Genomic DNA, 72,089 nt, shown 5'->3' with positions numbered 1-72,089 from the left:
TCTTTCTTCCTGATGGACATGGTTTCAGTAGTGATAGCAATATGTGCTGAATATGTGTTTGTTTTTAATTCAAAAGTAGCTTAGTTCAAAGTTTTTAGTTCTGAGTCAGCTTCCGAGTAGAAGAGCTGATGGCAGCATTTCATACTCAATATTGTTTGTTTCCTTGTCATTTCTGGAAAATTATACATCACCAGTTCTGGGAAGAGGAATATCTGGTTTTACCTTTCCCCTTCTTTACCAGCTGAGTGAAGAGGTTGTGTTCACCATTCATGGTGGTTAGTCAAGATCTGAGTTGGGTAATAGTACATTTGTACTATGTGAAACAGTTGTACACTTTGCTTTTTGCAGACAAATTACCTTCTTGAATACCACGGAAATTTAGAAGAACATTGTTGATATGATATGTCTCAAGCAGAAGTAAAAGTTGCCATGATTCAGTTCTCTGCAGGCGGCTCAACTATATCAAATTGTCGTTACTCTGTTTGGGGGTGTGGTGGTTGGCTAGATGGGAGAGTGATTGTTTTCATCATGGGTAAGTTTCTAATTCAAGCTCTGCCACGTTTTAGCACTGTGACTTTGGACAAGTTACTAAACTCATGAACCTTGGCCCTTCTTATTTGTAAAGAAAGAAATACTATACCTATCCTGAACGAAGACATGTGCAACACATTGGCTGGCTCACAATTTGTGGCACTTTGAATTAGAATGGCCCCATAGGTTCACATATTTGAATGCTTGACCGCCAGTTGGTAGAACTGTTTGGGAAGGATTAGTAGGTATAGTCTTGTTGGAGGCGGTATGTCACTCAGGGTGGGATTTGAAGTTCCAAAAGCCCATGCCATTCGCAGTTAGCCCTCTCAGCTACTGTACCAGCACTATGCTTGCCTGTCTGCTGCCATTCTTCTTACTAGGACTTTGATAGGCACTAACTGTCTGAAACCATAAAACCCCAAATGAAATACTTTCTTTTGATGGTTGCTTGGTCATGGTAGTTTATTACAGCATTAGAAAAGTAACTAAGACACAAACAGAGTGAAGTGGATGAAGAGCTTTAGGAATTCTTCCAGGTGCCCCTGCTACACAAACTCTAGGAAAAAGCAATTATTCGGTAGGTATTCACTGTTGATATTATAAAGTGATAACTGATCAGAGCTGTTGAAATCTAGAAAAAAATGTATGGCTAATCTCGTCTGTGTTTTTTCATAGGTATGGATATAACCTCTAGGAGCATCAGGCAGAAAACTGATATATTATAAATGTATTATAAACCTCACATATTATATATTATAATATTTAATAACATTATATTATCTCAAATAATTATATATTTCTCACATAATTATAGGGAAACAGCTGGGATTCAGTACTTCTGATCCCAAGTCTTTATCCTAAATGGAACACTCCCAACTCAGTGGCTTTTCCTCCTGGTCAACAGCACGTAAGTAACTTCCCTTTGTGTTACAGCTGCCTCTGGGACCATATTTGTTATAATCAGTGAGGATATAGTACAGTCAGACATTACCTACTGGCCCACAGTGCTCTTCCTGCAATGTCCCAGCCTGGAATCAGTTCAAAAAGCCTCAAGGTTTTTGTGGTCAGTAAACCACTGTCATCTGGAGGAAATACTTCCTTAGTATTCCTTCTGTAGGAAACCACAGCTCTTGACTTCTCATAGAGGGAAGAGAAGAGAATTTGTTTAAAATTGGCTTCCTATTTCTATTAAAACAGTAAAATGAAACATGAAGTGTGAGACGCTTTTCAAGTTTGTGGAGTCTATAGAACCAGAGATGTTGCATTTTTGGACTCACAACTAGAAATAAATCCTTAAATTTTGCAAAGAACCAAGAAATGTGACTGCCTAGACCATTGGTTCTCAACCTGTGGGTCGGGGCCCCTTTAGCAACCCTCTATCTCCAAAAATTTTTATATTATGATCCATAACAGTAGCAAAATTACAGTTATGAAGTAGCAATGAAGGTAATGGTTGGGGGTCACTACAACATAAAGAACTGAATTAAAGGATCACAGCATTAGGAAGGCTGAGAACCACTGACCTAGACCAGTGGATTTCCCGCTCTAGAGATGGGGAAATATGCCCAAGCTAACAAAAAACAGGAAGGAGGGTAACTAGTCTCTGAGTCCACCTGTGTGCTCTCTGAGAAGTTCTGCTTTTCCTATTTCTTATTATTGTTCCATTTAAAACTTTATTTGAATATATACTCTGCTCCCAGCAAGGCATGCACATATATGTTTATTTTTGCTAGAACTTTTCTTTCTTTATAACCTCCCTTATTTCCTTGCTATGAAAATATACAAAGACCCAGGGGACATATTTGGTTTCATTTAAACCCAATAAGCTTGAGGACAAATGGTTTGAACTGGATAAGAGGAGAACAAGAGAGTGCTTAGAGGGAGTTACTGTTCAAATTACAAGCGTTTGTAGATCAAGTGTATTACAACCACCCATTGTGTCATTTAAAAGCAATTGATTTCAATTAATATATAATAATTATTGGTATTTATGGGAACAATGTCATAATTGACTTATACAAAATGGATAATGATCAAACCAGAGCAATTACTTTGCCTATCTCTCATCTACTTAACTATCCATCATGTGTCTGTATTAGAAGCCCTCAAACGCCTGTATTCTGTTTATTAATTATATTTGTTGTCATAACAGAATCCTATAACTTTTTCCTTGTTTAAAACTATATTTTGGTACTCACTCTACGATCTTATATTTCCTATGTGGGGCTTCGAATGAGAATCTTGGGCATTTAAACACTTGGTCCCAGGTTGGTAGCAGTGTTTGGGGAGGTTTAGGTAGTGCAGCCTGGGAAGAATGTCACTTGGAGTAGGATTTGCTGTTAAAACCCTCCCATTACTTCCAGTTTGCTCTTTCTGCTTTGTGGTTGTGTTTGCAAATACAAGGTCTCAGCTTCCTGTTTCTGCTGTCATGCCTGCCACGTGCTGCTATGCTTCACAGCCATGATGGACATTATCCTTCTGGAACCATAAGTCAAAAGAAGTTACAGGAACAGAAAAGGCTCTTACATATCCTCCCATTCTTCCTAAACTGTAATTATCACTACCCCGCAGTCCTCAATGACATCAGCATTTTAGCTTCTCCATATGAGTAACAATAAGGAATACTTATCTTTCTGTGCCAGATTTATTCCATTTAACATACTAGCCTCCAGTTCCATCCATGTTACTACAAATAACTGAGTTTCATTACTTTTATGATTCAATGTTATTTTAGTTGAAGTATACCATTTTCAAAAATAAGTTCATCTTCTGATAGGCATTTAAATTGTTCGAAGAAAGACAACCTCTTCAATAAGTGATGCTGGGAAAATTGGCCATTCGAATGCAAAAAAAAAATCAAAACTAGACATTTCTCACCCTGTTAAGAATCAGCTCAAGGCCGGGCGGTGGTGGCGCACGCCTTTAATCCCAGCACTCGGGAGGCAGAGGCAGGCGGATCTCTGTGAGTTCGAGACCAGCCTGGTCTACAAGAGCTAGTTCCAGGACAGGCTCCAAAACCACAGAGAAACCCTGTCTCGAAAAACCAAAAAAAAAAAAAAAAAAAAAAAAAAGAATCAGCTCAATTAGATCACAGACTCAGATGCAAGAAAACTATGAAACCACTAGAAAAAAGAAAATACTGGAGAAACACTTCAAACATTAGTACAGCCACTAATTATTTTAGATATGACCCTAAAAGCAAAGACCACACACACACACACACACACACACACACACACACACACACACCAGAAAGCAAGAATTGTATCAAAATAAGAAGCTTCTATCTCAAATTAGACCCGTCATTACCCTTCCCTAAGTTCTGTGTCTCCATTGTCCCAGCACATTGCAATCTGGATAGATTGTAGGTCAAAGGTTTTGTGGCTAGGCTGGTGTACCAGTTCCACCAATGGAAGTTTTCTGGTTACAGAAGACAACCAGTTCAGGCTTCATATTCTTCATTACTAGGAGTCCTCAATATAGTCACCCTCGTAGTAGAATCCTGGGAGTTCTGAAGCACTAGTTTTCCACATTGTCCCCCAAATGACCTTCAATTCCAGTCATTTCTCCCTATTCTCTCTCTCTCTCTCTCTCTCTCTCTCTCTCTCTCTCTCTCTCCCCCCCCCCCCTCGATCCCTCTGCCCCTGCCCCCACCTAATCCCTCTTACACCCACAAAATCTGTTGTGTTTTCCCTTCCAGGGAGATCCATTCATTCCCCCAGAGCCCTTCTTATCACTTAGCCTTTCTGGGTCTGTGGATTGTAGCATGATTATTATTTACTTAACAGATAATAATATCTACTTGTTAATAAGCATCTATCAGGTTTGTCGTTCTGGGTCTGGGTTGCCAACCCACCACAAAAGGGAGCCCATGCTGATGCTGCCTGGATGTCTGGGAACTAAAAACTAGACAGCCCAGAGGTTTAGGATAGAAAAATTCAATAAAATAATTCCTAATGATATTTTCCTGTACACATAGATCAGTGCCCAGCTCAATCATCATCAGAGAAGCTTCCCTGAGCAGCTGAAGGGATCAGATGCAGAGCCAAACATCAGGTGGAAAAAGAGCCCCAATTGGAGATCTTCATTGTTGGAGCTCGGGAAGCCCAAGAGAAGAGGGGGAATAAGGATAGTAGGAACCAAGGGATCGAGTATACTGAAATACAGCCTACAGAATCAACTAAGCAGGGATCATAGCAGCTCACAGAGACTGAAACAACAATTATGGAGCCCACATGAGCTTGCACTAGGTTCTCTGTATATATGTTATGGTTGTTAGCTTGGTGTTTTCGTATGACTCCTAATAGTGGGAGTGGGAGTGGGAGTCTCTGACTTTTTCACCTGTTCTTGGGACTCTTTTTCTCCTACTGGGTTGCCTCACAGAATCCTGATATGAGGGTTGGTGCCTAGACTTATTGTAACTTGTTATGCTGTGCTCAGTTGATATTCATGGGAGGCCTGATCTTTTCTGAAGGGAAATGGAGGAGGGGTAGTTCTGGGGAAGTGAGGAGGTGGAAGGGGGAAATGGGAGGAGTGGAGAGAGAGGAAACTCTGGTTAGAATGCATTGTAAAAGAGAAGAATAAAATAAATAAGAAGCTGCAGAGCAAATTATCCAAAATATAGAACAGAAGTAAAGGAAAACACCAAAAACAGAACTAGGCATGGTGGCACATGCTTATAACTCCACAATTCTGGAGGCACAGGTACTAGGATTGTCAAAAGTTTGAGGTCAATAAGGGTTGTATAGAAAGCTCAATATGATCCAGGGTACATAGCAAGAGCTATGTCTCAAAAGGCAAGTAAAAAATCCAAAGCAAAGCAAAACAAAAACTTAAAGTATCTGAAAGGTGGGCAAACAAGCTAAAAAGTTATTTGTTAACAGAAGACATACAAATGGAAAAGTATATGAAACAATGTTCAACATAACAGATAAAGGAAATGGATATTACAACCATGGTTTGGTATCATTTTTAATGTAGCCAGAATGATTAAATTTAGAAAACAAAAACAAAAATAAACTCTTAAGAGACACAGACAAGGAGAAGCTCATCAACTGTTGGTGAAAATGTAAATGAACACAGCCACTATGTAAAATATTTAATGTGGAAGTTTTTTAAAGAACTAAAAACAGAACTACCTTATATTTGATATAATCATCTCATTTCTGGGTATACATCTAAAGACAATGAAGTCTTGACACCAAAAAGACATTTGCACACATGTATTTATTTTTATTGTAACACTCTTTGTAATAGGCATCTGCCATCAAGACTGTTAGCTTCTAAGCTTCTAGCATGTCTATATCAAGTTTATTCTCAAAGTGAGAGTAATAATTGGCAAAAAACTTTATGACCTGTCGTGAAGTGATCTATGAGGGAAGCCCATTGCCATTCATAGACAGATTCTTTCTCATGACATGATAGAGGACACTACCTGATAGGTTCTTGACTCTAGCTCCAGTGCTGTGTGGTCCTTTGGTGATGGATAAGAAGCGGCTTATATGTATAGTCAAGATTGCACTGGGGTGGGGCAGGAAGGACATACTATAGCCATAGCTGCTACATAGGGATTATTTGTCTGTCTGAGATTCCTATCACTCTTCTTTTTCTGATGTCAGCATGGAAGACTGAGCTATATTGTTTCCAGAGTTTATGACTCTTTCCTGTTCTTATGTATTTGAGCTCAAAGAAGATGGAAGCTTAATAAGAGAGAGTCACATTATCCTGTTGAAATAAAAGGAGTCTATGGGACAAAGGGACCATTTCTTGTACATTCTTGGCTCTGCTTGTCCTCCTAAAAATATGAGTACAAGATTATGATACATGTTTGTTTTCAACATAGCTGACATCTAGGGCCAGTCTCTCACTTGTTTTGGATCTTAGGCTCTCAATTTGAAACAACTAGGTGTTGTTTAAGAACTCGATTGAGAATAATTACAACATCATATCATATTTAGAATTTTTGGGATCACAGAGACAGGGTTTCTTGGTGTAACATTCCTGACTGTCCTGGAACTCACTGCAGACCAGGTTGTCCTCAAAGTAACAGAGATCTGGGTGCTTCTACCTCTTCAGTCCTGAGATTAAAACCATGTGCCTCCATGCCCAGCCATACCTATAATTTTATAAAACTTTTCTACACTCCTCATTTGGTTCAGAAGCAGAAATAATTCCCATGGTACACAAAAAGTCACCAAGGCTCAAAGATACTAAGTAACTGTGCTGAATAGTTTTATGTCAACTTAGCATAAGTTAAAATCATAGGAAATGCCTCTATAAGACTGGGCTGTACACTTGATGCACAAAACTCAAGTCCTAGTGGATCAAAGACCGCAGCATAAATCTAGTTTCTCTAAACCTGATAGACAAAAAAGTTGGTAATAGCCTTGAATTCATTGGCACAGGAGAAAATTTCCTGAATAAAATATTAGTAGCACAGACACTAAGACTGACAATTAATAAATGGGTCCTCATGAAACTAAAAAGCTTCTGAAAGAGCAAAGGATGCTGTCAATAGGACAAAACAGCAGCCTATAGAAAGGGATAATATCTTAACCAACCCTATATCTGACAGAGGGCTGATCTCTAAAATTTATAAAGAACTCAAGAAACTAGACATAAAATATAAATAATTCAATTAAAAAATGGAATACTCTAGAATCATGAATTATAGGCTCAATGTCCTTTATTTATGGCTAGAAACCAATCATGAGTGAGTACATCCCATGTTCCTCTTCTTGGGTCTGGCTTACCTCACTCAGGATAGTGTTTTCTATTTCTGTCCATTTGCATGCAAAATTCAAGAAGTCATTGTTTTTTACTGCTGAGTAGTACTCTAATACGTATATATTACATACTTTCTTCATCCATTCTTCCGTGGAAGGGCATCTAGGTTGTTTCCAGGTTCTGGCTATTACAAACAATGCTGCTATGAACATAGTTGAGCACATACTTTTGTTGTGTAATTCGTGAAGCTAAATAAGAAGGTGAACCCAAAGAAAAACTTATAGTCATCCTCCTGAATATTAACCTTTATCAGGCGATGAAAGGAGACAGAGACAGAGTTCCACATTGGAGCACCGGACTGAAACACCAAGGTCCAAATCAGGAGCAGAAGGAGAGAAAGCATGAGCAAGGAACTCAGGACCGTGAGGGGTGCATCCACACACTGAGACAATGGGGATGTTCTATCGGGAACTCACCAAGGCCAGCTGGACTGGGTCTGAAAAAGCATGGGATAAACCGGACTCGCTGAACATAGCGGACAATGAGGACTGCTGAAAAGTCAAGAACAATGGCACTGGGTTTTGATCCTACTGCACGTACTGGCTTTGTGGGAGCCTAGGCTGTTTGGATGTTCACCTTACTAGACCTGGAAGGAGGTGGGAGATCCTTGAACTCCCCACAGGGCAGGGAACCCTGACTGCTCTTTGGGCCGATGAGAGAGGGGGAGTTGATTGGGGAAGGGGGAGGGAAATGGGAGGCGGTGGCGGGGAGGAGACAGAAATCTTAAATAAATAAATAAATAAATAAATAAATGGGATACTGACATAAACAGAAATTTCTCATCAGAAAAATCTCAATTAACAGAGAAATACTTAAAGAAATCTATATCATCCTTGACCATCATGGAAATATAAATCAAAATTAATTTGAAATTTCATTTTACACCTGTTAAAATAGCTAAGATCAAAAGCACAAATCACAGCCTATGCTGGAATGGATGTGGAGCAAGGGGAACACTCCTCCATTGCGGGCAGGAGTGCAAGCTTCTGCACTCATTTTGGAAATCAATGTGGCTATTTCTCAGAAAATTGGGAATAAATCTACCTCAAGACCCAGTGATGCCAAGCTTGGTCATATACACAAAGGATGCTCAATCATTCCAGAATAACACTTGTTCAACTACATTCACAGAAGCTTTTTTTGTAATGGTCAGAACCTGGAAACACCCTAGATGCCTCCCCCAACTGAAGAATAGATAAAGAAAATATGGTACACTTGCACAACAGTGTATTACTCAGCTGTTAAAAAGAGTAACAGAGGCCAGAGTGGGCCTGAGGCAGTGGACTCCAAAGGAGTAGGACTGAGCGAGTGACCTGGGTCAGAGTGGACCTGAGATGATGAACTCCATGGGAGTGGATGCAGAGCAGGGATTTTTGTGGAAGCAGGACTAGGCCAGCAACCTAGGCTGGAGCAGGCCTGAGTCTGAGACCTCTGACAGAGTAGGCCTGAACCAGGATCTCTGCTGGTTCAGGTACACCTGACTCTGGGACATCTGAGGGACCTTTGCAGTACCAACCCCAAGCCAAGGACCTCTGAAGGAGCAGATGCTGACCAGGGACATTTACAGAAACGTGCCTGAGCTGGAAACCTATGCCAGAGCAGGTCTGAGAGAGTGAACTCCATGGGAGTGGAACAAACCCCAGGAACACTGGGTGACCTCCTGGAACACAGAGTGACCAACAAGGTGATTGGAACCATGACACTGACTGCACCACAAGGAACAACCATCTGAGCCTTGGATCCACTGGCCCCTGAAAGACTGATCACCAGAGTCACAGACAGCCCCAACTACACCTTTGCCATGCCTCTCCTTCCTGCATGGTCACCGCACATATACTTCCTGCCTGGATACTGGCCAATCAGCATTCATTTAAAATATAATTGACAGGGTACAGATCATTGTCCCACAGCAGCCAAGTAACATATAAAGGTAGACCTATTAGAATTATACCTGACTTTTCAATGGAGACAATGAAAACCAGAAGGTCATGGTCAAGCATTATACAGACATTAAGAGATTACAGATGCCAGACCAGACTACTATACCCACCAAAACTTTCAATCACCATAGAAGGACAAAACAAGATATTCTATGACAAAACCAGATTTAACCTAGCCACAAACCCAGCCCTACACAAAGTACTAGAAGGAAAACTCCAACCCAAGGATGTTGCTACATCAACTAAACCACAGATGATTGATGATCTCATATCAGCAAATCCCAAAGAAGGTAAAAAACACACAAATTAACATCACCAACAATGAAAACTAAATTAAAAGGAGATAGCAATCATTGGTCGTTATTATCCTTTAATATAAATGAACTCAACTCATCTATGAAAAGACACAGGCTAACAGATTGAATACAAAAACAGAATCCATCCTTCTGCTGCATACAAGAAACACACCTCAACCTCAAAGACCAACATTGCCTCAGAATGGGTTGCAAAAAATATTTCCAATCAAATTGTCCTAAAATTCAAACTGGTATAGCTATCCTAATATCTAACAAAATAGACTTAAAACTAAAATCAGTTAAAAGAGACAAAGAAGGACATTTGATATTAGTCACAGGAAAAATCCATCAAGAGGAAATCTCAATACTGAATATTTATGCACCCTTATATGAAAAAGAAATACTTCAAAAGCTTAAATCATACATTAAACCCCACACACTAATAGTGGGAGACTTCAACACTCCACTCTCACCACTGGACAGGTCAATCACACAAAAAATGAACAGAGAAATAAGGGAATTAACAGATGTTATAGCTCAAATGGACTTAACAGACATCTATAGAATATTCCATCCAAACATAAAAGAATATACCTTCTTCTCAGCACCTCATGGAACCTTCTCAAAAATTGACCACATACTCAGTAACAAAACAAACCTAAACAGATACAAAAATTGGAATAATCCCATGTATCTTATCAGATCAACACGGTTTAAAACTAGAATTCAATAGCAACACTAATTACAGAAAGCCCACAAACACATGGAAATTAAACAATGATCACCTGAATCATCAGTGGGTCAAGGAAGAAATAAATGGAAAAATAAAGACTTCTTAAAATTCAATGAAAATGACCTCACAACATACCCAAATTTATGGGACACAATGAGAGCGGTGTTAACAGGAAACTTCATAGCACTAAATGCCTACGTAAAGAAGCTGGAAAAATTGTACACTAGTAAATTAACAGAACATTTGTAAACTTTAGAAAAAGAAGAAGCAAACTCGCGGCAGCAGAAAATAATCAAATTGAGGCTGAAATCAACAAAATAGAAACAAAGCAAACAATTCAAAGAATCAATGAGACAAAGAGTTGCTTCTTCAAGAAAATCAGCAAAATAGACAAACCTTTATCCAAACTAAGCAAAAGGCAGAGAGAGAATATCTAAATTAACAAAATCAGAAATGAAAAGGGGGACATAACAACAGACATGGAAGAAATCCAGAGAATTATCAGGTCATATTTCGAAAATCTGTACTCCACAAAATTGGAAAACTTAAAGGAAACGGACAACTTTCTGGATAAATATCACTTACCAAAATTAAGTCAAGACCAGGTAAGCAAATTAACCAAATCTATAACTGCTATAGAAATAGAAACAGTCATCAAAAGTCTCCAAACCAAAAACAGCCCAGGACCAGATAGTGTCAGCTCAAAATTCCACAAGATTCTCAAAGAAAACTAATATCAATACTCCTCAAATTATTCCACACAATACAAACAGAGGGAACATTGCCAAACTCTTTCTATGAGGCCACAATTACCCTGATACCCAAGCCACAAAAGGACATTACTAAGAAATGAATTACAGACAAATCTCACTCATGAACATTGATGCAAGAACAGTAAAATGAAATACTGGCAAATTGAATCCAAAACCATATCAGAACCATTATCTATCATGATCAAGTTGGTTTCATCCCAGGGATGCAGAGATGGCGCAACATACAAAAATCTGTCAATGTAATCCGTCATATAAACAAACTGAAAAATAAAAACCACATGATCATCTCATTAGATGCTGAAAAAGCTTTCAATAAAATACAACATCCCTTCATGATAAAGGTCTTAAGAACAAGGAACATACCTAAACATAATAAAGGCAATATACAGCAAGCCAACAGTCATTATCAAACTAAATGGAGAAAAACTCACAGCAATCCCACTGAAATCAGGAACAAGATAAGGTTGTCCACTATCTTCATATCTTTAGGTCCTAGCTAGAGCAATAAGAAAACAAACGGAGATCAAGTGGATACAAATAGGAAAAGAAGAAGACAAACTCCCACTTTTTGCTGATGATATGATAGTTTACATAAGCGACTCCAAAAATTCTACCAAGGAACTTCTACAACTCATGAACACTTTCAGTAATGTAGAAGTGTACAAGATTAAAAAAAAATCACTAGCCCTCTGTTACACAGATGAAAATGTACTGAGAAAGAACTCAGAGAAACATTACCCTTCACAATAGTCACAAATAGCACAAAATATCTAGGAGTAGCTCTAACTAAACAAGTGGAAGACTTGTATGACAACAACTTTAAATATTTGAAGAATGAAACTGAATAAGATACTAGAAAATGGAAAGATCTCTTAAGCTCTTAGGTAGATAGAATTAACAGAGTAAAAATGGTAATCTTACCAAAACCAATCTACAGATTCAATGCAATGCAAATCAAAATTCCAGCAAAATTCTTCACATAACTTGAAAGAACAGTATTCAACTCCTTATGGAAAAGCAAAAAAAACCAGGATAGTCAAAACAATCCTGTACAATAAAAGAACTTCTTGAGGTATCACAATCCCTGACTTCAGACTCTACTACAGAGCTACAGTACTGAAAATAGCCGGGTATTGGCATAAGAACAGACAGGAAGACCAATGGAACCAAATCAAAGACCCAGATATTATTCCACATACCTTTGAATACTTGACTTTTGACAAAGAAGCAAAAAATCAAATGGAAAAAAAAGAAAGCATATTCAACAAATGATGTTGGCACAACTGGATATCAACATGTAGAAGAATAAAAATAGATCCATATCTATCACCATGCACAAACTCAAGTCCAAATGGATCAAAGACCTCAGCATAAAGCCAGCAACACTGAACCTCACTGAAGAGAAAATGGGAAGTATACATCAACGCATTGGCACAGGGAACCAGTTCCTAAATATAACCCCAGCAGCACAGATACTGAGAGAAACAATTAATAAATGGAACATCCTGAAACTGAAAAGCTTCTGTAAAGCAAAGGACATGGTCAACAAGACAAAATGGCAGCCTACAGAATGGGAAAAAATCTTCACCAACCCCACATCAGATAGAGGTCTGATCTCCCAAATATACAAAGAACTCAAGAAATTGGTCATCAAAAGAACAAATAATTGAATAAAAAATGGAGTACAGAGCTAAACAGAAAATTCTCAACAGAGGAATCTAAAATGACTGAAAGATTTTTAAAGAAATGCTCAATATCCTTAGTCATCAGAGAAATGCAAATCAAAACAACTCTGAGATTCCATATTATACCTGTAAGAATGGTCAAGATCAAAAACACTGACGACAACTTATGCTGGAGAGGATGTGGGGTAAAGGGAACATTACTACATTGCTGGTGGGAGTGCAAGCTGGTAAAACCCCTTTGGATAACTCAGTATGGCGATTTCTCAGAAAATTAGGAAACAACCTTCCTCAAGACCCAGCAATACCACTTTTGTGTATATATCCAAAGGATGCTCAATCGTGCCACAAGGACAAGTGCTCAACTATGTTCATAGCAGCATTGTTTTTTATAGCCAGAACCTGGAAACAACCTAAATGCTCCTCAACCAAAAATGGGTAAGGGAAATGTGATGCATTTACACAATGGAATACTACACAGCAAAAAATAATAATGACATCATAAAATTTGCAGGCAAATGGATGGAGTTAGAAAACATCTTATTGAGTGAAGTAACTCAGACACAGAAAGATAATTATCATATGTACTCACTCATAAGTGGTTTCAAAATATAAAGCAATGAAAAACCAGCCTACAATTCACAATCTAGGAGAAGCTAGACAACAATGAGGACACTAAGAGAGACATACATGCATCTAATCTACATGGGAAGTAGAAAAAGACATGATCTCCAGAGTTAATTGGGAGCATGGGAGAGGGCTGAGGGGGAGGGAAGAGGTACGGAGGGGATCAGAGAAAAATGTATAGCTCAATAAAATTTTTTAATAAAATTAATTTAAACAAAGAGTAACAGAAAATTTGAAGGAAAATGGATAGAACTAGAAAAAAAATCATCCCAAATGAGGTAATCCAGACCCAGAAAAAGGAATATGGTATGCCATCACTCTTAAGTGGATATTAACTGTGAAGTAAGGGATAATTATCCTATACTCCATGGGCTCCAGAGAGTCTAGGTAACAAGGAGAACAGAAAGAAGGGCACATGGATCTCCCAGAGAAAGTGAAATAAAGAATATCTCTTAGTCAGATTGGGGTTGGGTAGGCACGGGAAATTGAATTATTGGGTTGGAGAGTTAAGTGGAGGGGGAGAGTGCTAATAAAGATGACTGGAAAAAGGGGGTGTTTATAGAACTGGTCAGAAGCCTGATGCAAGAGTAACTTCCATGAGTCTACAAGGATTGCCCCAGATAAGACTCCTGGTAGCAGTGAATGTATAGCCTGAACTGGCCATCCCCTGTGATTGGATTGGTAACTACCTAGTTGTCTAGGAGAGCCGTCATCCAGTGACTGGTGGAGGCAGATTCAGACATCCAGGGCCAAACATTGGGTGAAACTGGGGAGTCCTGCTGAGTAGAGGGAAGAGGGATAGGAGCCAGAGGGGCCAGAAACATCAGAAAAACACCCACAGAAATGTTAGCCTGGCTTGTGGGAACTCACAGAGTTTGAACCAACAACCAGGGAGCCTGCATGGGACTGATCTAGGCCCCTGCATATATGTGAACGTTGTGTAGCTTTGTCTATTTGTAAGACTCCTGGCAATGGAAGCAGAGCTGTATCTGGTACTTTGGCTGACTCTTGGGAGCATATTCCTCATGCTGGGTTGCTTTGCCCAGCCTAAATATAGGGGAAGGATGTTCGGTCTTATGGCAACTTGATATGCCATGCTTTGCTGATGCTCATGGGTGACCTGCCCCTTTCTGAGTGAATACAGAGGTGGAGTGATTGTGGGTAGGTGGTGGAGGGGAGGTGGCAGGAGAGAGTGAGAGGAAAGGAGGGAGGGGAGGCTGTAGTACAAATGTAAAATTAATTAATTAATTAAAAAATTGGGCTGTACACAGGTGCATAGGGTATTTTCTTAAGTACTGATTGATGGAAGAGGGCCTGGCCCATTGTAAGTGGTAATACCCCTGGGCTGGTAGGTAATCCTTGCTTGATAGCTGTTTGGGTATATGTAATTTTACTATGTTAAAGTTGAGACCTTCCTTTCTAATTAGACAGAAAAGGGGAAATGATATGGGATGCCCCTCAGTATGCTGTCAATGTATCTTATAACCATTTGCTAATAAAGAACTTGATTTGGCCAATAGCCAGGCAGAATACAGCTTGGTGAGAAATCCAAACAGAGCATGATGAAGAGTTTAGGATCAGGGAGGTGCCTGCATCTGATGATGAAGCAAGATATGAGATAACAAGTCATAACCTTGTGTTAAAATACAGAATAATAGACATGGGTTAATTTAAGTTATAAGAATCGAGCAAGTCATGAGAGCAAGACAGCAAGTAGTCCCCTCCATGGCCTTATTCGCTCTTGGCTCTAGGTTCCCGCCCTCATTGATGAAGTGTTGTATGGAACTGTGAGTGGAGTAAACCCTATCCTCTCCAAGTTGCTATTGGCCATGGTGTTTCATCACAGCAATAGGAACCCAAACTATGACAAGCTGGTAACAAGATAGTGGGGTATTGCTATGACAGGCCTGACTGTTTTAGGGAGGATCATGACAGGACTTTAAATTTTTGGACAAGAAAAGACATAGCGTGCTGAGAGCTCATTGAGCTGTTCCGTAGGAACTCGGGGGAAAAGAACACTGTGTGTACTGCAGGAGATGGAGGCCTGGAGTTTCAAAGTTTCAAAGGGAAACAAAAGCTCTACGAAGGCAATTTAAATTAAGAATCTGTGGTTCTGGTTATCTGGGACTGAAGAATTGGCTGTGATTAACATAATACTATAATATCTAATCTGAAACTTTTGCTTTGCCAAGATAAATGACGTTGGCCATGTGGGGCTGAAGAATGAGTTGTGATTAAGAAGAGACCAGCATCACTGAGGTGAAGTCGTCTGGGAAGAGTTTTCTCAGGGTTAGCATACAGAGCTGGGTTCCAGAAGTGACTAAGGTTTTACCTCCTGTTGGCAACCAAACTTGGTAATGTAAGAGTCACCCAGGTGGTTCTGGGTTTAAAAGATTGAAGGGGTCAGGGAGAGAAGCTGAGGCTTAGCAATATGAGAGGTCAGGGATGCCATTAATGAAGGTGTAGCCTCAGTAGCAGATGAAGTACCAGGACTGAAAGGGTCTTGCAGAGAACTTGAGGTTAGGGACCATGAAGAGAGCCTAGGAGAGGCTAGTGAAAGTGCAACCCAGTAGCAGCAGAAGGCTCGGGCAGTTTTAAGGTACCCCAGTAGTGCCATGGGGAGGGCCACTAAAAACAGCAACATTTGTTGTTCTTGTTTTATTAAAAAAATGTTTTATATTTTGTAATTTAAAACCTTAAAATATAATTACATCATGTCCCCTCCCCTCTTCTCCCTCCAACTCCTAACATGCCACCCTCACCCCTTTTCAAAACATGGTGCCAACCTTCAACTCAATCCATGACCCCTTTAGTTCTGGGGCTTCTGCTGTAACTGAGGTTGAACCTTCATTAATGAACTTTGTTGTCCTCACTTCTGAAACTCCCCTTCTGCCACACAGTGCCAAGTCTCAGATACTCTCCATGAATCCCTTCATGTCTTCAAAATCAGTATCCCCTGGGTGATTCCTACCTACATTATGAAGTTCATCTGCCAGAACAAGATTGAGCCTTGGATTCCTCTGGACCACAGTTTTTGTGTGCTGACTCTGAGGAAGTGGTCCCATATTTATAATCCTCAATGATGGTGGTCTCACTTTGATTAACTCTAATGTCTCAGCTCTAGCTAGCCAGCATAAATTGTCCCAGTAAAGAAAACATTTTACTTCACTGGCATTTTCTCTCATTGATTACCACAAATTCTTCAACGCCAGCTGGCCAGACACCATAGATTCTTGATTCAAAACGTTATATGACCCCAACAGAATCTTTAAAGGACTCTCAGAATGTTCCTCTGAAACCTCAAAGCCCAGGCTTCCATCTTCTGCACCATTATCACCAGTCTTATCTTCCAGACTTCGACAGAATAATCAACTGATCGCTGAACACTCAATGACATTTCTATCCCAAAGTTCAAATGTGACCACAATCTTACAAAAATACATGGTCAGGTCTGTCACAGGAATAGTCTGTGTCCTGGTACCAATTTCTGTCTCAGTTAGGATTTATTGCTGTGATAAATACCATTAACAAAAAGAACTCAAGGAGAAAATAAATGATCTCAGGTTATTCTGTTGCTGGGGAAATCAGGGCAGGGACTCAAGCAGAGCATGAATTTGGACACAGCAGCTGATACAGAGGCGATCGTGGAGTACCGCTTACTGGCTTGCTTACATAGCTAGTCTTCTTAGAGCACTCGGGAGTACCAGTCCAGGAGTGGCAGCACCCACAGTGACCTGGGTTCATATTAATTATCAATCAAGAAATTGCACAACAGCCTTGCCCACAGGCCAATCTGGTGTGGTCATTTTTGTTTTCAGTTGGGAATTAGTTCCCCAAATAACTCTAGCTTATGTCAAGCTAAAAAACTAGCCAGCACAGTTGCCTCCCAGAAGTTTGAGTTAAGACCCCATTGTTGAAGACATGATGCATTTCTGACACAGGACTGGGTGGATTTGAGCTGGGTTTGACCTTAAAGTGTCCCTCTTTGAAGACCAGCTTTCATAGTATCAGAAGATGCTATGTAGTCTGCAAAGGGAGGGACACAACCAATAGTTCTACACAGCTGGGTTGCATATGAACCACAGCAATGGCCATCATGACATGGTATCCCTAAAGGAACAATAGTGACACTCACATTTTGGTGATAACTAGTAGCTCTCTAATTGGACTAAAAGCTTGTTCAATAGGAGGGATATCATGCTTGGTCCCGGAAAGTTAGCCAACTACCAGGGTCTAGTGAAGTCATGGATGTTAGAGGAGAATCCACTACTTCCACCTCATCAAAACAATATAACTCCTGTTGTGTTCTAAATGCTTACCATTATACCCACAGGTAATTGTAGGTCTTAATCCAAAGAGAAGAAGCTTCTCTTTGCAGCAAACAGAGATCATGATAGAAAGACACAACTAGTCATAATGCAGAGAACATCTGACCATGGGATACCCAGTCTCGATGGAGATGTCTCTCACACCTAAGGGATCAGAGAACACGAACAAGGGGATTGAAAGACTGTGAAATCCAGAGGATCAGGATTTCAAAGTAGGTTTTTTTTTAAAAAAAAAAACAAAAAGTCAAAATGTCTTTTTTTGTAAATGAAATGATTTTATACACAAAAGAACCTAACATTCTTATACTTTCAATGAAGTAGCAAGATAGAAACATAATTACAGAAACTTGTAGACTTCCTCTATGCAAATGCAAGTCTAAGGAAGAAATCAAGAAAACAATAGCTTTAGTTGTCTAAAACATTTTTCTTGAGATAACTCTAACCATGCATCATATTATAAAAACTTTAGGACATTGAAGATAGAAACTGTACACATAGCCGTACAATTTGAGCAGCCTTGTTTGTTTATGTTGCTTCCATTTCACCACTGTGTAGTTTTGTCTTCTTTACCAAATATCACATATCCATAGGACAAACTTCAATTTGATTCCATTGAATAACATGTCTATTTTTGAAACAATACCATGATGTTGCTATTAGTATAGCACTGTTATGCCCCTTGAAACATGGGATGGTAATATCCCCAGCAGTCCGTTAATTCAAGATTGTTTTAGCTATTTTGAATTTTTTGTTTCCAAATGAAGTTGAATACTGATTTTCCAGATTTTGTGAAGGACTATGCTGGAATTATGATGGGGATTTTTTTTATTGAATATGTAGATTGCTTTCGGTAATGAGGTCATTTTCAAAATATTAATCCTACCAACCAATGAACATGGAGATCTTTGGGTTTCTTCTTTGGTTTCTATCTCCAAAGTAGTTTTAAATTGCATTTTCTTGCAGGCGAAGGATGCTGAACACTTAAAACTATGTTGTTCATCTGTATTTCTTATTTGGAGAACTGTTTCTTAAGGTATCCATACCTGTAAAAGTTTATTTCAGCCAGGTGGCGGTGGCACACAACTTTAATCCCAGCACTCAGGAGGCAGAGGCAGGTGGATCTCTGTGAGTCTGAGGCCAGCCTGGTATACAAGAGCTAGTTCCAGGACATCTAGGACTGTTACACAGAGAAGCCCTGCCTTGAAAATCCAAAATTAAAAAAAGTAAAAAAGAAAAAATAAAGTTTATTACTGTGTCCTCTGTTAGGTTTTATTGGCCTACAAGTATGTTTTGGTTCCAGTACCATGCTGTCTTTGTCACCATGGTTTAATTGTATAGTTGGTGGTCAGGTGGTGGGGCCACTTACACAAGAAAAGATCCACAGGTAATTCCTAGGTGCCATTTCAATCCAGAAGTCCCTGTTCTCTAGACAGGAACTATCACCCAAATCACTGTAGAGTTCCCCAGGATTTAAATTGGTGTACTAGGTCTTTGGTTCTCAGAAACTATCTTAGAGTTGTCTGTGGGTGGGAGCCTCTGAAAACCCACTGGGGAACAGTTGACTATCTGAGCCTAAGAGAGAACATTCAGTCTCACTTCCTCACCCTTCTCGCTTGGGTTTCCTGTCCTCACGGCACGACCATATTTTTTTCTCTCTTCACTTCTCCTTTTACACAAATAGACCCAGACTTCTGTTACCAGCCGGTGTTGGCCACCTTAAAGATAATCAACAAATTCTACCTGAAGTGCTGAGGGACACTGCCTACAAAAGGTAAGACTTACAGCTTTTAACATCTCCGAACAAGCTCATGTGGGGGCACATCACTTTAAGAGTCCCCATTAATCTCTCTAGTAACTTTAAAATGTCTGATTTCACAGATAGTTAGATCAGCAGTTCCTTCAGGCAACCAGGCTAGAAATACCTGGATTGACTTTGTTATCTGATATCTCTTTGGGCCTGAGCATCTTTGAGCCTACCTATCTGTAGCACTGAATTGCTTACTTTGTATGATGGTTTCTGATGGTTGAAGTTTTCTGTGTGAGGCGAGAAATGGGGGAGATCTTCTCTGTTGCTGGTGCTTTAGAAAACTTGAGTTTTGACTTTAAAGTGGGGAGAGAGGTAATAGCTGGAGTGATTTAGAACAGTAGCCAAGAGATGTATTGTCTTCATCTGAAAAAACATTTTATAAGGGAAGTTAGTGTTCTGACCATTGTGTTTTGGTATAAAATAGGATTTAAAGGAACCTGTAACACAGTAGGTGCCTTGTAACTGTGCTTAATGCTTTTATTCCAAGATAAAACTGGGGATGTTTAGTTTGGGGGCTTTCAAAGAGCAATGCAAACATTGTAATCTAAGGGCTTCTTTCTCCATATTCACTAATCCTTGATATACGAAGCATGCACATGAACAACTTCATATGAAGTGCTCAGCTGAGAGGAAACACAACACCCGATACAGCAGTAGTTTCCAGCTGCTAATTTACTAACTAACAACTACCCAAACTAATTCTAGGCTGCAGGTATTCAGCAAAGTAATAGTCAAGCTTTGGTCCTGATTTTCTGAGACTAACGTGGTCGTCCCTTGTCAATACAAAATGTCTGTGTCAAGTCCTTCTTAGTCCAGGAACTGTGAGAGCGCTTTTGATTATGATCTAAAGGAGAGAGAAGAAAGTCCCCTGTGACCTCATTTACTCACCTAAAAATCAGGGGAGAAAATGGGGAGAAAGCGACAGCTTACCATAGTTTCCCTCAGAGGCTACTAAACCTTATAATTAGAAATAACGATCAGTTTTTAGTGAACTGTGTTAACAATCAGGGGTTAGGCATCTCTTGTAGTCTGACATTGCTTTGGCAGGTACTACGGATAAGGAGGACAAATGAGGAAGAAGGGAGAATTTGTCCAAAAATAATTTTGCCCTCACGGGACTCTTCAGTCAATCATATATGAGGACCAGGCCAAAGAATGGTATCTGTTGGGCAGCAACGCTTTCGTTTCTCAATCTTAAAACGGAATCTTCACTGTTTCGAAACTTGTTGATTAGGAGCAGATGCTGAACTGAAATGTGGTTTCCTGTGTGGGTCAGTTAAGATTATTTCTCTTTTAACACAACGTTCTCTTACCTGTATGCACAGGAAGTGATCCAAAGTTCAGGCCAACACAGCTACCTTACTATCACTCAAAGCTTTGTTAAAGTGAGACAGATCTGGAAAGGAAAAACCCTGTTGTTTTCTCAGCTTCGTATTCCCTCTGGTTAGCCGCTAACTGGCCAGAAGCCCTCAAACTACAGCTTTCCTTCCCCAACCCCTACCACCCTATAGTGCTCCAATGGCCAGGCATTGTGTCCAGGTTCTGAACACACAAAGATAACTGATGTGATTGTCAATCACAAAGAGACTACCATGGGGGCGGGCAGACAGAGGGGTACAGAGAACACAATACAATGTGCTCTTTTCTATAAAGTAGAGAGAATGTACACACATTGCAGATGTTTGAGAGTCTGCCAAAGACTCCTTGAGAGAAGACACTGTTATGAATTTATTATACAGACCGGGTCTAGGAACATTACAGCTACAGAACACTGAATATGCACTCAGAGGAGCATTACTCCCCCACTCCTTGCCATAGGCATGATAGAAATGAAATTAAGCAAGAGAAAATAGTCACATGATCACAGGAAGCACCACAAGCCCTTTCTCCTACTTGGCAATTCAAAGTAGATGGCAAGTTTACTGAACAGACACGTCCTGGGTCTATTTCAGGGCAGAGCTATGCTTGACATCTAGACACAACAATTTCGATAGATTTCTATGGATTTGAAATGGGACACAGAGGCAGATTTCTTCCTCTTTAACCTTATTGTTTCCCTCGATCAGAAGGAAAAGTAGAGGTTATTTTTGGGTGTGTGTGAAGTTGTAGTCATTCTTTTTTCTGAAGTTTCATTCCAACAATTAGTGTGTTGATTTAGTTATAGTGGCTTGTGTTCATCTTGGCTTCTTCATATATTGGCTTGTGTTCATAGTCAGCCTATCACACTTCCTTATACCTCAACAAGCATGCACTGTGTAGGTCGCTCTGTGCACTAGGCACCTGTCCTTGGGATGTTATCAGGAAGAGCTACCACTTAGGTGTAGAAACCAGACACCTGTCTAGATCTGGTCTCTAAGGTTGCAGATGCTGGGCAAGAGGATGGTTGGGTATTTGGATTGTGAAGACTGTCTGGACAAAGGTTTTCAGAAAGAGAAAATATATACTTGCAAAGCCAGTAAGTAGGAGCTCACAATATAAGCCATGAGTTATTATGTTGGGATATAGAGGCAAATCTTCCCTACTGATTATCCATTTTCACCAAGTAGAAAAGAAATATGTTTTACTGCAAAATTCTTCATGGATTTAAGATAATAAAGATGATATGACATCTACTGGCTGGACTGTGTGAAGGTTCTGGGTAACTGGTCCTAGCTTAAGTAATAGCCTTATTATAGAGATCTCTAGCACCCTTAGTGGCTAGTGTCATCCTGCTGAGCTCCCTAGTGGGAAGAGACAACTTCCCACTATCATCTGAATCTATCTTTCCTCACTTCATTTTTTTTATCCTCCTTATTTGTCTTTTCATGAACTTTTTCTTTCTTTTTTTTGTTTTTTTTTAATTAATTTTTTTATTGCGAAAAGAAGAAAAAAAAACATAAACAAAAAAACAAGTTTCCACCTCCTCCCAGTCCCCCACCTCCCCTCCCCTCCTCCCACCCTTCTCCCCCTCCTCCCACCCCTCTCCCCCTCCTCCCACCCCTCTCCCCCTCCCCCCACTCCTCTCCCCCCCTCCCTCTCCAGTCCACAGAGCAGTCCGGGTTCCCTGCCCTGTGGCAAGTCCCAGGTCCTCCCCCCTCCGTCCATATCTAGGAAGGTGAACATCCAAACTGGCCAGGCTCCCACAAAGCCAGCACATTAAGTAGGATCAAAACCCCCTGCCATTGTCCTTGGTGTCTCATCAGCCCTCATTGTTCGCCATGTTCAGAGAGTCCGGTTTTATCCCATGCTTTTTCGGTCACAGTCCAGCTGGCCTTGGTGAGCTCCCCGTAGATCAGCTCCACTGTCTCAGTGGGTGGATGCACGCCTCGTGGTCCCGAATTCTTTGCTCATGTTCTCCTTCCTTCCGCTCCTCCTTGGGACCTTGGGAGCTCAGTCCAGTGCTCCTGTGTGGGTCTCTGTCTCCATCTCTATCCATCACCAGATGAAGATTCTATGATGATATGCAAGATATTCGTCAGTATTGCTCTAGAATAGGGTCATTTCAGGTTCCCAATCCTCAGCTGCCCAAGGAACCAACTGGGAACCTCATCTTGGGCACTAGGGAGCCCCTCTAGGGTCAAGTCTCTTGCCCACCCCAAACTGGCTCCCTTAACCAAGAATTGTGGTACCGTGCTCCCCTATCCACCTTTCCTTTATCCCAATTCTCCTGTTTCCCAGGTCCCCCCTCCTTCCCTTCTACCTTTTCTCTCCCCATCTCCCTTTACCCCCAAACACTATCCTGAGTGAGGTGTCCCAGACCCAAAAAGATGAATATGGGATGTACTCACTCATAATTGGTTTCTAGCCATAAAGAAGGACCACGGAGTCTACAAGAGGTGAACCTAAAGAAGCTAAGGAAGAAGGTGAACCCAAGGAAAAACATATAGTTGTCCTCTTGGCTAAGGGAAGTAGACCAAATTTCCGGGGAGAAAATCATGAACTTTTTCTTATAAAAGGCAAAACTTTTAAAGAAGTATTTCCAGGAAACAAAGCAAGGGAAACAGTTATTAAAGCCTTTCCGGCCCCTAAGGCATTTCACTCCTGAGAGCTCTCAGGAGCTCAGGGCTCATGCAGCACTCCCTGAACCTCTCTGGCTCGGAACCATTCAGGAAATTCTATCATATTGAATCCTTAGAACAACTCTGAAGGCAATATTAAATGCCTCTTTAAAGATGAGGAAACTTTAAGTTTGACAGCTTAAGGAAGTTGTCCAAGGCTATAATTGTAAGCGGCAGTGCTTGAACTTAAACTAAGCTTGTTTCTAAAGTTGTGTTTATCAAACAATGATCTTTATGCTTTGAGCTCAGTGAGTCATCTTCACCAAGTTACACTGCTCCCACCTGGTTCGTCAAGCCCGGAAGCAGCTGCAGATCAGTGATAACTTGACTCCCCTTGATCCTACATGTAGAGCAGCAAGTCCACCAAAGCTCTGTGCTTTGCTGAAGCTGCCATGAGGCTGACATGCAGGCCCAAGTGCTAATATATCTGTGGAGCATAACAGCAACAGACACGCTCTTCCATCAAGGTCTGCCTGTCTTGAGTTGACGCAAGCTGACCTGTCTATAAATAGACCTGACCAGACTAAATAGACCTCAATGTAATGACGCAGTATTAGGAATGAGGAATTTTCAGTATAGGAAAATTGTGTAGTTTTGTAAGTATACTTTTCTCATACAGACCCACATTATTGTTAATTTACAACAAGTTTATTAAGAGGTGCACATAAAAGCCATTCACTTTTTTTTTCTTCATAAAAGGATTTCTTTTTTTTATTGCGAAAAGAAGAAAAAAAAAACATAAACAAAAAACAAGTTTCCACCTCCTCCCAGCCTCCCATTTCCCTTCCCCTCCTCCCACCCTTCTCCCCCTCCTCCCACCCTTCTCCCCCTCCTCCCACCCTTCTCCCCCTCCCCCCACTCCTCTCCCCCTCCCTCTCCAGTCCACAGAGCAGTCCTGGTTCCCTGCCCTGTGTTAAGTCCTAGGTCCTCCCCAGAGAAAAGCCATTCACTTTTGATTTTAAATTATTTCTATTACCTTCTGAGATTATAATTACATCAAACCCCTTCTATTTCCTCCCCAAAAGTCCTCCTGTATACCCCTCATAGTTCTTTTTCAAATTCACAGACTTTTTTTGTCATTAATCATTGTCACACACACATTGATACGTACATAATTACACCTGTTCAGTCTATATATTACTACTTACATGTATGCTTTTGTGACTGACCATTTGGTATTAGGTATTGATGTGCTCTTCCCTGGAGAAGATTTTTTTCTTCTATTCTCAGCATCCTTCAGTTGCCTGTAGTTCTTTGTCTAGGTTTGAGGCCTTGTGGGCTTTCCCTCAGTCTACATTAGAGTGCCTATTGTTGTCCTTGTTTTATTCATGTTTAGGCAGTCACATGGGTCAAACTTTATGTGTGTATCTTATAACATTCCTGAGAGATAAAAAAATAACCATATCTGATCCTCTTGCTCTTACAGTCTTTCTGCCACCTTCTCTGCAATGATCCCAGAGCCTTAAGTATGGGCGTTGCTGCATAGATGTATTCATTGGTACTGGGCTTTGGTATTGGGGGGTTGTGGTTTTCTTAATGGCTTTTGTCTGTTGAAAACAGAAGTTGAACTAATGTGGAATGAGGACTACACTTCTCTGTGGGCATAAGGATAATCATTTAGAATGCAGTCAGTGATTATGCTGGCTTAGTAAAGTGGCTGTTGTAGGTTATCCCCCAGGAGCTACAACTTCACTAGCCCTGGGTAGTTGGCTAGGTTTCTGGTATTTCCTTCTTGTTCAGTGAGTCTTAAGGACAATTAGACACCTGTTTGTTACCCTTAAGTAATGCCATTACTGTATCCTGTGGGTTACTGTGCCATGCTGGTTCTTGTGGTCCATAGGCATCATCATGTCTGTGCAGTAGTGTTGGTTTGTGCATGGCACTTAAATTGTTATTTAGTTTCAAAAGTTCTGACCATGGAATTTTTGCATTCCTTACTGCCTTGTTTTTGGCTTTTTTGAGAATCACTTGGTTTTTTTATTTGTTTTGTTTGTTTCTTTGTTTTTTTTTTTGTTTGTCAAGCTATCCTGGAACTGGTAGATTAGGCTGGCCTTGAATTCACAGAGATCCTCCTGCCTCTGTCTCCTAAGTGCTGGGATTAAAGGTGTGTGCCACCACAGCCTCGTGAGAGTAACTTGTTAATATCTTATAAATTGTCTATGTAGAAAAAAGCAAAGCTACTCGCTGTAGCTACACATTGGCCTCTGCAACTGAATTTTATATAGACAGAGCTCAAACACTGTTAGAGTTCTTTTGAAGTTTCTGTCTAACCACAACCACCTCCAAACTTGATCTCACTCAAGGCAAGAGTAGATGGTGCTGAATTACAGATCGAGAGAGAGAGAGAGAGAGAGAGAGAGAGAGAGAGAGAGAGAGAGAGAGAGAGATCAAACTAGGAACCTACAAGATAGTTCACAAGCCCAAGCTCATTGTTTGGAGTAATTAAACGGTGTTTAGTCTGGTTCCCGCACTGGGTCCTGGGATGTGGCCTCAGAGCATTGTGGTTTAGTCTTGAAGGTTTCCTGGAAATTGACATCAGGAGCTTTCCTCATAAAAAAGAAACCCATGAAAACACTGTGAGTCATGGGGTGGAAGTGACAGCTTTAACTGTTAGGTCAGGGTCAGTTCCGCAGAATGGTACAAGAGTGGGAGTTTTAGAAACTGGCCAGTAATGGTGTAGAGAGGATAGGAGACATTTGCCTGGGCTTATAAGAAAATAGGGCCATTTTGCAAAGGAATCCTTCAATTTGACAAGAATCCAAGTAAGCAGAAAACCAGAAAGGGAAGAAACGGATACCCGTTTGCTTTCTGTAAAGGTAAGAGTCGATGGTGACACACCCAGGCTTGAGGGTATCTTGGTCATTGATGGAAAATGGGTGTATATATATTTGAAAAAGTTGTGATAGGACTCAAGGATGCTGGGACGTCTGTGACTCTAGGAGGCAGAGGACTTGATAACCCCCTGATAGTTGATAAAGAACTTATTTTCCTTTGTTTAAAGCATCATTTGTTAACAACAACAACAAAAATCTCATGGCTACTGACTCTGTAGTATCTTGTTTATTCTACTATATTAGAATATGGAGTTATTAAATGAGGTAAAACTATTTGTTTGTTTAACAATCTTACTAATTTTGGGGGTCATTATCTGATGTGCTAGGTGCCAGTAATTCAAAGGTGAATGGGTGTGCCTACTTTCAAAGTTTACCTCCTAATGAAGGAAGAGATGCTTGTAATATAGATTTTGATATAATGAAAAAGATTCAGAGATAGTGCAGGTACTCCTTTTAGGAGTGAGGACTAGCTATAAAAAATTAGACATCATAGAATATCTCATGGAAAAATGATATAATTGAGTGAAAAAATGGTTAGTAACTGATCAGAATAAATGTTGAGGACAGAAAGGAACATATTTTAGCAAAGAACATGAGTAAAAGAGAGGAAAGAGGTTTTAGCTTTCCATGCAATCTCTGGTCCGATTTGTTTCTACAGTTTTTTCATTTTTTAAATATCATATACCTGGAATCATGCATTATGCACTTTTATATCTATCTTTTGTTACTCACCATAGTTATTCTTTTACATTTTAATTGGTTCTTTGAAAGTTTCATACATCCTTTTTATTATATTCTCTACCTCTCCCACCTCTTCACTGATTTACCCACTTTCCTACCCTTTTTCATCCTTTCATAAAAATATTCAAGACCAGCTTGTGGTTTCAAAATATTCTTGGATATGAGGTCTCCCATCGGAGAGTGATTGACTTAGCAGGGCCTATACTCTGAGAGTAAAATGTTACTCATAGCCCCTAATAATTGTCAATATTGCCCCTGCTTGGGGGTAGAATAGTGTGCTCTCTATGTTGAGATTTGGTCTGGATTAGGCTTGCGTAGGGCTTGTGCATCCTGTCAAAAGCAATGTGGGTTCAAATGTGCAGTGGCCCTGCTGTGTCTAGGAGATAATGTTTCCTTGTAGTCATCCACCACTTCAGGCTCTTACTTCGTTATGCCTCCTCTTCTGAGATGATCCATGAGCCATGACAGGGAGGTGGTTCCGTCTTTAGGGCTGAACATTCATCAATTTAATATTCTTTGTACCTTGGCAAGTTGTGGGTCACTGTGTTAATTATTGTCTACTTAAAACAGAAATTTCTCAGATTCAGTTTGACTGAATTTATGGTCATAATTAGGAGTCAGTTTAATACTATGTGTTTTTATTAAAATAATAGTAGATTCCTTCCTACTGTTTCTGAACTGTCTAGACTTCTTAACTTCTAACTTCTTAGCCTGGTGATGGTGGATGGATATTCGTTCTTTCAGTCTGTGCCATTTTATTGGGGAATTGAGGCTATTGATACTGAGTGATATCAATGACCATGATTTTTGATTCCTGTTATTTTGCTGTTTGTAGTGCTGGTGGAGGGGTGTGTGTGTGTGTGTGTGTGTGTGTGTATGTGTGTGTGTGTGTGAACATGCACATGAGTGTGCTTCTCTTCTTTTGATTTTGCTGTGCTTTCATGTTTCATACTGTGTTTTCATTGATGTAGTTAACCTCCTTAGGCTTAAGTTTTCCTTCTAGCACCTTCTGTAAGGCTAGATTTGTAGCTAAATGTTTAAATTTTACTTTATCATGGAACATATTATTTTCTCCATCTGTGTTAATTCAAAGCTTTGCTGAGAATAGTAACCTAGGTTGGCATCTGTAGTCTCTTAGAGTCTAAACACCTTTGTTTAGCCACTCTCAACTTTTAGAGTCTTCATTGAGAAGTCAAGTGTAATCCTATTAGGTCTGCCTTTATATGTTATTTGGGTTTTTTTCCCTTGCAGCTTTTAATATTCTTTCTTTATTCTATATGTTTAGTGTTTTGATAGTATGTGGCAAGGAGACTTTCTTTTCTGGTTCAATCTATTTGGTGTTCTGTATGATTTTTGTATCTTTATAGGCATCTCCTTTAGGTTAAAGATTTTTTCTTCTATAATTTTGTTGAAAATATTTTCTGAGCTTTTGAGTTGGGTTTCTCCTCCTTCCTCTATACCTATTATTCTTGAGTTTGGTCTTTTCTTAGTGTTCCAGATTTCTTGGGTGTTTGGTGTCAGGTGTCTTTTTAGATTTAGTATTTTATTTGACAGGTGAATCCATTTCTTCTATTGTATCTTCAGTGCCTGAGATTCTCTCTTCCCTCTGTTGTATTCTGTTGATGAAGTTTGTCTCTGTAGTTCCTGTTCAAATTCCAAAATTTTTTGTTTCCAGAATTCCCTCAGTTTGAGTTTTCTTTATTGATTCTGTTTCCAATTTTAGGTCTTTAACAGTTTTATTTATTTCCATCTGCTGTTTGTCTGTATTTTCCTGGATTTCTTTTTTTACTAACAACTCTTGGATTTATTCAAAGCAATTCATTTTCAAAACTGAAGTTACCGCAGTCAGAAAAAAAAGCCAGAACACACAATCAGTTTGCCTGTCCTTGTGTTTGACACTGTGGTGGCTTTATTCAAAATACAGTTGCACAAAAGCAGTAATTTCAGTCTCTAAGGACTTAATGTGCTGTGTACACAGGCAGTCCAGAGTATTAAAACCAAATTCAGAACTACAGAACGAGGAGCCCACTGTTGCTCATTTGCATGAAAACACCACCCACAAAGCTAAATTAGTCTTAATAGTTATTTGTTTTTAAACCCATGAACTCTAATTCTGATTGCACAATAGATGATTGATTTTAAAAAGTCAATATATAGATTTTCTTTCTCTAAGGGATTTCTTTATCTTCTCCTTAAGGAACTTTATCATATTCATAAAAGCTGTTTTGCAGGTTTCTTTTTCTTGTGTTTAAGTTATGTTGAAATATTTAAGTCCTGCTGTGTTTGCATAGCTGGGCTCTAGTAGAGGCACTGATTGTATTTTTATTCGGGCATCTAGGCCTCTGAGTTGGGAATGAGTATAGGTTTAGGTGCTGATTTCTGGGTTTGTCTTTGTTGGGTAGATACTTTGTTCCTTGTCTTCTATTTCCTCTCTGGTTATGTATTGCCTCTTCTCCTGGCCTGTTTAGCTGGTGCATTTATATTGAATACCTACTAGTGTTTGCGGCTGTAATACTGGGATGAGTTGAGGAAAGGAAGGTTGAGGGAGAAAGTCTTTTTGATCTGTTGGTAATGGGTTCAGAGAAGAAAGGAAGATTATATCAGGCTTCCAGTTACAGAGCTGGTGATGAGCTGAGGGATTGGATCTCAGGAGCAGTAGGAGAGGTGTGGATCTGCCTTCAGACTACTTGTTGCCCCAGAAGGAGCAACCCTTTGATCAGTAGGGGATAACTTGAATTGGGGTTTGAGACAAAGCAACAAGAGGGAAGAGGAAGGTTAGAAGGAAAAGGAAGGTTTACCTATTGTAAATAGGGCAGCAATGAATAGTCAACTCATTGGCATATGCCCCCAAACCTGCTATTCCACTCCAAAAATACTTGTAATTTTTTTTGTAACAAGCTTTAATCATGTACCCTGGGTTGGCCTGGAACACGTGTCAATCCTCCCACCTCTGTCCTTGAGGGTTAAGTTTGCAAGCAAGTTTTGGATTATAGCATGTGCCAACTTTGTCCCTCATCCAACCCCTTCCTCCTGTATTTACATTCCTTCTCCCTCCCCTTCTGAACCCTCAATTTATAATTATTTATTTAAAATATTATTTCTATGTATTCTCTGGAAGTTTTGTGGATGTATATAATGTAATTTGGCCATACCCACTTTCACTGTCTCTCCCTAACCATCCCCAAACACTCCAAAACATTGTCCTCCCAATTTTGTGTCCTTATGTTTTTTTATAAATCTGAGTTTAGTCAATGCTGCTCATGGGTTCACTTGTGTGGGGCGTCTACTAGATCATTGGCAACTGCCCATACTTCCAAAAAACTCTGACTTTCTATTTCCCAGCATTCAGAAAGTTCCAGCAGCTCCTAAACTTTGTAAGCTGTCCTAAATTCATGCTGCAATTTTATGTAGGGCACCAATGCATGTAGGGTACCAATGCATGTAACCACAGTAGCTGTGAGTTAATGATACTCCACATCCAATACAAGAATTTTCAGTTTTTTTCCTTTCCAGACTCAATGTTATTGTTATTACAAACTTCTTTTTTATATATATATTTTAACCTCATATAATACTGTTTTTCACAGTTCAGTGTTTATTAAAGATATTTAAATAATGTGAAGTTTACTTTTCATTATTGTGACAAAAATCCTTAGGAAATCAACTGAAAAGAGGAAAAATTGTCTTTTAATCACAGTTTCAAAGGATGCAATGTGTGATCACTGGTGCCATTAGTTCGGGTGTGTTCTGAGGTTCAAACACTGAGGTGAGAGCATGGAGCAGAGCAAAAGTGTTCTTGTCATATGGTTGAGAAAGAAAGGGGGACATGAAGAAAGAAGAGAGACAGGGGTACATAGAAGGAGAGATAGAGAAAGACACACCCTGTAATGGCATGCCCCAGTAGCCTAAATCTTTCAAAAAAGGCTGCAGTTCCTAAAGAATGTATCACCTTTTGATGACACGAGAATTTATCACCTTTTTAAATAGCATTATCAACTGGGGACCAAGTCTTCATTTAACACATGATTCTTTAGGGGTCATTTGAGATTCAAATCACAACTAGCAAGAATACATGGTCTACTTATCTGTGCAGTAACGTTCGTCTTGCCTATGGTCTAACAATTCGCCTAGAGGATTTCCCTAAATGCTTCTTGTAGTGTGGATCTGCTGAGAAGAAATTCCCTTAGCTTTTGTACATGTTATAGTTATGTCTTTTTAATATCATGAACAAATCTCATATGTATATTATATTCTTTGCTTTTTCTTAGTTTTTCCAATTTTTTTTTACTGATTATAAAATCCTGATGTGATTTTTCTGGGGTGCATCTTAGTGTTTTAAATGCATTACTTTAGTCTTTCTTGGACTGACTGTTTTCTTATAAATCTTATCTTCATATTAACTATTTTGTGCCAAACATATCTTGTTTCCTTTGGCTATTTTAAGATTTTGTTTATAACATTGATTGTATACTTTATTTAAATTTTACTACAGAGTATAAATTTCTTATTTTTGGATTTCATTGATCTTCTTTGTCATGTGAATAAATTATTTTAATCTTCTTCAGAATTTATTAAAGGTATTAATTCTTCGAGTATTTTTCTCTCTTTACTTGGGTACTTCCATTACATACAAATTATGATATTCAGTATTACTTTATTTAGAGGTGCTCTATCATTTAAATTTTTATTATATGTCCTTTTATGATTTTTTACTACCTTAAAGTTCACTAATTTTTCCTTATATAATATCTACTAATAATATGTCCCAGTGTATTTTTATCTCAAGCATTTCAGCTTTAGCAGACTAATTTGCATATATATAGCAAGTATTATATTATGTAGCCTAGGATGACCTCAAATTTGTAATCCTCCTGTTTAAGGCTCCCCAGCACTGGGATTACAGGCATTTGCCATCATATTCATGTCTTGAAATGAGAGATAACCCTGGTTTACCTAGATGGGCATTGTCTAGACATAATTTTCTCTCTGTCCCTTCCCTCCCCTCTTTCCTTCCCTCCCTTCTTTCTCTATCCCTTCCACTTTCTCACTGTCCATCCCATTTGTCTCCCTCTTCACCCTCTGTGTGTGTACCTCCCTAAGGACATACATAGTGACAGAATTGGATACCATATGTACTTCTCTAGTGTCTATACACACATATATGCATATACCTACCATGTAATACATCATATATATCTACACAGTGGTATCCTTGCTGAAATAAATGATAGCCTCACTTAAAAGACTGGGCTCATATTGTGGACCCTTTTAACATCTCATTATGCATTTGTGTGTTTTATTTTTGCTATAAGATCAGCATCTATTGGAAGGTGTCTAATACTTAGCCATGGCCATATCTAGAACAGAAATATCTTAGATAATTGTGCATAAGAGGACCTTCTATTTTCATCTGGAGAGGTTTATAGACCATTCAATAACAACTGATGAAAAAAGAGGCCATAAATTTGAAGGAGATTGGGAGGGGTATATGAGCTATTTGGAGGAAAGAAGGGGAGGGAAAAATGTTGTAATTAAAACATGGTCACAAAAATAAATAAATAAATAAATAAATAAACAAACAACAACAGCAAATTTAGTTAGTAATGAATCTAAAGAGAGTTAAGGAACTGACTGACCAAGTCCCTGGCTTTCTTTTTCTTGAGCAGTCAGACATTAGTCACTAATATCACACAGGACCAAAAGCATTGGCTTAGTCTGTGCCACTAAGACTCACTTTGTTGTTAGAATAGCTCTATCATTGGGTCATGGGGCATACTGAAACATCAAACATTGCTTACTGAATTGGAGTAACATTCAGTGTTCAAGATGATGCTTGTTCAACATGGGCTTCAATTTTTAAAGTTGAAAGCAGAGATTTAGGGACAATTTCCAAAGGAGAAATAAATAGTTCAAATACAAGATGGTGGTGACAATCCTTTGACTCTAAACACCTACATTTTGGAGTCTGTTGTGCTACTTTACAATGCCAAATCCTCTAAAATATTCTTTTCTTATTCTTTCTGCTTTTTAGGTCATACTCTCCCAGAATGGGCATGAGCAGCCTGAAATTGCTGAAATATGTCCTGTTTGTCTTTAACTTGCTCTTTTGGGTAAGTGTTTCCTTGGAATATGTCTGAAATAAAACCCCTCCATCCCAGTTAACCTGTCCTTTCTTTTCAGCTAAAGAATGTAGTATAGAATGTGAACTGTGCACACCTTGAGACTATCTGGAACATGTCATGTATATATAAAGAAACAATAATTTCCTTCCCGCCTGCCTTTTTGTCTCTATAAGCCTACAAAACTGAAAGGTGCCAGGTGGTGGTGGCGCACACCTATAATCCCAGCACTCGGGAGGCAGAGGTAGATGGATCTCTGAGTTCGAGGCCAGCCTGGTCTACAAGAGTTAGCTCCAGAAGAGGCACCAAAGTTACAGAGAAACCTTATCTCAAAAAACAAAACAAAATAAAAAAAAAACCCAAAACAACAACAACAACAAAACAACTGAAAGGTATCAGTGCAGTCAATAATGGAGCTGCCAACTCTCTCTGGGGGCTTTAGGACAATATTGCAAATAGCTGGCATTTATAAATGAGAAATGGACTATAATTTCTGTGTTAAACTCTACACTCTCCTACTCCCTGACCGCATGGAAGAATATTGACAGACAGAGAAATAATATGGAAGTTCTGGTTTTTGGAAAGAACCTCAGAGATGAATTCTGCAGTATCTAGGCTATTTTTATTCTCACCAATAGTGTAAAAAGGTTCCTTTTTTCTGTCATCCTGGTCAGCATTTGTTGTTGATAATTATCTTTGATAGCTATTCGACAGAATGAAATGGGATCTCTATATAGCTTTGATAGTTGAAGATGTTGAACATTTTTCCATATTCTTATTGGCCATTTATATTTCATTCTTTTAAAATTGCTTATTTCCATTGTTCATTTGTCACTTGTACATTTTTTAATTCTCTTTTTTTCCAGTTTTGGAATTCCAGATAATCTAGCAATTTACTACTCATTTTGTCTCCGAAAGAAAAAATAATCACCTTATTACAAAGATATTTGAACCCTATGCTTTTCACAGGATCTTTCACAACAGCTAAATTGTTGATGCAGATTAGACATCCATCAGCAGAGAATAAAGAGTAGATGGTATATGTATATAGTAGAGTTTTTCTTAGACATAAAGGAGGATGGAATTATGAAGAAAATAGATGAAAATTGAGGTTATTCTGAGTGAAGTAAGTCAGCACCATATAGAAAAGGATTGCATCTTCTCCTTCATGTGTGGAAGTCAAGAAAAATAAAGAAAGACATTTAGCTAAAAGGGGACTATTAGGAGTGAGGAGGGGGAAAATGGAAAAGAAAAATCACTTAAAGATTAATAGAGTGGTGAATATGATCAAAGTACATAATATACTTGATGCACAGACCGAAAAATGAAACATTTTGTATAATTAATTTGAATTAATAAAACTGTTAAGTTTCAGACACATATGTCCACGTTAGTAATTTAACATGAAAAAAAGAGATATTTAAGGAGGTTTTACTGTACTGAATTCAGCAGCTGCATTTCATCTGTAAGATTAATCTGTACTCATGTATTTATGAGACTATTCTTATATATATATACATATATATTCTTTATTCTAGATATTAGTACACACATATATGTACTTATATATAGAATAATATATATGTACTTATATGTAGTAAAAGTATTAGATCCCTCATAGGTCTGACATTATCTTGGCATCTGAATATGTGTTGTAAAAAATGCAAGTGTTACTTCATATGCAGAAGCTGTTATTTCTATATGATAATGGGAAACTGAGTAAAGAGGCAAGTCTCAAGTGAGCCCAACCCCCCTCCCCTCAGATGATTCTGATCTCAAGGATATGAGAATATAAGTTAGGAGATACTTAAGAACCCCAGTAGCACATACACTGAGAGAAACAATAAATGGGACCTCCTGAAAGTGACTGAGAAGCTTCTGCAAAGCAAAGGACATGGTCAACAAATCAAAATGGCAGCCTACTGAATGGGAAAAGATCTTTACCAACTCCACATCAGACAGAGGGTTGATCTCCAAAATATACAAAGAACTCAGGAAATTGGTCATCAAAAGAACAAATAGTCCAATAAAAAATGGAGTACAGACCTAAACAGAGAGCTCTCAACAGAGGAATCTAAAATGGCTGAAAGACACTTAAAGAAATGCTCAACATCCTTAGCCATCAGAGAAATGCAAATCAAAACAATGCTGAGATTCCATCTTATACCTGTAAGCATGGTCAAGATCAAAAGCACTGATGACAGCTTATGCTGGAGAGGACGTAGGGTAAATGGAACACTTCTGCATTGCTGGTGGGAGTTCAAACTGGTACAGCTGCTTTGAATCTCAGCATGGTGATTTTTCAAAAAATTAGGCATACACCCAGCAATACCACTTTTGGGTATAATACCACTAGGACATGTGCTCAACTATGTTCATAGCAACATTATTTGTCACAGAACCTGGAAACAACCTCGATAAAAGAATGGATAAAGAAGATGTGGTACATTTATACAATGGAGTACTACACAGCAGAAAAAATAATGACATCTTAAAATTGGTGGGTAAATGGATGGATATAGAAAATATCATGTTGAGTGAGGTAACCCAGACCCAGAAAGACAAATATCATATGTACTCTTTTATAAGTGACTTTTAGATATAAAGCAAACAAAAACCAGCCTACAGTTTACAATCCCAGAGAACCTAGACAGCAAAGAGGACCTTAAGAGAGACATACATTGATCTAATCTGCATGGGAAGTAGAAAAACACAAGATCTCCTGAGTAAATAGGGAGTGTGGGGATCATGAGAGAGGGTAGAAGGGGAGGGGGAGGAGAGGAGGGGTGTGGAGAAAAACATATAACACAATAGAAACAATTAAAAAAAACAAAGAATTACGTTCACCTTAGAATGCTATGGAATTTTTCCTTTCAGGTCTGTGGCTGCTGCATTTTGGGTTTTGGTATCTACCTCCTGGTCCAAAACACCTATGGAGTGCTCTTCCGTAACCTTCCCTTCCTGACACTGGGCAATGTACTCGTCATTGTGGGCTCCATTATCATGGTGGTTGCCTTCTTGGGCTGCATGGGCTCAATCAAGGAAAACAAGTGCCTGCTTATGTCGGTGAGTCCTGTGATATTCTGAGTTGGGATAGATGACGGCTCAAGTCCAGGATGATATGTTTCATGGTAGATTACTTTTGGATGATATATATAATTAAAGAACTGAGAGGGATAAGAAAGTAGTGGTGGTGCATGCCTTTAGTTCCAGCACTCAGGAGGCAGAAGCAGAGGGATCTCTGAGTGTGAGGCCAGCCTAGTCTACAGATCAAGTTCCAGGATAGCCAGAGCTACACAAAGAAGCCTTGTTTTGGAAAAAGAAAAGCAGAGAGGTAATAAGCACAGAATTTTTGCTTACTTACTGCTTTTCTTCATTCTTTTACAACTTAGATGACAGTTTAGAGAATAATGTATCCACAATGAGTTGAGCCCATAACAGTCAAAATAAAAGCAACCCCGGAAGACATCTCCACTGGCCAGACTGACCTAGATAATTCCTCAATTAAAGTTCCTTTCCCTTTTGATTCTAGGTTGTGCCAAGTTTACAATAAAAACCAACCAACACAGACCATCGCTTGTCAATTTCATATATACACACATCACTTTGAACCATAACTTTCTTGCCCCATATGTGTCATGTTAATATCAGGATATAAAATATAGTCCAATTCCAGTAATCTCCTAAAGCCTTTCAAAATTTCCAAGACATCAAGATCCAAGATCTTTGAAATCTGAGCGTAGTAATTAACTGATGAAAAATAATGAGTAGGTTCTTCTGAACATAGTGACCCTCCCCAACGATGTAGAATTCTTCCTTAACTCATGCACAAAGTAGCCTTCATAGTAGGAGTTACACAATTTAGGTAAGGAGCTTGAATACAAGAAAAAGAGAGATTTGTAGCAGTTCCCTGTCAAATAATCAGCCTGAGGAATATTATCAGGCTTAGATTTTACCTACTGGCATTGGAGTAGAAAAGATACAATTTTTCTAGTGTACTAAGGAAAGAGGTTGATATGTTTGCATCCCAGTTATCCTTTAAGTCATGTGTTCAATCTTCTCTTGCAGATCAACACTTAAACTAGAGCCAAGATCAACAACAATAACAATAATTATGATGATGATGATAATTATTATTATTATCAAACAGTTCTTTGTCAGACATAAAATGATAGTAAACATCAGAGACAGGACAAAACAAATGATTTAAGCAGTCAAAATAGTTGTTTAAGTTTTTTAAAAGGTGAAGAATAGTTGTAACTGTCCAAGCTTTTTCATAAATGTCATGTAGGGATCACAATTCTAAATTTGGAGACGAAAATTTGACTTAGAATTATGATTAGGCTCCTTCTTTCTCTCTGTTCAGATTCCCTCCCAGCCTTCATCATCATCCACCTTTTCTCTTGATCTAGACTTGATCTGATATATGGGATCAGGACCCAAACTCATGCTTTAACATCCTGGCTTTTTGTACAACTGTTTCACTAGGCTGATGCTAAAACATTGACTCAACAATGTTAGAATAAAGTCAGAGGGTAGCTAATCTGCCCTCTAAAGTCCAACTGTAGGAAAAGAACACATATTGTTCCTAAAACAAGAGAGGGCTTATAAAGCCCTGGGGAGGCAGGAGCAGTTCCCATGCATGATTGTGTGTGTGTGTGTGTGTGTGTGTGTGTGTGTGTGTGTGCGTGCGCACGCGCATATGCCCACATGTGTAGACCTGTTTTCCCCCATGTCAGAGAGAGGTAGATCAGAAGTGGGGATTAATGTTCTGATCATGTCTCTGCTTTGTCACAGTTCTTTGTTCTGCTGCTGATTATTCTCCTTGCTGAGGTGGCCTTAGCCATCCTGCTCTTTGTGTATGAGCAAAAGGTAAGTTATGAAGAACATGGCTTGCTCTCTTCTTACTAAGATGGGGAATACATGGTGGAGAAGTTAGTAAAACCAAATTAGTAGTAAATCATACAAATGAAGTAGGAGGATGAGAGTTAATTGCAGTTGAGGTGAGAAAAAATGTCATGAAGATTGTATTTGAATGATGCCTTGAAAGATAACGAGAGAAAATGAAGCAAGCTTGTCTTCTTGTCTTCCTCCTGTCTACTTCTCTCCATGGAGTTGGTAGTCTTCTCAGTAAGGTTTGACCTTGGCTTTGTATCATCCTTCCTTTGTAACTATAGTTATGGAAGGATAAAAGTCCATCCATTATGTATATCTTCCTTCAAAACCATATAACCTTCAGCTTGTTTTAACATATAGCCTCCCTCATCTCACTTCCCTAGTTCTGGCTCCTTGGGCAGGGGTATATATTATTTGGTCCACTAGAAATCTCTTATTTCTTAAATACATCTTGTTTTTACTATGTCTTCTCTGATGAAATATGATTTATCACAGCTGAGCAACTTAGTGGCTGAGGGCCTGAATGACAGCATTCAACATTATCACACAGACAACAGCACCATGGCAGCCTGGGACTTCATCCAGTCACATGTAAGTACATAAAGAATCCTGCTCAGATGAGTTAAGCTGAATTCCAAGGTTTGGTTCCCAGAAACCAGCATCTCTTTCCTAATGTTTCAGACTCAAAGATCATCAGTTCTAAAGTCCAAAGTATTGTCTGTGCTCTCGTAGGCAGAGAACTATAGGGGTTAATCCAACTGGTTCAAATTTTTCTGCATTCTATTTCATTCTTTATCTACTGACATAAGATCATCGCTTTATCCCTAACAGGATGAAAAGAAGACCCGAATAAATCATATTGGATTAGTTTATTTACTTTTATTCCCCAGTCACCAAAATTATTACATTTTATTACCTAGCCCTCTAGTGTCACGTCCCTCATGCTTCTCCTTACCCACAAACATACATCAACTTTCCATTCTTTCCTTAGAATGCCGAGGGACAAACATGCGCTAGCGAGCCTTGTACGGGCGTGATATACGTCCCAAGAGTACCATCATCACCCATGATGGATTAATATGGAATAGACGATAGTAACATAGGAAATTACAACATAAAATAAAGGGGAGGACTTGGAAAAATTACAACCTCTATCTTTCAAACTCTTCATTTGTTTCATTTCAGATTCGAAGTCCCTTTTAATCTTCAGACACATAACAAAGTAAAAACAAAACAAGAGGAGTAAATCTCTTGATACATGTCACCAGCTTTATATCAACATTGTCACTGCCACCTCATTCAATCACCAAACATTTTGCTAGAAAATTCTAAAGAAAATGAAATATTGAACCTGATAGCATCTCACCCAATATTACTAAAGGGTCTGGCTCAGTGGTTAAAAGCACTTATTGCTTTGCTAGAAGATCTGGGTTTTGTTAGAGCACCAATCCAGTGACTCACAACCTCCTGGAACTCCAACTCCAAAGGCTCTGAAGCCCTTTCCTGCTTCTACATGCATTTGCATGGGCTTAGTGAAGATACACATAAATAAATTAATAAATGAATCCTCAAATATAGTATATATATTTATATGCAAACTACAGTCTTCATTCTAATTATTCTAATTTTCTCAAAAAATTTCAACTGATTTGAACAAATCAAGATATAAGAAGGTCCAAATGTTGCATTTAAATGAAATGTCTCAAAATTTCTTTTATTCTATAATAGTGTTTTTATATGTGTATGTGAACAAAAATTAGGTTATTTGTCCTAGAGATTTTACCATTTTCTGTATCTGACTGGTTTATTCTCTCAGGTATTTTGATGGCAGGAAATCTGCTTCCCAGAAGGACTGTGAATCTAGAGTCTTGATGAAGTCTCACTCTCTCCTTCTTTTTCTCTTCTTTTAAAATAACGTTTTTTTTTATTAATTGAGAATTTCATACAATATATTCTGATCATATCTACCCCTCAACTCTTCCCAGATCTGCTCCCACTTCTCTACTCACTCAAGTTTGTATCCTCATTTTATTGATAAACCCACTGAGTTCAGTTAGTGATACCTATATACTTTTGAGTGAGGTCATCCCATCGGAGTGAAGTTCACCTACCAGATATTATGCCTTATATCCTTAAAAACTGCTTATCCTTCCGGAAGTAATCAGTTGCCAATAACTCTTCAACTAGGGACGGAACTTCCTGGCCATTCTACCCTTTATGTTTGTTCTATTTTTGTGAATACTGTCACAATTACTGTGAGTTCCTATGTGAAACTGCCCTGTTGTGCCCAGGAAATGCTGTTCCTTATAGTGAATTAGTCTCCACTGCCTCTAGCTCTTACAACTTTCTGCTCATTCATTCTTTCACACAGATCTCTCAATCCTGGGAGGAGATGGTGTAATATAGATGTCAGCTTAGGACTGAGTACCCCATTTTCTACACATCGACCAACTGTGGGTTTCTGTGATAATTACTAAATCTACTAAAGAAAGGAACTTCCCTGATGATGGCTAAGTGATGCACTCATCTATGGGTATAGTAATAAGTCATTAGAAACTGATTTGATATTTTGTCCATTTTAGCAAAACCATTCTAGTAGGTTCTCCCCAAGGGCCTATAGACTATCCAGTCACAGATTATTGGCCCTCAAAATGGTGTCAAGTATGTGTCCTATCTTATGTAAGATGCCTTAAATCCAAGCAGAAAGTTAATGGTTACTCCCGTGGCATCTGGGTCATGATAGTACTAGTAGTAGTGTCTTGCTAGGCTGATCATTATTACAACTCTCAGGATCACAAGTCTGTAAGATTTATGGCCACATTTCTCCTCTGGTAGCACATACAGAACTGCCCAACACTATGAAATCTAGCCAGTACGTATCAAACTTCCAAATCAATCCAGCTTGATCTCTCCATGTTCTGTGACTCACATATGTTGGAGTTTCATCAATAGGGTCTTATACCAAGTTCTGGAGTGTAACTGGAGATATTGGCAGTAGCTTGTAATATGTAAGGGTCTATAGAACCCCAATGGCCAGCATCCCCAACAAAGGTTTATTTGTTAGTCTGGGGTCTAGTAGGGGCATTATTGTTCAATTACAGATAACGTCACTTAAATTGTTTATATTAAATTGTATATATATATATATATATATATATATATATATATATATGGAAACATACTGCTGCAAAAGTTTCCATATATCTTTTTCCAGATCTCTTTAGTGTTAGTTACCCCTCCTAGTATTCTATCCCTTACCCTGCCCTCCTATCCCCCAACTCACTTAACTATTCCCATTCCATTTATCTCCTTTATATGACAGAATTCTATCTAACTCCTCTATCTTGAGAGCATCCCCATACCCTTTTACCAGTTTCCTGGCATCTATCTATACTCCAATTTAAACAAATAATCTAAACGTTCAAAGTTAGCATCCACATATAAGAGAAAAAACATGAAATTTATGTTTCTGAGTCTAGGCTATTGTACTCAGGATGATTGTCTCCACCTTTGTCCATTTACCGGAAATTTTCTAAATTTAACTTTTCTTAAGATGTGAATAATATTTCATTGTATAAATGTACTACATTTTCAATATCCATTCATCAATTGATGGACATTTAGAATGGCTACTGCAAATAGAATAGCAATAAAGGTGTATAAACAAGTGTCCCTTTAGTAGGACAACAGTGTCCTTTGGGTGTATGTCTAAGAATAGTATAGCTGGATCATAAATTTCTCCTAGATGTAAAACTACCATTCCTCTTTTCTCATCTAAGCAGGTATCTAAATATTAATCCAAGTTAATCCAGTTAAGAGACACAATGAAGAATCTTTTGTTATACTATTCTCTCTCTCTCTCTCTCTCTCTCTCTCTCTCTCTCTCTCTCTCTCTGCGTGTGTGTGTGTGTGTCTGTCTGTCTGTCTCTCTGTGTGTGGTAGTTTGTGTAAAACTTGTCCAGAGATTTTCAGTAATCTCAAGAATCAATGTGGTTAGCCTTAGTTCTGTGTTATAAGGCCTCCTGGGAAGAAAGTACTCAATAGATGAATATATAAGCCAAACATGTCCTTTGTATTCTGTGAAGATGTCTTCTATGAACAAAATGATATAATAGTCTGGGAACATTTAGTTCCAAAGAGGCTGCAGAAGTAGACCCATTCTGATTTTTTTTTTCTTCTGGAGTCAGATTTGAAAGACAAGCATACCTTTTGTATAAAGTTTAGGGTTCATTGTTTGTGTTGGTTTTTGCTAATTTTCTAATCATCATGTTTGGGGGACTTGTCTTTCAGCTGCATTGCTGTGGTGTAAATAGCACAAGTGATTGGACTGGTGGTCCACCATCTTCGTGCCCAACAGGTGCAGATGTTCAGGTAATTTTGTTAGCAATTTTCCTGTTACTGGCTCTTTTGTTCAAACTTAATTACATCAGAAACTGTTCCAAAGGACCTAAATCTTCCACCTAGAAACAGGGAATTTGGAACAACAATAACAAAAAGGAGCAGGGAAACGACACCCAGTAACTATAGAAGCCTCGAAAATCCAGAAGCAAGTTAATCCATTTAAGAGACACAATGAAGAATCTTTTGTTATACTATTCTCTCTCTCTCTCTCTCTCTCTCTCTCTCTCTCTCTCTCTCTCTCTCTCTCTGTGTGTGTGTGTGTGTGTGTGTAAAACTTGTCCAGAGATGTTTCTAGACAATTATTCAACAAAAGATAGTTCTCACTTTTAAAGTATAATTTACATGATTAGGGTAGAATAGCTTGTTAGGTAACTGCTTGTCTTCTCTCTCTCCCTGGAGATGGCAGATGCATTTCCTTTGTGAGATGAGTTAAAGGCATGTGGAGGAATGAGAGTTTTGGAAAAGGAGTTTTTAGAAACCACCTTTCCTCTTATTTTTGGGCTCTCTTCATCTAGAGGAAAACAGAGTCATCTTCCAATAAACCAAATCCCTAAGACCTTGTCTTGACCACATATTACCTTTTCCTGAGTTTGGAAATCTATAAAAATATTCAGGTCCAAGGGAAAAAAAAACACAGGACAACCAGCAGTCAACAACTCTGGAATTTTATGAGGTTATGATGCTGATTCCTGAAGCAAATATTGAGATATACCTTGATCCAAAGATCACAACACCTATAATCCCATATGTTATTTTTTAGATCAGCTCTTAGTGTCCAAAGAAAATAAGGACATGTATTTTTTACTTACTTCTTGGGTGCTAGTTTAACTCTGTTAAGAGCTAAGTCTTCTGTGTTAAGTGCAAGTATACTGATAATATCAGTAGGAAGGCCTCTGACAATGTTCTCTATGTCTGTCTCTTTAAAAATTAAAGGGAAATAAAACTGCAACATCTGATGTCAGTCTCTGTACTAAATAAATACAAACTGCCATCCCAGATAACCTTCCTGATAAAGTTGACATATTGGATGATACCATTCATGCCTATAATTTTTCCCCTAGGGTTGCTACAATAAAGCAAAACAGTGGTTTCACTCCAATTTCTTATATATTGGAATCATTACCATCTGTGTATGTGTGATACAGGTAAGAGCTTCATCCTGGGATCCCCACAAGGATTAAATGAGTTAAAACACGCAGTCTTAGAACAGTACCGGGAAAGAAAAATGACGCAATAAATGTCACGTTATTCATGAGTTTCTCTATTCAAGGAGCAAATTATTATATTATCAACTCAACTTGAAACATACAGAAAAATGGTTATATGAATATATATCAAATTAATGTGCCCTTAGAGATACAAATGAGTCACAGTCAAATTAGGAGTGCTAAGCAGATTTCCACATTAGTTGCTCACTTAGCTGGTCTGGAAAAGATTATGATAAAATAGTTACTTTGAAAAATTGACCTTTTATGTTAAGAAGGAAGTAATGATGGAAATTATAATTATTTTCCCTTTCTGCTTGTACTTGGTTTGACAAGTGAATGGGAAATTTTGTTGTTTTGTTGTGTGATATTCATAAAATTATTTTCTACCAAAGTATTGAGCATATTATACTTTATTTAAGACCTACTTAAGTGCTAAAGATTAAATGACCTTTTCTCTGCTTGGAAGCAAAAGAAACCTAAGGCTTGGACAGAGCTGACTTATTTTTCTTATACTGTTCAATAAAGACAACTGGCTATACATTACTCATCTGTGACTTTTTTATTTTTTTTTTGGATTTTCGAGACAGGGTTTCTCTGTAGCTTTTTGGTTCCTGTCCTGGAACTAGCTCTTGTAGACCAGGCTGGCTCGAACTCACAGAGATCCGCCTGCCTCTGCCTCCTGAGTGCTGGGATTAAAGGCTTGCGCCACCACCGCCCGGCTCATCTGTGACTTCTTAAGAAGATAAAAATGTTTCCAAAACCTTCCACATTTCCATCATACTGCAATTGCTCCAATTTTCTTCCTAATGCTGTCCTTAATCATAAAGAGAGAAATTCCTTAGAAGGGAGTGATGCCGGAGAGTGGTCACAAGGTGATAGAAATCTTGCTTTTCTGTGTTACCAATCCTAGTATCTGTGGGAGAAATGTTTTCTCTTTTGAAGACCTCACATTTTCTCAATTCTTTTCACAGGTGCTGGGGATGTCCTTTGCTCTGACACTGAACTGCCAGATTGACAAAACCAGCCAGGCCTTAGGGCTCTGACTTGCAATTGCCCTGAGCTTAAAAGACTTATCTCTCTCTGGAAAACCAAAACACCCATAGCATGAGTCCCCAAACAATTACCTGCCTGCCTGGTATTTTGATTCCTCTTATCTCTCCCTTGAGTGGGTTCCTGCTTTATATACCCAAGGAAGAGAATATTGGTCATGAACTTCCCATCTCAAGCAGAAGAAAATCATTCACCACCTGATAGCAGTAACCATATCCCTTAAAGATGGGGAAACATAACTGGGTGAATTTTTTGGACATGAGAGGCCAAGAGAACCTATAGCTCTTGTGACCTAAGATCCACGAATGGCTGCCGGTGTGGATATAGCTCAGAATACTGACCTAACATATGTGAGCCCCTGAATTTAGCCCTGAGTACTACAAGATAGGCCCACGTTTAAGTGTTAGATTCTTAACAATTGTCAAATCAGTCTCTAGCCTCTGAATCATGCTATTTTCACTCTGTAAGAGACATACTGAAGGGAATTTTGGAGTCAGATTTACTGGATAATTGACGTACCCCATTTCCTTTTGAACATAGACTTTGAAAATAGGAATGTTACAGAGATCTCTCTTCAAAGGGAAATGTTTCCATTTCTTTGTTAAAATATCTTATTGATTTCTGTTATATCCATCCATTCAGAAATGACTATCTAATATTCCTGCCCTATCTTCATTCAGTCTTAAAGCTTTTGAATTATGTAGCCATGGAGAACAGCCCAGAAGTACTAATATCTCCACTGTGTTAGCTGGTAATCATATTCATGTTTATATTGTTATTTCTTTACAAAATAAGGTTCTGTTAAGGTACTGCTTTAACACTTAAATAAACAAAATAGTTTATGATCACTGTTAATCAAACATTTGACTCATTTTGATATTTCTGCTAGAAAGCCAAATGTATTAGTTAGCTATTTCTGTATAACAACTTAGTCCAAGATATAATGGTTAAGAACCTACACACATTTGTTTTATTTACTGATTCATTTAAAGACAGGCTTTTACCATGCAGCCCAGGATGTCTTAGATGTTCTATAGAGCTGAAATTGGCACCAAACTCATGATCATTCTACTTATACCTTCTGTATATTAGAATCACAGGTATGTGCCACTATGTTTAGTCAGGACAAACTTTTATTATCTGATGGTTTTAGGTAATCAGGAATTGGAAGTAGCTGTGAAAAATGATTATAGATTGCTGTTTGTAGCATAACAAAGACTAAGAGGTCAGTCATTCGTGTCTTCAGTCATCTCAAGTTTCACTGGAAGAGAAATCCACTGCATGTTCTCACAAGAAGCCTTGAATCATGGCCCCGCATACTTTTACATGGATAGATTCCTGAATAAGGAGACAGCTAAGACATAGAATGAGATACAACAACCAAAATAGAAGCCACAGACATTTTATAATCTAAACTAAAAGTTCTGCCACTAGTTATTCTTAGAACTGGTTCAAAACATTAATTCCCACTCATGAGTAGAGAAGATTATGCAAGGGTGTCACTACTTGTTGTATAAGAGATTGCTAACTATTTCCTCATTCTTGTTGTGTCTAGAAGCTAGTATACTTGTCTATATGATAGCTATATTTTATAATGTAAAATTAGAAAATGTATAATATAATGCCTAATGTACAGAACTCAAAGGACTAAAAAGAAAAGAACTGGTTTCTGTTGTAAAAGTTTTCTTTAGGATCGCCAAGCTCCCTTTAAGAAAAATGGCTATTTTAATGGTCTTCTATAGGGCAAATATCTATTGGCATTTTCTGAGGTACATAAAGAAGAGAAGAGACACTTCTTTGTTCAAACTGACACTTAGTGGTGCCATCACTTGGTAAGCTTCCCTACCTAGTGCCTGAGTTTTGTTCTTAGCTCTGTTTTGATCTTCACTCCCAATAACCTGTCGCAGAATTCTAAGAATTTGCCTACCAAGTATTACCAAACTCATCTATCTCGTCATCTAAGTCCTTCCACATTCTTTCAATAGTCTGTTTTCTGCAGTCGTAGTAGCCAACAAAGGCCCAATCTAACTATTTCTCACACAGAAGCTCATTATATGTGAAAAACATAAATGTAATTATATATATTTTTAATAAATACAACTTTTCATTGACTGTTGTTTTGAGAACAAAATTTAGATACTTTATCTGCCGCATCCTACAGGCAACATCCCATTCTTAAGCTCTCAGATCTCAACCTCTGACATTTTAACTCTTTGTATTTTGTGATTTTATTACTGATGTTTAACAAGTTTTATTAGACTTTTCTGTATCTGTTGCATTTTCTAGTGGTTCCCTTTGTTTGGATAACTCTTAACCTTTCCTTGCTGTAAAGATTTCCCTTATCTCTGAAGGTTTACAAATTTTTAAGTCTTTCCATGTATGAGCTACCATTTGAGTCTCTTTCATTTGAGTGAGAGCTGATCTTTGTTTTTGCTGCCTACAATTGAATCCAAGGCCTCCTGTATGCTCACTCAATGTTCTGCCATTACTGCTTCCCCATTTGGACCTTGGTTTTTAAATCACTTTTTTCCCTTCCTTCCCTCTCCCTTTCTCTCTCTCTCTCTCTCTCTCTCTCTCTCTCCCTCTCTCTCCCTCCCCTCCCCCTCTCTCTTTCTCTTTCTGGACAGGGTTTCTCTGCATAGCCCTGGCTGTACTAGAACTAGCTCTGTACACCAGGCTGGTCTTGAACTCACAGAGATCCACTGTATCTGTTTACTGAGTGCTGGGATTAAAGGTGTGTATCATCACAGTTCAGCTTTGAATCACTTTTAAGGAGGAGGACACAACAGAATACAGACAAATTCCCATTTAAATTTTCACACAATGTCTCTTTTATGTGCTTTTGTAACTACTTGAGGCATGATTAATAAAAGTTCAGAGACAAAAATTTGGACTTCAACCTGAAGGTCAGAAAAGCAAAACAGCCAGCCACTAGCTCTTACCTCTACCCAGTTGAAAATGGCATATCTTGCCTCCAGGAATCTCAGAATGAGACTAAGACTGAGAGCTGTCTCTTCCTGTTTTAATTCCTCTCTAGTTCTGAGATAAAGGCGTGTACCACTACTGCCTGGTTTCTATGGAAAGTTGGTGTGGCTACTGGGATTAAAGGTGTGTGTCATTGCTGCCTATGTGGCTGTTTTACTTTTCTGATCATTAGGCAAGCTTTTGTTTATCAAAATACAAATGAAATGCCACTACATGTACTCCTAAAAAGTTCACAGATATTATTACATCTTTAAGTCTTGGTAGAACTTATCACCTTGTTTGAGATATATTCTTACCCTGTAGCCCAGACTGGCCTTGTTCTCAGTTTGTGGTTCAGGTTAGCCTTGAACTCAGTATGTAGTGCAGGCTGGCCTATAATTCAGCAGTGATTCTCCTGCTTGGCTTCCTAAGTGTTGGATTTATAAGTATGTGCCATCATTACTGACACGTTATCACATTTTAATTATTTTTGTCTTTGTTAATCACTATCTTGATCAAATTAGAAAAGGAAGTGAAAATACAAATTAACTATAAGTAAAAATTAGACCATCTTCAAAGAATTATTAGGAATTGTCAAGAGAGAACAATCCTCATAAAAGACGGAAAGTAGTTTTTGTTGCCAGATTTAAGACTTGGACTGAGAAAGAAGAACAAAGTGAAGATAAAGGCTGAGAACATGAAGGAGAGGAGGTCAGGAGGTGACATGTTCAATTAAAATGTAGTCCAAGCTGTCACAAAATCTTTCAAGGAACATTGAGAGGGGACACACTTTTCTTCAGTTATGAGGCAAATACAACTTTGATATTAACAAAAAAATTAGAAGCCAATTTCATTTATAAGCATAGACACAAAAATCTTAAAAAAAAGAAAATGACAAAAAATGTAGTAGTAAGGAAATGCATTTATTTTAGGAATGCATAATAGTATAAAAATCAATAAATTAAATATATTAATCAAGTAATGTGATCAGGCACCATGGCATAGTCCCCAATCTCGGCACTCAGGAGGCAGAGGCAGGCTAATCAATGCATCCTGATACAGTGTGCTTCAGGCTAGCTTGGGCTGCAGAGCAAGATCGTCTGAAACCAAAACAAAGCACAGCACAACAAAAGGGGTGGAGCGATTCCAAAGGAAAAAACTCAACATACATCGCTTTTTAGTAAATATCATGAAGTCAGAAAGAGAAAGTTTTCTATTTTTAGTTCTCAATTTCGGTTATTAGGTCTCTATTTTCTAAATATTAATTCCTTTTTATGCATTTCAATTATCTGGACATTTTCTGATTTCTTCTCTTTTCCTTCATTTTTTTCTTCAGTTAATTATTGTAAATTCTTACCCTATACTGAAATAACCTCTGAGTCTATTTCTATTTTCAACGTTTTCCTTTGAATGAACTAATGTGTCTTGGTGCTTTCCTTGACCACCAAATATTATATATATATATATATATATATATATATATATATATATATATAGAAGAAGTCTTCATATGATGTTATTTTTCTTTATGGGTGTTCATATTATTCATTAATAGTCATTTAGAATAGGATATCTTAATCTAGTCTGAGATCATAATATCTTCCTTCCTTCCTTCCTTCCTTCCTTCCTTCTTCTCTTCCTTCCTTCCTTGCTTTCTTCCTTTCTGGTTACTCAAGACAGGGTTTTTCAGTGTAGCTTTGGTGCCTGTCCTGGAACTAGCTTTTGTAGACCAGGCTGACCTCAAACTCACAGAGATCCACCTGCCTCTGTCACCAGAGTGCTGGGATTAAAGGCGTGCACCACCACCACCTGGCCAGAATATGTTTCTTTCAGTGAAGCTCTCACTATGACTATTTCATCTCCATTACTATGTCAGAACACTGAGGATTTCATATGACTGAAACTGTGCATTCTTGAGGCCTGCTAACTAATTTGCCTGAACTGAAACCCTTTTGTTATTAAATGCTACTGGGAAATTTTACTTTGACTTTCCAAGGTTCATTTTTCCCCTTAGAATTTAACAAATACGTTAAAGTAGAACCCCAGTGAATATTGATTCAATACTGTAACTTCTTCTTCTTGCTGGAAAACTGTCCCTGAAGTTTATATTTGTCCCCCAGGCCTATATAGCCCCAAAGTTTGGGCTCTGTAGGCAGAGGCTGCTTGTTCATTCTGGGCCACCCAGACCCAAGATAATCACACAGAAACTATATTAATTGTAATACTGTTTGGCAATAGCTTAAGAATATTTCTAGCTAGCTTGTATATGTTAAATTAACTCATTTCTATTATTTTATATTTTTCCACAAGGCTTGTAGTTTACTGGTAAGGTTCCAGGGCCTCTGTCTCCTTCAGCAATTACATGGTGTCTCTCTGACTGCACCTACTCTCTCTCTACATCTCTGGATTTCCTGCCTGGCCTTTCTTTGTTAATAAAACATATTCACAGCATACATCACCTCCCACATCAGGGTCTTCTAAGGAGTGTTCAGCTGTTGGTGTGCACCAATGATGGTCAAATGTTCAGAGTACAACATGGACGTGAAATACCAGACTCCCACTCAACAGTACCCTGATTTCTGGAATTTTTATATCGTACAATGATAACTGTCCTATCTGGTCTTTGAAATCACCTTATAACTATAACTACTATTGGCAGGATTGTAATCTGATACAACTTTTTATTAATCATCATTGAAGAGTAGAAGCCACCAACTGACTTTTAAAGGATGATAATATATGTGACATACTCTATTTAAGCATCAAACTAAATCATGATTTATTGATGACTTTCTCTGTGGGACCAGGAGTAAGACCATCAGGCTGTGATAAAGTACTTGCCTGAAATGTAAGCAGCTCTAGATAAAAAAAGAAAATAAGCCATTACTATATGTCTGAATGGGTCAGAAGGGAGGACAGAGATGAGGTGTAAAGAATGGAACAGATGCAAATACCTGTTTTTAATACCCAATACATAAGTATAAGGATGGGAATCCAAGGCAATGATAAATGAATATGAGAAGTATTAGCTAAAGCTTAGCAATGGTGTTCGGTATGAAACCAACACAGAAAACAATAACAAAAACACCCAACTGATTTCTATATGCCATATACAGAAAATGAAAAGATAATTTATTTTAATGATATCAAAAGCAAAAGGAACACAAAAATATAGCCTGACAAAGAAATATAAGTGAAACAATCAAGTTTTATTAAATGTTAAATAAGAGAGAGCTGTCCTAAACATATACAATCATAGGACCTCTATTTCCACTACTAATGGGAAAACTCAGCATTTTATATATGTCCATTCTTCATAACATAGATCATATAGTAAATACAATTCTAGTTAAAAGCTTTGACAGCATTTTTGGTGGAATATAAACAGATAACTGTCAAATTTATGTGAAAATGCATAGGATCCAAACTACTGAGATGTCTTTTAAGAGACATTGCAATTTGGAATTTGTTTTAAAATATTAATCCCTGTTATACAGTCATAATTACAATATTGAAGTAAATACGACTGATAAGTTGTATTGTTTGTGAAATTAAAACACAAATGGTATTAGAAAGAGGCCTGCGTTAAAACATGCAAAAGAAGCATCTGAATATAACCGCTCCATCCAAACAATGGTGTCAAAGACTTCATGAATTTCAGTATGACTCTGAAGGCTATCCATCCCTAAAGGACCCCATTCTTGTAAAATGTTTTCCCAAGAAAGCTCAGCACTGACTTGAGAAGTTCCTAATGAAGTCTTCACGATAGATAAATACTCCTATGAACTATATCCTAGAGTATTGACTTTTGAAATTTTGCAAATTCTAGTCCATTCTCTGTTTTTTGAGATGTCCGTTTCCTACAAATTCACCTCAGAGAAAGCTAATAGATAACAGAATCTTTATCAACATCTATGCCCCTGCCAAGGACCAGAGAACATCACTGAAGAGGAAGTGGAAAGAATGCAAGATCTGGAGGATTGGGAAATTTTATCTTCTATATGTAACTCACTATTCGAGGTAGCTCTGATGACCTGCACAATAAGCCGTGCTGAAAAAACTTGGGATCAATGTGTAGAGAATTGAAACAAGATCCCTTTATCTATCAATGATGCAAAAATCAACTGGAAAGGGATCAAAGATTCTAATGTAAGACTTGGCACTTTGAAAATAGCAGAGAAAATAATAGGAGAAATACTTCAGTATCTCTGTTTTGGCAAAGGCTTTTTGAATATGATTTTATAACTCATCAAATAATGACAAGAACTGACTATTGGGATCATATCAGACTAAAATCCTTAGGCACAGAAAAAACAATTAATAGAGAGATGAGACAGCATCCATAAAGGATGAAAATTGCCAATTATTTATCCGGTAGAAAATTAATATAAAATATATAGAATCAAATTATTAATCACAAATTAATATTAAATCAGTAAATGTAATTAAGCGGAATACATAAGTTTCAAATGAAGAAATATGTTTAGTAAATACATGAAATATTATACTTTTAAATAAGTGAGGGAAAAAAATCAAAACTACATTGGGATCATTTCATTCCATCAAGAAAACATAAACCAACAAATATTGTTAAGCAAATGGGGAAAAAGAACTTTTATGTACAGTTTCTGAGAATGCAATTTAATTTGGCCTAATGTGAGTGTATATTTAGTCTCAGGAGAAAAATTATTCTTCAGGATACCTGCATTATCCACAATGGATCAGTAATAACTGATGTAAGTTCCATTTTGTATTTGTTTTATCATTTACATCCATCTTTTGTTCCTAACTTCCTAGGTCTAATAGTAGGTTTAAAAAGACTATAGTTTTAGGGAATGTTCTTTCAGACCCCAAAATTATACAAAGTCAAATCTTGATAATAAAACGTGTATGCATATCCAAGTGAATATAGACTTCTGTAAACTTGGTTTTAAGTAAGACTACAGGATAACTAATACCATATTATTTGTCTATTTAAAACTCACTGATTTAAAATGATCTTTGAAAGCACATGGATGTAGGTATGCAGGTGCTGGAGATATATCAATGCATATTGCAAAAGTCTCTTTCCTCAAAGAGTTTTGGGAGAAAGAGACCACATTGAAAATAAAGTATTCTGTAAAACAGTATTTTGAATATTTCATGTGTCCAGATGTATAATTTGCATTATTTTTAACATTGGGTAAATGATGAAGATGCAGAATATACCAGGAACTCTAAAAATAAAACAAAACAGCAACAAAAACAAAAACAACCCCCCGAATAATAAGTAAAAATAAAGAGAGAAGAAGATTCTCCCAAAATACAATTAAATATTGGCAATAGGGGCTGGTGAAATGGTTCAACAGTTAAGAGCACATACTGCTCTTTCAGAGATCCCAATTTTGTATGTTGGTACTCATCTCAAACAACTCACAACTGACTGTAACGTCAATGTAAAAATAAAGGTCCAACTTAAAAATCATTAAATGGAATCAAAACAAAACACACCATATTGGCTTCTTACTGCTAGTGCAGTAATTGTGAATAGAACTTTTTGCTGTTGGTTTTTCTTATTTTTAAGTGAATTCATTATTGAAATACAGAGAATCTAACTAATTTTTATATCTTGATTGCTCTAGCTAAGACTTTGAGAACCACATTGGATAGAAATGAAGTGAGTATGCACCCCTGTATCATTTGAGGTTTTACAGGAAATGCTCACAGTTTTCCCATACTTAGTATAATACTGGATATAGGTTTGGCATGTTTACTATGTTCTCTTCATTCTGAGTTTCTTCAGGTATTGTTAATAAGAAATGTTGAAATATATATATATATATATATATATATATATATATATATATATACGATTTGTGACTTTACCTCTATTCATGAACTGAATCATGTAGCACACTTAATAAAAACCCAGAGACAGATATTCAGTCTCATTCTGAGATTCCTGGAGGCAGGAAGGTCATTTCAGGCTGCGGCAGAGATAAGAGCCAGTGGATGTTTTGCTTTTCTGATCTTCAGGTTGAACCCCAATGTCTGTCTCTGAGCTTTTACTAATCGTGCTACAGAATCAAACTTGCATTTATTCAGTGAAACCAAATTGGCTGTTGTGTATGATCTTCCGTGTGTGTGACTACGAGTGCATGCATGGTATAGCATATGTGGAGGCCAAACATGTGCAGTCACCTCTTTCCTTTTGCTTTTACATGGGTTCTTTGGATTGAACTTAGGCAGTCAGACCTGTGCAACAAGTTACCTGATCTTCTTAATGTGCTCTTAAACTTGACTTGCAAAATATCTTGATGGGTAAAGGAACTTGCTTCATAAGCCTGGTAACCTTCGTTCAATCCCTGGAACCTACATGAATGGGGAAGGAGATAAGTGACTCCACAAAGCTGTCCTCTGACCTACACAATATTCCACATCACTCACATGCATATTATATGTACATATATCATGTGCATACACATACACACAAATAATATTGATGATGTTAAATTGGTTAGTAAGAATTTTACTGAGAAATTTCTTGCTCATATTCATCAGGGAAACTGTTCTATAGTATTCTATCCATGTTACATGATTTCAGTATCAAAGTAATATTGCCTATTTTATTGAACAGTTTGATGAGCATTGACTGAACTCCTTTTTAAAGGCTTTTTAGAATCCAAGTACTAAATAATCTGATGTTTGGCTTTTCTTTGCTAGAAGGTTTTTTTTTAATTTCTGTTAAAGGCTGTTAGGAGTGTGCTTATATCTTCTTGATTTAACATGTGTCTGAGAGTGACTTTTCAGGTTTTTTGCAATCTAAATTTAAAAATATTTCCATATTCTATGTATTTCATTGTAATCTACAGTCACCACATCATTTTTATTCTTAGTTTTCTCTTTTTAAAAAATTATTATTTTTTTTCTTGATACCAAGGGGACATGCATTCCACTTACCCATGTGATTGCTCATGTATGGGGTAGAGCAGAGGGAAAGAATATTTGCATTCTAAAAAATTATTTTTTATGGAAAATTGTGTTTTGCCTGCATGCATCTTTGTTCACAACTAAGCAAGTTCCACAGGAACCATTAGAAGGAATACTTCAATCTGAAGATAAGAATGAGCACACCCAGAAGGTCACAGAGAAATAAACAATTCCAGGAAAGTTAATCTAATGAAGTCTACAAAAACACTACAGAAAAGAAAATAACAGAAATTAATACACAAAATCAATAACTCTTATTAACAATCCCAATTACCCAATAAAGAACCACAGAGTATAAGATTGAATTAGGAAACAGGATCCATCTTTTTGCTGCCTACAAGAAAGACACTTTACCATCAAAGCAAACACTCCATTAGGGTAGATAATAGGAACACAATAAGAATGTGTGAATTCAATAACCTATCACACCAATAAACACATCAGCTGGACAAAAATAAAACAGAGAAACAAATATTAGTAACCACCTGTGTCTTATCGGATCACCATGGATTAAAGTTAGAATTCAACAACAATGCTACCCCTAGAAAGCCTACAAACTCATGAAAACTGAACGGTCAACTACTGAACCACACCTGGATCAAGGAAAAAATAAAGAAATTAAAGTCTTTCTTGAATTCAATGAAAATGAAGACTCAACATACTCAAACCTATGGGACACTATGAAAGCAGTGCTAAGAGGAAAGTTCATAGCACTAAGTGCCCACTTAAAGAAAACGGAGAAAGCACACATTGGAGACTTAACATCCCACCAGAAAGCTCTAGAAAAAAAAAGAAGCAGACTCACCTAGGAGGAGTAGAAGACTGGAAATAATCAAACTGAGGGCTGAAATCAACAAAATTGAAACATAGAAAACAATCCAAAGAATCAATGAAACAAAAAGCTGGTTCTTGGAGAAAATCAACAAGATTGATAAACCCCTATCCAAACTAATCAAATGACAGAGAGAGAATATGCAAATTAATAAGATCAGAAATGAGAAGGGGGACATAACTACAGACACAGAGGAAATCCAGAGAATCATTATATCTTACTACAAAAGCCTGTATGCCACAAAACTGGAAAATGTAAAAGAAATGGACATTTTTTTTAGATAAGAATCATATACCAAAGTTAAACCAGGACCAGGTGAACAATCTAAATAGACCTGTTAGTCGCAAAGAATTAGAAACTGTTATCAAAAACCTCCCTACCAAAAAAAGCCCAGGTCCAGATGGTTTCAATGCAGAATTCTACCAGAACTTCCAAGAAGAGCTAATACCTATACCCCTTAATGTATTTCACAATATAGAAACAGAAGAGTCATTGCCAAATTCCTTTCATGAAGCTACAGTTACCCTGATAGCAAAACCACACAAAGACTCAACCAAGAAAGAGAATTACAGGCCAATCTCACTCATGAACGTTGACGCGAAAATCCTCAATAAAATACTGGCAAACCGAATCCAAGAACACACCCGAAAAATTATCCATTATGATCAAGTAGGCTTCATCCCAGGGATGCAGGGCTGGTTCAACATATGAAAATCCATCAATGTAATCTATCATATAAATAAACTGAAAGAAAAAACCATATGATCATTTCATTAGATGCTGGAAAAGCATTTGGCAAAATTCAACATCCCTTTATGATAAAGGTCTTGGAGAGATTAGGAATACAAGCGTCATATCTAAATATAATAAACGCTATTTACAGCAAGCCGACAGCTAACATCAAATTAAATGGAGAGAAACTTAAAGCCACCCCACTAAAATCAGGAACACGACAAGGTTGTCCACTCTCTCCATACCTCTTCAATACAGTGCTTGGAGTTCTAGCAATAGCAATAAGACAACATAATGGGATCAAGGGGATTCGAATTGGAAAGGAAGAAGTTAAACTTTCATTATTTGCAGATGATATGATAGTATAGATAAGCGACCCCAAAAACTCTACCAAAGAACTCCTACAGCTGATAAACACCTTTAGTAATGTGGCAGGATACAAGATCAACTCCAAAAAATCAGTGGCCTTCCTATACACTAAGGATAAGGAAACAGAGAGGGAAATTAGAGAAGCATCACCTTTCATGATATCCACAAAGAGCATAAAATATCTTGGAGTAAATCTAACCAAGGAAGTGAAAGATCTATTTGACAAGAACTATAAGGCATTGAAGAAAGAAATTGAAGAGGATACCAGAAAGTGGAAGGATCTCCCTTGCTCTTGGATTGGGAGAATCAATATAGTAAAAATGGCAATTCTACCAAAGGCAATTTATAGATTCAATGCAATCCCCAACAAGGTCCCATCAAAATTCTTCACAGATCTTGAGAGGCCAATAATCAACTTTATATGGAAAAACAAAAAACCTAGGATAGCCAAAACAATCTTATACAATAAAGGATCGTCTGGAGGCATTACCGTCCCTGACTTCAAACTCTTGGTATTGGCATAAAAACAGAGAAGTCGACCAATGGTATCGTATAGAAGACCTGGATTTTAACCCTCAATCCTATGAACACCTGATTTTTGATAAAGGAGGTAAAAATTTACAACGGAAGAAAGAAAGCATCTTCAACAAATGGTGCTGGCATAACTGGATGTCAACATGTAGAAGAATGAAAATAGACCCATATCTATCACCATGCATAAAACTCAAGTCCAGATGGATCAAAGACCTCAATATCAATCTGAACACACTGAACCTGATAGAAGAGAAAGTGGGAAGTACTCTACAACATATGGGCACAGGAGACCACTTCTTACATATAACCCCAGCAGCCCAGACATTAAGGGCAACATTGAATAAATGGGACCTCCTGAAACTGAGAAGCTTCTGTAAAGCAAAGGACACTGTCACTAAGCCAGAAAGGCAACACACTGACTGGGAGAAGATCTTCACCAACCCCGCAACAGACAAAGGTCTGATCTCCAAAATAAATATTATAAATATAATTCTTGCTTGAACCTATTTTGTTATATGTAAATTTACTACATTAAAGTTAAAACCTTCCTTTTATTTAGACAGAAAAGGGGAGAAGATGTGGGATTCCCCTCTGTATGCTATGAATATGTTTTCTTACCATTGGTTAATAAAGAAGCTACTTTGGCCTATAGCATGGTAGAATATAGCCACGCTGGAAGAAGATGTACACACACACACACACACACACACACACGGAAAGAGAGAGAGAGAGAGAGAGAGAGAGAGAGAGAGAGAGAGACTAGGCATAGTCAGAGGCATCATGCAGTTGTCAAATAAGACAGACACCGGATCCTTACCAGTAAGTCAAAACCTCATGCTGATACATAGGTTAATAGAAATGGACTAATTCAAGATTTAAGAGCTAGCCAGAAATATGCCTGAGTCATTGGCTGAACAGTGTTTTAATTAGTACAGCTTCTGTGTGATTATTCTGGTCTGGGGAGTAAGGAAACAAAAATGCAATCTCCACCTACAAATGGTACGCCTATGGCCAAAGTCCACACCATTGCCGGGCCCTGACCAGACCTCCATCTGTGGCCTTCTCCCACCCCACACAACTGAACTACCTCTCCGCAGCTGAGCTACTCCTCTGGCATATAGCTGAACACCCTTTGGCTGGCCCACTATGTGGCAATTCCTCACTGTCTGTGCCCCTGCATGTCTTGGTCCCATCTACTAAGCAGCTGACTTACTGCTGCCCACGGCTTTTTGCCAAAACTCCACCGTGGGCTTCTCTTGGAGAACTTTTACCCAGCCTGCTTGGGAGCAGGGGCTACTCTGACTTGCATTCCCAGTTCTGATTCGTGAATGCCTGACCTAAGTTCAGGCCAGTAACCTTGCAGCTCACTCAGCCTGTAAGCTCTGAATTCCTTGATATTCTGCCCAACTCAAACCTTCTCCATGTATGGATGTGCTGTTCTTAAGTAATTAACTAATTTTGTTAGTAATTAAGTCTCAGGTAATTCAGGTACTGATCTAGGACCAGCCTTACTGCCACAACTCTGACACCTGCTGGTCAATCAAGGTTATTACACCTAAAACAATTTTCTGAAAATCATTATGGAGTTAATTTAATTAGTAAATAAGTAAATTTGAAAATTGCAAATGATCCCAAAGATAATTAAAGACAATATCACCATTCAGGAATTTAACAACCTTTTTGTTTCTATTATGTATGGAATTCTGCAAGAGCTATATGAGTTATCTTGTACATATATTTTTGTGATCATAGTGGCCATTAGCTTTGTTCTTCCTTATAGGAATGGTATCATAACAGAGTCAAGAATGAGAAACTTTTAGGAATATTACAGTCTTCAGCTGAAAGGATTCATACTATTGTGTAGTAATAAGGGCGGCGGGGCTGCGTCCCCAGCACCCCAGCCGCCCGCACGGCTAGCTTATGCCCGAAATAACAACACACAAACTGTATTCATTTAAACACTGCTTGGCCCATTCTCTTCTAGGCTAATTCTCACATATTAATTTAGCCCATTTCTAATCATCTGTGTGTAGCACCCCAAGGTGCGCTTACCGGGAAGATTCTAGCCTATGTCCATCCTGGGTAGGAGCTTCATCCCGGGAGCGGGGCATGGCGTCTCTCTCAGGCATCTGCTCCGTAGAGGAGAGCTGTGGAGTCTGACCTCACTTCCTCTTCCTCCCAGCGTTCTGTTCTGTTTACTCCTCCCACCTATCCTCTAACCAATAAAATGGGCCAAGGCAGTTCCTTTATTAGCCAATGACCTTCCTCCATCACTATTGAAAATGATAACCTTAATATGACAGACAAAATTCAATCCATGTTAATGAGTTATGAAACCTTACAAAAGGGTAGTGAGGATTCATACTGTTGAAATTGACAATCAAAATCTGTTAAAAAGTTATAATAGGCTAACAGATTGAACATCCCTCCAGGAAAGCAATATACATGCAACCCCCCAAATAAAATAAATAAATACAATCCAAATAATATCTTAGGATGAGAAGATATCATTAATGGAAAAATTTTAAATATTGGAGTTACATGTGCAGAATTAGAACCAGATTAATTGATTTGATGAAATCATTAGACATATTCACAGTTCAAGAAATTCGGGGTTTACAAAAGAAAGTGGTAAAAAAGATTTGAATCTTTCTGTGTCTGGGTTACCTTACTCAGGATGGTTATTTCTAGCTCTATTCATGTGAATACAAATTTCAAGATGTCATTTTTTTTTTTTACTGCTGAGTAGTACTCCATTGTGTAAACATACTACATTTTCTTTATCCATTCTTTGGTTGAGGGACATCTAGGTTTTCCCCAGGTTCTGACTATTATAAATAATGCTGCTATGAATATCATTGAAAATGCTGGCTTTCTGGGCCATGCTGCCAGTGTGAACTCTAACTCTTTCCAGAGATCCGGCCAAGCATTTAAATGAAGTTTGTAAGCAGCATGTTATAAACTGCTTAATGGTTTGGCATAGACCCACTGCATACTTGGAACTGTGTGTAGCTCAGAGGCAGTGAGCAGCTCCGCTCCTCCATGCTGGACTGAGCAAGGCACACAGGAAATGTCGTGTTTCCCTTTGGAATGGCACAGCTTAAGTTTTTAAGAAGTGCTTAAAAGAAACAGAAAAAACAAAAATAGTGCTTAGCATTCTAAGAAGCACTCCTGGACAGTAAATAATTACAGATACCATTAGAACAGATTCAGACATAAAAGACCTCTAAATGGGTGACTGTGTTGGATAAATGTATGTAGGCTTGGGAGAGAGGAAAGAATATAGACAGTTATAAAAAGAAGTAAATGTTTTTTTTAAAGTCTTTAAAGAGACAGACTGTAGACAGTCATAGATTAAAGGACTAAAGATAATAAAAAAATAAATATTAAAAAGTAATAGAGTAAAAACAAGCCACGTAAAGATGAAATACATGCAGAGATTTTGGATTATGTATATTATTATGTTTTCTTTGAATTTTTGACTGTTAAATAGCTAAGTAAAGAGACATTTCATTGTATGGACTGCTAAACTAAACCAACATATATACTTTAAAGGTATCTTGATTTCAGAATTTGAGTCTAAGGATATGTTGCTTTGGAAAAGAAGTTCATCTTTTGTTTCCACATATGATGAGAACCTGTGGATTGCTTTCAGACTAATATGGTTTTGTGGACCAAGACCCCCTAAAAGGTCACCGTGAACACACCCGAAAATACTTCACCCAATAAACAGCAGGAAGAAGTCTGGAGAAGAACCATACCGATATTCCCAAATAGTGCTTATAAATGTTTCTTTACATTTAAAAGGGAATATGCTTTAGAGTTTTGTATTGGTATGGATCTTGGTTTACGGATACAATTTAAGGTCAGTTTTGTTATATTGTGTATATGTATTTCTGATCTTGATTAAGGTATTGTGTTGTCCAGTTCATTTAAAAATGTAATGTATAATTAGGAAATACAAGTTAATAGATAGTCATCTTTAACAGTCAAGCTTGTAGTCATGTTAGTTAGATTTTCTAGATGTACAGAGATGTATTTCATATGGATAGGGATTCTTTAAATCTTCCAAAGACTACAGAATATGGAATTTCAAATGTTTTTAAGAATTTAGGACTCATGACAGTGAGACACATATGCTCCTGGCAGCACCAGTCTACTTCAAGAGGATGATGGGCATCAAAGAGGCTCCTTATGGAGTTGGTGAGCCATTTGGGCAAGAAACTGCTCTTGCCTGGACTGCTTGATAAACTGGACATGCAGAACCCACAGAAAAATGACTGCTAGAGTTGCCTTAAAAATGTAAGACAGTCCTTCAGGGTTCCTGCTTTATAAAAGAGTCTGTCAGACATTCTGCAGGACACAGAAGAAAGTGACTGACAAACTGCCAATATAGGTGGAAATGTCTTTAGAACTTCCTGCTTCATGGGAAAGTTTGCTGGATACTATGGGCCAGTAGACTGAAGAAATATGCCCCAATAGTACAGAAGAACTTTGGGTGACTGTCCAATCAGTGAGATGTCTCTGTCATTTCTAGAGTTTTGGAAGTTGCTTAAAATGTACTTCCTGTTTACTTGGGTAATTTTATATCCTGGAATTTTTGATGGAGTTGAAGAATTGAGAGTTATAGTTGTAGCTTTCCTTAGTTATGATAAAAGATAAAGTAGATATAAATATTGTAACTGTAATTCTTGCTTGATACCTGTTTTGTTATATGTAATCTTATTATGTTAAAGTTAAAACCTTCCTTTTTATTTCAATAGAAAAGGGGAGGTGATGTGGGATTCCCCTCTGTATGCCATAAATATAATTGGTGAATAAAGAAAATTTCTTGAGCCCCTGATAGGGTAAAGCAGAGCTAGGCAGAGAAAACTAAACTGAATGTTTGGAGAAGGAAGGCAGAGTTTGGAGAAGCCATGGAGCCAACGTCAGAGACAGACATGTTGAAACTTTGCTGGTAGGCCATGACCTCATGGTGATACAGAGATTAATGGAGATGGGTTAAGTTAATAAGTAAGAGTTAGCCAATAAGAAGCTAGAGCTAATGGGTCAAGCAATGATTTAATTAATACAGTTTCTGTGTGATTATTTCTTTGCTGAGCTGCTGGGAAGCAACAAGCTGCCTCCTTGCAACACATAGTTGAACAAAATGTCCTTGTCGTATGATTGAGCCTTCTTTGGTATATATACAAGAGTAGTATTGCTGGATCTTGAGGTAGGTTCATTTCCAATTTTCTGAGATACTATCATACTGATTTCCAGAGTGGCTGTATATCCCCACTAGCTTACTCCACATCTTCTCCAGCATAATTTATCATTAGTGTTTCTGATCTTAGCAATTCTGACAGGTGTAAGATGGTATCTCAGATTTGTTTTGATTTGCATTTCCATAATGGCTAAGGATGTTGAGCTTTTCCTTAAATCTTTTGGCCATTTGAGAATTCTCTGTTTAGTTCTTTACCCCATTTTTAAAATTGAATTATTTGGAATTTTGATTTCTAATTTCTTGAATTCTTTATATATTTTGAAGATCAGTCCTCTGTTTCCTGTGGGGTTGGTGAAGATCTTTTCCCATTTAGTAGGCTGCCTTTTTGTCTTTTGACTGTGTCCTTTGCTTTACAGATGCTTCTCAGTTTCAGGACATCCCATTCATCTATGTTTTTCTCAGTGTCTGTGCTACTGGTGTTGTATTTAGGAAGTGGTCTCCTGTGCCCATGCATTGAAGACTACTTCCCACTTTCTCTTCTAACAATGTGGTTGGACTTATATTGAGGTCTTTAATCCATTTGGACTTGAGTTTTGCGCATGGGGAGGACACTTTATATTCATCATAGGAACAACTTATCAAGATGAAGTCTCAATCTTAAACATCTTTGCCCCAAATACAACAGCACCCACATATGTAAAAAAAAAACATTACTAATGCTTAAATCATGCATCAAATATCACAAACTAATAGTAGACTTCAACACTCTACTCTCACCAATGGACAGGTCAATCTGACAGAAACTTAAATGGGAAATAAGAAAATTAACAGACGTCACAACTCAAATGGACTTAACACACATCTACAGAACATTTCATTTAAACACAAAAGAATATACCTTTCTCTCAGCACCACACGGAACCTACTCTAAAACTGATCACATACTTGTTAGCAAAACAAACCTCAACAAATAGCAAATTTGGAATAACCCCCTGTATATTATTGGATCACCATGGTTTAAATTAGGATTTAACAACAACACTAATTGCAGATAGCCTACAAACACATGCAAATTGAGAAGTGCTCAATTGAACCATTCCTGGGTCAAGGAAGAAATAAAGAAATTAATTTTTTAACTTTACAAAAGTCTATAATATAGGTCTATAAGGAGCAAATCACTGGTTCCACCTGACCCAGACTACAAATAGTACTACAAACCCGACTGCCTATAAATCAATATGTATAAATGGACACTTTCAGCCTTTATGTTGGATATAGAAAATTGCTGTCAACATCTGTTTTGTTGCAAATGATACACTCAAATTGTTCTGAATAATGGATCAGTACATAATTAAAGATTACAGCTATTCATTAACTTATATTGTAAATGATGATTACATGGGAAATCCTAGGCAAATAAAGCTGATTGTTATATTCTTTTATAGACAGATTAAACAAACAGTCTAAATACATAATAGGCTAGCAGTCTTAAATCTTAAGTTACTCTGGCTATGAGTTCTAGCAAACTTCTCATCTCTTAAAACATGAGATATTATATTTTTTATTTTATTTTTTAAAATAAACAAACTATGTTTTTCATTTTACATCCCAATTCTAGTTCTAACTCCCTCTCCTCCTCCCATTCTTTCTACCTTCCCCAATCCCACCCTCCATCCACTCCTCCAAGAGGGTAAGGCACTTTGCTTTGGGGAAGGTCCAAAGCCCTCCTTATTGTATCTAGGCTGAGCAAAATATCTATCCAAAGAGAATGGGTGCCCAAAAAGCTAGTACAAGTAGTAGGGATAAGTCCTGGTGCCACTGCCAGTAGCCCTACAGTCTGCTCCAGCCATACAACTGTCCCCCACATTCAGGGGGACTAGTTTGGTCTTATGCTTGTTCCTTTCCTGTCTGTCTAGAGTTGGTAAGCTCCCATTATCTCAGGTAAACTGTTTCAGTGAGTGAACCCATCATGGTCTTGACCTCTTTGCTCATATTCTCACTCCTCACAATCTTCAACCAGACTTTGGGAGCTCAGTTTAATGTTCCACTGTGGCTCTCTTCCTTTGTCTCCATCAGTTGCTGGATTAAGATTCTATGGTCACATTTAAGAAACTCATTAATCTGACTACAAAGCAAGGCCAGTTCAAGCAACTTCTACACCACTGCTTAGGATCTTAGCTAGGGTCATCCTTGTGGATTCCTGGAAATTTCTCTAGAGACAGGTTTCTTGCTAGCCCCATAATAGTATATATTCACTCTTAAGTAGATACTAGCTGTAAAGGAAAGGATAATGAGCCTACAGTCCATGGACCTATAGGAGCTGGGTAACAAGGTGAACTCCAGGGGATGGATATATATATATATCCCTGGGAAAGGGAGGTAGATAGGATCTCCTGAGAAAATTGGGAGCATGAGGGTGGGGGGAGAAGGAGGAGGGGAAGGAATAAGGCAGAAGTGGGGAGAAAAACTTGAGGAAACAGGATGGTCAGGATGGGGAGAGACAGAAAGAGAGCATGATTGAGGGAGCCATTATGGGGCTATCAAGAAACCTCACACTGGGGAAATTCCCAGGAGTCCATGAGAATGACCTCAACTAAGACCCTAGGCAATGGTGCATGGGTTAGCCTTGCCCAGTAGCCAGATTATTGGCAATCTTAAATTTCAACATATAACCTTCATCTAGCAACTGGTGGAGACAGTGGCAGAGACCTGCAGTGGAACACTGGGCTGAGCTCTCAAAGTCCAGTTGAAGAGTGAGAGGAGTGAGATTATGAACAAATGAGTCAAGACCATGATGATGACATGAACTGAAACACCTAACCTGGTAAAGGGAGTTTACCAACTCTGGCTGGGCAGGGAAGGAACCAGCATAGAACCACTTGTAGTGGCACCACAATTTGTACACCCTACTGTTTGTACTGACTTTTTGGAACCCATCTCCCTGAATTAATACCTTGCTAATCCTGGATATAGTAAGGAGTGCCTTGGTCCTTCCTCAGAGCAATGTGCCTTGTCCTCTCTGGAGAGTGGATAGGGATGGGTAGGGGGGAAGGTGGAAGGAATGGGAGAAGGAGAGGGAGTTGGAGCTGGGATTGAAATGTAAAATGAAAAAGGATAGTTTGTTTTCTTTTTTTAAAGCTAAAAAAGAAAACAGAGATGTCTGCTTACCCTAGAAGTATATAAGGATCTGAAAAATAAATAATATGTTCTTTTTTGAATCGATTGAAAAGGTTGTCAAACTGATAAGCAAGGAGAGGAGGTACAGGCAAATGATTCAGCATCACAAGTACTGCTTAGAGTCAGAGATGACTTACCAAGAGTTTTAGCTACTTATCCTGTTAATACCTGTGAAAAGCAAGCAGATGCTCAATATCCAAATGGATACAAAGAATGTAAGTGGAAGCCTATAGGTATGAAAGATTTTTAAAGAAAATTAATCCAGCAGTAGTATTTTATGGCATGCATTCACCTTTTGTTAGGGAGATAATAAAGACATGGGCTTAAACAATAAGGTTAATCTACAAGAGTTGCTTCAATTAATCTTAGCAGTGCTAGAAGATGGGCCACAGTTACAGTGGAAGTGCTATTGGAGAGAGGAGGCTAAAGCTCTAGAACAACAAGGTAAAGGATTTGAGGCTTCCCAAGACTAAATTCTTGGCCAGGGCCAGTATGCTGATCTGCAGAGTCCAGCTATATACAATGAATATATCTTGTCCCTATGCTATACAGCAGCCTTGAATGCTTGGGACAGGATTCAAGAACAGGAAGAAGAATTGAATCATATACTAATGCCATCCAAGGTCCAATAGAAACCTTTAGTGACTTTTTACAAAGATTACCTAAAGCTGTACAAACAGGGGTAACAGATCCAGAAGCTAGATGAGTATTTATTGAATCTGACTTTTGAAAATGCCAACTTAAAATGCAAAAAGCTACTTGGGACTTTAAAGGTGCACCAATGGATGAATGGATCCATTCCATTTCTGCACACAGTCAATGTTGAGTCATTTGACTATAATTCAGAGGCTTGGGTGGGAGAAACAATTTCCAAAGGTATGACAAGACAACAAAATACCAAATGTTTTAATTGTTGTAGAATGGGACATTTGAGAAGGGATTGTAGACAGGACATTCTTAGAAATAAGGTTTCCTCTAGGAATGAAAAAATTAGAAGGTCTCAATCTTCTGGATTATTTAGAAAATGCAGCAAAGACCAATATTAGACCAATGAATGTAGAACAACAAGAGACAAATAAAACAACCCATTATTATTGGGAAATTCCTTGTGGGGCCTCTTGCAGGTCCCCAGGTCAGACATGGTGCAGTCATTGTGGAGAACATGACTCCCCAGGAAAGTTTAAAAAAAACAGTGCTTCTTGTAAAAAACCATACTGTTCTGGATGACAGAATAATCATAGAGGCTGAATCGAAAATTCCAATAGAAAACAGGAAACATATATTTTGTCAGACTTCTATAAATAATCAAAGATCAAAGGTAAGAGTATGAGTAAATAACATTTTACTTGAAGAACTACTGGACACAGTATGGATGTGCCTATTATTACTCCAGAATCTTGACATCAAATTGGCCTCTTCAGGAGGCAGATGTTCAATCTCTAGGAATGGGAACCCTATCTCAACTAAAGCAAAGCACAAGATGGGTTGAATGCATAGGGTCAGAAGGACAGAGAGAAAGGCTGATGACATATGTGGACAACATAGCAGTGAATGTGACGTTGTGATCTGTTGCAGTAATGGAATACCCAGATTACCATTTCTGGGGTCTTAAAAATAGAACATAAACCAACTCATGTTTCTGGGAAGGATATTAAAAGGTACTATAAAAAACAGTTACCAGGCAATTAGGTTGTATGAAAGCACAAAACAACTAGCAAACCTTCAGAGGTACCAAAGGCCCTACATTTAATATGGTTAACTAAGGAACCAATATTGGTTAAACAATGGCCCTTAACAGAAGAAAAACTGTGGGCTTTAGAACAACTGGTACAGGAGCAACCGGATTCTTGGCATATTTAAGAATCAACCAGCCCTTGGAATTCTCCTGTATTTGTTGTTAAAAAGAAATCTGAAAAATGGAGAATGGTGACAGATCTAAGAGCTGTTAATGAGACTTCTATAATCTGGAATTCCTTTGCCTTCCCCATTGGCTAAAGGATGATCTCTTATAGTTCTTGATTTAAAAGATTGTTCCTTCAGTATATCTTTACAAAGAGAGAGAGAGAGAGAGAGAGAGAGAGAGAGAGAGAGAGAGAGAGAAATTTGCCTTCGTGGCATTTACTTATAATAATTCTCAGTCTAATAAAAGATATCAATGGAGGATCTCCCCACAGGGAATATTAAAATAGCCTCACCCTTTGCCAATATTTTGTAAGTCAACCATTAGAAATAATATGTAAGAAATTTCCTAAATCTATGGTCTACCATTACATGGATGACATTCTGCTATCTGATTCAAATGTAGATGCTTTAGAAGGTTTGACAAAATAAAAAAGTTTTGACACATTGGGGATTACAAATTGCTCTGAAAAAAATACAAAGAGGAGATTCTAAGTTTTACAGAAAATTTGAGCACAAAAAGTGCAAATTAGGAGAGATCTATTGCAGACTCTTAATGTCTTTCAAAAATTATTGGGAGACATTTACAAACTATGACTCACTCCTGGGATAACACCTTATGTAATAATTCTTTAAACAAAACCTTAGATGGTGACAAAGACTTAAATAGTCCCAAGGAATTAACAGCTTAAACTGAAAAATAAATGACTTTGATTGAAGGGAAATTATAGTAGGTCCTTAAAAGAATATCAGTGCCCCCAACCAGCAGGAAGTATCCTGGAATACTATGCCCACATTCCCAAAACATGGACTATGGATATTTTCCTTTGTTTAAAAAAAAGGGGGGGGGGAAATGGTGCAGAAGAATTGTCTGTATTCTGTCAATCATGTATTTTAATACAATGCTGATTGGCCAGGCAGGAACTATAGGCGGGTCAACCAGACAGGAAGTAGAGGTGGGGCGATGAGAACAGGAGAATGCTGGAAAGGAGGAAGCCCATTCCTCCCAGTCCTGCCCAGACTCTGAAGAAGCAACATGTGATCTGCCCTGGTGTGAAAGTTACTGAGCTACATGGCTAATGTAGTTAAGAATAATGAGTTAATATAAGCTACAAGAGCTAATAAGTAGTCTGAGCCAATGGGCCAATCAGTTTTATAACTTATGGAGATCTCTGTGTGATTTCTTTGGGGTTTGTCATCTGTGAGGTACTGGGAGGGATGGAAACCCCAACAAGCCAGCCCTTTAATGTTACAAGCTACAATAATGAAAACAGCTTGGTATTAGCACAAAAACAGAGATGCTGACCAATGGAATCGAATCAAAGACCCAGATATTAATCCACAAACCTATGAACACCTGATTTTTGACAAAGGAGCTAAAAGTATACAATGGAAGAAAGAAAGCATCTTTAACAAATGGTGCTGGCATAAATGAATGTCAACCTGTAGAAGAATGAAAATAGACCCATATCTATCACCATGCATGAAACTCAAGTCCAAATGAATTAAAGACTTCAATATTAATCTGACCACACTGAACCTGATAGAGAGAAAGTGGGCACAGGAGACCATTTCCTACATAGAACCCCTGTAGTACTGACAATAAGAGCAACAATGAGCCTGGCGGTGGTGGCGCATGCCTTTAATCCCAGCACTCAGGAGGCAGAGGCAGGCGGATCTCTGTGAGTTCGAGGCCAGCCTAGTCTACAAGAGCTAGTTCCAGGACAGGAACCAAAAGCTACAGAGAAACCCTGTCTCGAAAAATAAAAAAAAAAGAGCAACAATGAATATATGAGACCTCCTGAAACTGAGAAGCTTTTGTAAAGCAAAGGACACTGTCATTAAAAGACCAAAAGGCATCCTACTGATTGGGAGAAGATCTTCACCAACCCCACAACAGTCAAAGGTCTGATCTCCAAAATATATAGAGAACTCAAGAAACTAGACTTTAAAATGCTAATTAACCCAATTAAAAAATGGGGCACGGAACTGAACAGAGAATTCTCAACAGAAGAAGTTCAAATGGCCAAAAGACACTTAAGGTCATGCTCAACCTCCTTAGCAATCAGGGAAATGCAAATCAAAACAGCTTTGAGATACCATCTTACACCTGTCAGAATGGCTAAAATAAAAAAAAAACACCAATGATAGCCTTTGATGGAGAGGATGTGGAGTAAGGGGAACACTCATCTATTGCTGGTGGGAATACAAACTTGTGCAACCACTTTGGAAATCAGTATGGCAGCTTCTCAGGAAATTCGGGATCAACCTACCCCAGAATCCAGCAATACCACTCTTGGGAATATACCCAAGAGATTCCCTATCATACTAAAAAAGCATTTGTTCAACTATGTGCATAGCAGCATCATTTGTAATAACCAGAACCTGGAAACAACTTAGATGCTCCTCAATGGAAGAATGGATAAAGTAAGTGTGGAATATATATGCATTAGAGTACTACTCAACGGTAAAAAAAAAAATGACATCTTGAATTTTGCATGCAAATGGATGGAAATAGAAAACACTATCCTGAGTGAGGTAACTGAGACCCAAAAAGATGAATATGGTATGTGCTCACTCATAAGTGGATTCCAGCCATAGTTAAAGAACATTGAGCCTATAATTTGTAATCCTAGAGAAGCTAAATAAGTAGGTGAACCCAAAGAATAACATATAGTTATCTTCCTGGATATTGGAAGTAGACAAGATTGCCAGGCAAAACTTGGGAGATTGGGGTGGGGGTGGGGTCGAGGTAACAGGAGATGGGGACAGAGAAGGGAGAAGGAGTGGATGGGGAGAACTTGGGAGAATGGGATGGTTGGGATGGAAGAAGGGTGGATATGGGAGCAGGGAAGTATATATCTTAATTAAGGGAGCCATTTTAGGGTTGGCAAGAGACTTGACTCTAAATGAGTTCCCAGGTATCCAAGGAGATGTCCCCAGCTTGTTCCTTGGGCAGCTGAGGAGAGGGAACCTGAAATGGCCCCATCCTATAGCCACACTGATGAATATCTTACATATCACCATAGAACTTTCATCTAGCGATGGATGGAGATAGAGACAGAGACCCACATTAGAGCACTGGACTGAGCTCCCAAGGTCCAAATGAGGAGCAGAAGGAGGGAGAACATGAACAAGGAAGTCAGGACCACGAGGGGTGTGCCACCCACTGAGACGGTGGGACTGATCTAATGGGGGATCACCAAGGCCAGTTGGACTGGAACTGATGGAGCATGTGATCAAACTGGACTCTCTGAGTGTGGCTGATGGTGAAGGCTGACTGAGAAGCCAAGGACAATGGCGCTGGGTTTTGATTCTACTGCATGTACTGGCTTTGTGGGAGCCTAGTCTGTTTGGATGCTCACCTTCCTAGACCTGGATGGAGGGGGGAGGACCTTGAACTTCCCATGGGGCAGGGAACCCTGACTGCTCTTTCGACTGGAGAGGGAGAAGTAGGGGGAGTGGGGGGAGAAGGAGGGAATGGGAGGAGGTGGAAATTTTTAATAAAAAAAACTAATGGGCAACTGCTTTGAGTTCAGAAATAGGCTGATTCAGTAATCACACATTTACTAGAAGTTATCGCCATCATGGGCACAAATAAAGAGAGACAATGATCCAGCATATTTCTCTAAGGAAATGAAATATTTTTTGTGTATTATAATATAAAATATACTACAGCTATACTGCACAATCCTACAGGCCAAGCAGTTACAGAAAGATCAAATAAAAGTATAGAGGGCATGTTAAACAAACAGAAAGGGATGGTAAATACCCCCAGAAATAGAAAGCATAATGCTTTATTAAACTTGAATTTTGTTAATGCTGATGAGATAGGAACAGTGGTTAGAGAGACACTGGATAATAGAAAAAGCTTCTAAATTAAATCAGCCAGTGTATTTCAAGGATGTGTTGGCCTCAGAATGGAAACCAGGAAATGTCCTACTTTGTTTTTGTTTTCACAGGAGAAGAAATGCTATGGATACCATCAAAATTAATAAGCATTCAGTTTGAATAGGAGAAACCTCATGATAAAGAGAAATGACAGCTCATTTACAGAGCTAACAATCCTATAGGTGGTAAGGACCCCTTATAAGTATTGGGGCAGGGTTCTGTTCTTGTCTCTGCAAGTAAATACCCATCTTCAGAATGTCGAGAGACCTTGGACATCTAGATGCTTAAAGAAAAAAGATAGCTATCCAGAAAGAATCATGAAGCAATGATAAATATGACTTAGGATATCCATATCCTCTGTAGGATAAAATCATATATATATATATATATATATATATATATATATATATATATATATATAAAATGGTAGTCACCATTTATTAAAATTCAAAGCTGTCTTTGGAGTTGGATGGTGGCTAACCTTCTCTAAATCCAAACAAGTTATTAAAAGAAAAATTCAGAGTTTCTGTCTCATATCAGGAGCCACCTTGTGTGGAATAGAAGGAAGAAAAAAATCTAGGACTACTAGTATCAAACCTCTGCTTTCATAAAATTTTACTTCTCCCTATACCTATTTTTGTCTCTATGGTACCTTTCATTGAATATATGTCTATATGAATAATGTTTAAGTTTTCCACAATGAACAATAAATTTTCCTGTAGTAATC

General features: G+C 38.2%; 1 protein-coding gene across 2 annotated transcripts; it reads left to right on the top strand.

Moving 5' to 3' along the window:
- The first annotated feature begins 19,367 nt into the window (after positions 1 to 19,367).
- Positions 19,368 to 45,633, top strand: LOC121437980 (leukocyte surface antigen CD53). 2 transcript variants are annotated; one of them, XM_041638136.1, is made up of 8 exons: positions 19,368 to 19,467; positions 33,147 to 33,225; positions 36,112 to 36,300; positions 38,032 to 38,106; positions 38,626 to 38,721; positions 42,421 to 42,501; positions 43,593 to 43,676; positions 44,711 to 45,633. In XM_041638136.1, the coding sequence occupies exons 2-8, from the start codon at positions 33,163 to 33,165 to the stop codon at positions 44,780 to 44,782; spliced, it is 660 nt and encodes a 219-aa protein (XP_041494070.1). In that variant the 5' UTR covers positions 19,368 to 19,467; positions 33,147 to 33,162; the 3' UTR covers positions 44,783 to 45,633. The 2 variants fall into 2 exon arrangements, with proteins under 2 accessions (XP_041494070.1, XP_041494071.1); XM_041638137.1 differs by lacking the exon at positions 19,368 to 19,467 and adding an exon at positions 26,260 to 26,356.
- The last annotated feature ends 26,456 nt before the right edge of the window (positions 45,634 to 72,089 follow it).

Source organism: Microtus oregoni, unplaced genomic scaffold (assembly GCF_018167655.1).
Source record: "Microtus oregoni isolate MIOR12 unplaced genomic scaffold, Mior012 000054F_ref0000373, whole genome shotgun sequence".
In the NCBI taxonomy this organism is placed as follows: Eukaryota; Metazoa; Chordata; class Mammalia; order Rodentia; family Cricetidae; genus Microtus; species Microtus oregoni.
The sequence above is the reverse complement of the archived record's forward strand: the minus strand, read 5'-3'. Positions and strand labels throughout refer to the sequence as shown.

Coding starts and splice junctions, on each gene's coding strand:
- LOC121437980 (XM_041638136.1), top strand. CDS start 33,163: ATGGGCATGAGCAGCCTGAAATTGCTGAAATATGTCCTGTTTGTCTTT. Junction 33,226..36,111: donor TCTTTAACTTGCTCTTTTGG/GTAAGTGTTTCC, acceptor TTTTCCTTTCAG/GTCTGTGGCTGCTGCATTTT. Junction 38,107..38,625: donor TCTTTGTGTATGAGCAAAAG/GTAAGTTATGAA, acceptor GATTTATCACAG/CTGAGCAACTTAGTGGCTGA.